Source organism: Lactuca virosa, chromosome 4, assembly GCF_052849685.1.
Source record: "Lactuca virosa cultivar CGN04683 chromosome 4, Lactuca_virosa_CGN04683_v6, whole genome shotgun sequence".
In the NCBI taxonomy this organism is placed as follows: Eukaryota; Viridiplantae; Streptophyta; class Magnoliopsida; order Asterales; family Asteraceae; genus Lactuca; species Lactuca virosa.
The window spans coordinates 528,794,650-528,866,738 of NC_136429.1; the positions used below are offsets into that span (position 1 = coordinate 528,794,650).

Sequence of the window (72,089 nt, forward strand, 5' to 3'; positions counted from 1 at the left end):
TCGTTGTGATATAAGGCCACTTTTGGTCATGTAGCGTTCATTTGTAGCCTTGGATTTAGTGATGTCAAGATTCGATGTATGAACCCGATCGGTTGGTCAGAAGGTTGTTAGAGCCACAGTGGGCAAGATATGCTTGACAGTATTAGTGTTTTAGGATTTCATGTATGGATGGGTAACTGATTGCTTGGGTAATGCTAATTCACTCACAGCGTGATTGAATAATCTCAGAGTAAATGATTTGACCCTGTTGCGCAGCTCTCGTCTGAGTCTAACCGTTGCAAGGATGAATCTGTTACTCGAAGGATTATCTGAGCCTTCTATTGAGTATGAGTGTTCTGTAGCGGTATATGGTTGGTGATTTTGGTCCATTCGAGATAGAAGGGTAAGCAGGGATTAGAAGCAATTTATGTGGTGCGAGGCTCTATGAGGATGGTTTGGTGGCAGACCTGACAGGGAGTCAGGTCATTGAGACTTCGGCTTCGAATTTCAGGTGAAGTAGGGTTGGTTTTATTTGAGAAATTGAGGGTTTGTTCTTCACCAGGTTTGAAGAATTGTTCTAAGGATTCGTTGTATGATCAGAGTTGGAAGGGTTATGACTGGTTTGCCATCAGTTGAGAGAAGGCATGGGTTGTTTCAGCACGGGCGAGCTGTTGGGAAGTCAAGTTATTATAGATGTCAGGTCCCAGAAGGTAGAAGTGGCTTACAATGGTTGAAGGTCCGAGTGTTATTTTCGGGATAAAAGTTTTGGTTTTGGTTTCGGTCACCTAGGGGGAGGCTATTATATGCGCAGAATTTCCAATCATGATGATCAGGTTGATTGCCTTGATATGAGTGTTAGTAAGGAGTGATTTCGTGGATGAAATCTAATTTATGTGGGGGGGGGGGAGTTGTAACACTCGGTTTCAAATTTTCCTTGTTGTTTGGAGTTGCGGCCCAATCATTAGTTGTCATGAAGTTTAGGGCTTCAGGAAAGGAAGGATTTAGCCCATTTCGGATATAGTTTCTGTGGTTTAAGTGATCCATGTATTCGATTGTGTCTTCGGAAGCCAAGGGTATGACTGTAAATTGATATCTCGGTCTTTTATGGGTTTTGGGTTTTATTCAGAAGGTTTTAAGGCTTGGGTGTGTTGTTAGAAGCGTAGGGCTCCTCGCCACCTTTTCATGGATATAAGGTTCGTTGGAAACGGACTTAGGATGAGAGAGTTATGGTACGTTGAAGTTATTGGCAGAATTGGTCCCTGGATGGAAAAGCTTGCAAATCAGTCCCATGCATGCAAGGATGCATGCACGTGCTTGGCTGGGTATGCCCAGCGTAAGATGGGGTACGCCCAATGTATAAAGGTGATTGGTCGCGGGTGGTTCATGAGTACACCGGGCGTATAAAGGAGTACGCGGGGCGTACTCCCTTCAGACCAAATCCCTAATTTTGGGGTTTCTACCCTATATAAGCAACATTATACCACTCGTTAGGTCATTTTAAGTCAGCAACCACCGCTTCTTACGTCCATAAAACCCTATATTGCCTTGGATGAAGTTAGGAGCTTGAAAGAAGACTTTTGGTGGTTTGTGCAAGAGGAGAAGGAAGCGAAAGACTCAACCTCTGGAGAAGAGCTTGGAGATCCAGTTCTAACATCTTCATTTCGAGACTTTCAAGGTATAAAGTCTCTATCTTGGCTATTCATTTCATAGATCTACTTTGGGTTGGTTTTTGTCCATTTTAGTCCCTTTTGCTTGGTCTTGGTGAGCTAGGGTCGTTTTAGGGGCTCAATCTTGTAGATCTGGACATTCTAAGGTTCCCTCTCTCATAAAGGTGCAAGCTTTGTGGATATTTTGAGTTCAATCATGAATTAAGACCATCTATTAAGCTCTTTTGAGCTCTAGAGTCCCATTAAGCCATGCATGTTAGTAAAGCTGCCAACTTTACTTGAAAAGTCACCTTAAGGAGTCAGACTGGAGAGTTGGAGTAAAGGCTGAAGTGATTAAGTGCTTATTGGAGAAGTTTGTAGTACAAGTGAGTATGTTGGGTGTACCCACCTGGTATGTGGCGCGTACTAGCCCCAACAGGTGTACGCTTAGCGTACCAGATGAGTACGCAGGGCGTACTCGACCAGGTTGGGATTTCTTGGGTTGTTGACTTTTTGGGCTTTGGACCTTGGACCAGGAGTTGACTAGGGTTGACCATTTAGTATTTCAGGCCTTTTTGGATATTGGGCCTTCTTGGGTTAGGTCCATAATGGATTTGGGCCTTATTGGGCCTTGTGGGCCATTTCGGGTTCGGGCTTTCTTATGGGCTTGTAAGTGCATGGATTTTGTTGGACCAACTAAGGATGTATGTTTGGATTGGGAATAAGTTATTGGGCTTAGGGGTAAGGCCCATGCAAGGGTTTGGGCCCAATTTGGAAAATTGGGCCATTAGTGGGGTTATATAGATTTTGGAGTTTTGGACTTGTTTGGTTTTGGGCTTGGGCCTTAGTTATGAATCTTGTTGGGCCAGGGGTAAAATGGTCATTTTACCCCAAGTATGGATTATGGATCATGGTTTGGGACCCAATTGCTAATTGGGTGATATTTTGGTATTGATAGTTCGAGGAGTTGCCAGGGCAGCAACAAAGGATTTCTTGCAGTGAACTCCAACATTGTGAGGTGAGTTACCTTCCCTATATAAGTATGTCGAAGGCACCAATGTCGGCCCACTAGTAGTTGTTTATAGTAGAGATGGTTGTGTTTGTGATAATTATCTGGTATGTCACTATCTGTAGAGATTTATGTGCTTGGGTGCTATGTTATTACGTGGTAGTGGTAGGGGAGTGAAGTAGACCCCGTAATCGGTCGAAAGAGACCGAAGGGGTAGGCCAACACCCAAATATGCTAGGCAGTATGTGATTTATGTTTATGATATGATATTATGTGGTAGTGGTAGGGGTGAAATAGATCCCGTAACTGGTTGAAATAAACTGAAGGGTAGACCGGGCACCCAGATATGCCTTCCATGGGTAGGTCGGGCACCCAGGTATGCCTGACAGGGGTAGGTCGGGCACCCCATTATGCCTGACATGTGTAGGTTGAGCACCCAAGTATGCTCAGCAGGGTAGGTCGGGAACCCAAATATGCCTGACATTATGTTATTGTATGGTATGTGGTATGCTGGGGGAACTCACTAAGCTTCATGCTTACGGTTTCAGTTTTGGTTTGAGGTACTTCTTCTTCAAAAGGAAAAGAGTCGGCATGATCGCAGCGCATCACACTATGATTTCCCACATATGAGATCTTTGGGAGTTGTACTCTGATAATATTTTCTATGACATGTTTTGGTTAATTGACATACTGGTTTTGATATGGATTGGCACTAATGATGTTTCAGACTATTGGTTTTTATAATTACTTATTTAAAAATGAATTTTTTGGTCATGAATTTTGGGATGTTACAGAAACAATAGAGACTGGAACCCCATGGCGAGCAACAATCTCGCGAATATACACATCGGCCAACTTGTCGGCCGACGAGCTCTCCCGAATCGGCAGAAAATGGGCACTCTTGGTCAATCGAACCACGATGACCCAAATAGCATCAAAACCCTTTGTCGTCTTCGGCAACTTGGTGATGAAGTCCATCGATATCTGCTCCCATTTCCACATGGGAACCTGATATTGCCATATTTATACATATTTTTATGCAATATTTATTTACATTTTTATTAGCAATTTGGTTATTTGCATAGAATAATGGTACTTATAAGCTTAAATTATATTTTGCAGCCAAATAAAAGCATTTTCGAATAGAGGGACTGAAATTGACAAAACATGGAACTTTGGAGGCTTGAAGGAAAGAAGAAATAAAGACTCAGCAAATCACGTACTCACGACGTGAGTAATTGAAGGCTCACGACGTGAGTAGAGTATTCTAGAGGATATGCACCGGATGAAAGAAGAGTCAATGTTAAATATGTTAATCTCGCACTCACGACGTGAGGCTTATTGGCTCACGACGTGAGATTGGAAAAATCAGAAATTATATAAACCATTGTCCATTATGACTTGGGGGACTTTTGGTTGCCTTGGAGGGTTCCTGGAGACGATTTTGAGAAGAAGAAAAGTTCTGAAATTGGTTATTAGCATCCAAGGAGAGAAGAAGTTCATATTAGCCTAAGAATTTGGTACACTTTTATTATGTCTTTGGATATGAGATATTTGTGTTTGTTAGCTAGTATGTCCAGCTAAATCTAGTTGCTTCTGTTAGCTAGATGAAGCTGGAACTCATGGTTTTAACACATTAGATTTGACTTTACTTGTTGGTATTATGCTTGTGTTTGGTTGATTTTACCTAACATTTTTTATTCAATTTTTGATTGCTTAAATTTCTTGTTCTGTGTAGTTAGTGAATACAAATCTGCATGAATTTGAATACCTTATAATTCAGTGAACACTAGTTTATTAGAGCTAAGATCAAACCAATCTTAGATAAGTAATTGGATCATTGAATTAGGCTGTGCTAGAGAACTCATATTATGACCATAATTGTGTTTATCAAATCAATCTTACATGGCTCCAATCATATTCAATAATTGATTCTGTGTTAACTAATGTTAGTAGATTTAGAACTAAATTGCTAATATTATCTTAATTGGTACCAACAGTAATTATCATAGCTAAATTATAAACCATTGAGGGAGAGTGGATTCGAACTAACAGAAGTGTTTTGTTAATTGATTGAATTTCGTATTAAGAATTAAGTTTATCTAAACTTGCAAATTTAGATAAAACCCCCATCTTTGTTAATAATTAGGTTAATTTAGTAGTAGATAAATTAATTAGTCAAAACCGTTCCCTGTGATCGATACCCGACTATTCTATAATTTGACTAGGTACACTGCCTAGGTGCAATTAGTTAGTTAAGGTAGTTAGGTTATAAATTTAAAATTAGGTGTAGCTATTTGCACGCATCAAGTTTTTGGCGCCGTTTCCCCGGAATGACTTATTTGTTAGTTGATTTATTTGCTTTAAGTTGATCGATCCTTTTTGTGGGGTAAAACCTGCAAAAAGTTACTTTTTCAGCTTAGGATTTATTTTCAGTACTAGACTCACGACGTGAGTTCAGTAATTTTTAGATTTTCTTCGTTTTTCTTTTCTGATTGTTTTCTGCGACAACACGATGTGACATCCCCATTTTCACGGCCAGAAAAGACCGATTTTGTTTATGCTTTGTTTAAAAATCAGAGTAACATTTTAAATAAAAGTGTTGCGGAATTTGTTCCCAAAATAAAATATGATAAAGATTTATCAAAGCATTTCCGTAGAAATGTATTTCATTAAAAACCTCGGGATGTCATGTTCAATACAGATCAAAAGCATAAACAGTACAATATAAGCCTTACTACATTTATTCATATCTACAGGCCTATATCCGTAATCTCTCATCCCAAACATCATATCTATGCTCGTGCGCCACTACCTGTAATACAAGAAACTGAGTGGGTCAGGCTTGGGAGCCTGGTGAGCACATAGGGTTTTCAACCCACAATAAATAAGTTTATTAATTTCATCAACCAACAATAACCCGATTACCCGTTCCCGTTATCCTCACATTACGTCCCTAAAACACCTATCATAAGGGACCTAGACTAAGGATCAACATCGGGATGGACACTACTGCCAAGGGGTTTCCTCAGCAATAAATGTCCTAAAGGCAACCATGAGGGGGATGGAATACACCGGTGAACACATCGTTCACAAACACCTACAGGTTGTGAGCCTGCTAGCGTTCCACTGGACTGTCTAGAAGAGTCTGTGGTCGTCATCCATACTCCGCTAGATGACAGAATCAACAACAACAACATCGAGGCCTCTCATCATTTTATCACACATCGTCTTATTACATCTACCCATGTTTTACTCCAACATTTTTTTTGTAGATATAGAATACATATACAGTTTAAATTATTTAAAACATGTATAAAAATCTTTCATCAGTATAGGCAGCAAGTATTCAGATAATATGCACACATAGCACATAATTAATATAAAATACTTCATATCTATGTGTAAGATGAAAGTAACTATGCACTCACCTGATTAGGTGGTGACTCGGTACTCGAACAGCACTCCGTTATCTCAAAACAATTTTTCCTTGATCAAAACCTAGTATTAATATCACTAGCGTTTAGTTTTAACATTAACCGCGACTAATTAATAGTCTGGCTATTATTATTATTATACAAGCGTTAAATAACACTCAATATATAAATAATAATAGCCCAAATAATTATTTTAAGGACCTAATAACATTACTATAATTATTTAAAAGTTATATTAAAAATTTCGTAGGCGTACCTTACTTACAGCGGGTTTTTCTCAAAACCGGACTTCGCTGGAGCAGCGTTTCCGAGCCGAAAGGTTCTTTTCTCGGGACTCCGGGAGCCTCGGGACTTCCTTCGGGTGCTAGGGGGTTTACCTAGACTTTAGGGGCTCAAGGGAGCTTAGAGAGAGAGTTTAGAGAGAGAAAGTGGAAGAGGAAAGGTGTAAGAAATGAGAGAACCCGACACTTCTATTTATAGTGAGTTGGGGCATGTGGTGGCCTTCTGGTGGTGCCACTTGTCCAAATTCTGGTGGTGTCACATGTCCAATTTCTGGTGGTGCCATGTGTCCAATTTCTGGTGGTGCCACATGTCCAATTTCTGGTGGTGCCATGTCACCCAATACCGCGTATCGGCCTCCCGTCTTAGAAAAATCATAACTCTCGCATACGAGCTCCGTTTTTGACGTTATTTATATCCACGCGAAGGCGGGAACGTAATATACAACTTTTGTTTAGACTCCGTTGGAAAATTTTGAATTTATTTTAAAAGTTATATTTTTAACAGGCCGGGACAGGATTGGTCCGTTAAAAATTCATAACTTCTTCATCCGACGTCCGTTTTCGTCTGTCTTTTTATTGTTACGCCACAATTAAAGAGATCTTCGATTCTCGTTTAGGTCGTGTCGGCTAAAAACTTGCTTTATCATAAATTCACTATTCACGCTTCCCGGTATCGTGCCGGTTCCGACGTGAAACTTCGTCGGGTCATAACTTCTTCGTTATAACTCGGATTTCGGCGTTCTTTATATCTCCGGAATCATTGTTTTGACCACTACAACTTTATGTAAAGATATCGGGCTTATCTCATATTTTAATTTTGACGCTTATTTTTATTCTTTATTAATTATACATTTATAATTAAATAATAAGCACATAAATTCACAAAATACTCAAATATTTCATTTTTATTACATCAAAAGAGTTACAATAGTTGACCTAGACTATTACATCGTCTAAAAATGCTTAGCCCCGAAACCTGGGCGTTACAATTCTCTCCCCCTTAGGATTATTCCGTCCCGGAATCATGCGTCAGCAAACAGATGCGGATAGCGACTCATCATGTCATCCTCTGTTTCCCAAGTGAGATTCGGCCCATTCGAATGTTTCCATCGGACTAGCACTAAGTCGATCATCTTGCGTCGTAACTTCTTAATCTTACGGTCAACAATTGCCTCGAGCTCTTCGATTAGCCTCTTATTCTCATCCATTCTTAACTCCGAGATCAGAATTATGTCGGGAACTTCTCCCGTGAATTTCCTCAGATAACATACATGGAAGGTGTTATGAATACCATCGAGTTCTTCGGGCAATTCCAGCTTGTAAGCTTGGTTCCCAATCTTTTGAAGAACTTTGAACGGTCCATTAAACCTTGGACTCAGCTTTCCTCGTTTCCCGAATCGTATAAGTCCTTTCCACGGTGAGACTTTAAGCAAAACGGAATCCCCAACTTCGAAGGTCATCGGTCGTCTTTTCTTGTCAGCATAGCTCTTCTGACGATCCTGAGCTGCTAACATCCTTTCCTTTATCACCTTCAGTTTCTCAGCAGTCTCATGGATTATCTCGGGGCCCATAAACTGCTTTTCTCCAGCCTCAAGCCAACAAGAAGGCGTACGACACTTTTGTCCGTACAAAGCTTGATAAGGTGCCATCTTGATGCTCGAGTGGAAACTGTTGTTGTAGGAAAATTCTACCAAAGGTAAGTGCTCATCCCAGTTACCTTGGAACTCGAGGGTACATGCTCTCAACATATATTCAAGCGTTTGAATCGTTCTTTCACTCTGACCATCAGTCTGCGGATGGTAAGCTGTACTCAGACATAACTTCGTACCCAATTCCTCTTGTAGACTTCTCCAAAACCTGGACGTGAAACGACTATCACGATCCGATACAATTGTTAGAGGAACACCGTGAAGTCTCACAATTTCCTTCACGTAAGCATTTGCAAGCTTATCCATAGACCACCTTTCATTGGCAGCTATGAAGTGTGCACTCTTTGTGAAACGATCCACGACCACCCAAATCATGTCGTGACCGTTCTTCGTCCTGGGTAGTTTAGTCACAAAATCCATGGTGATGTCTTCCCATTTACCCATGGGTACAGGTAAGGGTTCTAAACTCCCATATGGTTTCTGATGTTGTGCCTTAACTCTTGCACAAGTTACACACTCGGCCACATATTTCGCAACGTCGAGCTTCATCGTCGGCCACCAGTAGTAGGGTTTTAGGTCCCTATACATTTTAGTGCTACCGGGATGAATCGAGTACATGGTCTTGTGAGCTTCTTCCATCAGAAGATCTCTTATTCCTCCAGTCTTAGGTACCCAAATCCGATCTTGGAATACCTTTAGTCCTTGACTGTTTGTACCAAACACTAATGTTTTTCCCAAACGTTCTTCTTTTCGGTCACTCTTCTCTGAAGCTTCTTCTTGAGCTTCCCTGATACTTTCCACAATGGTCGAGACAACTTCTATTCTCAACGCTCTTGGCCTTTTTCTTTCAAGGTTGACTTTTCGACTGAGAGCATCAGCGACAACGTTTGCTTTACCGGGGTGGTAAAGTATCTCACAGTCATAGTCCTTGAGTAATTCTAGCCAGCGTCGTTGTCTCATGTTTAATTCTTTCTGATTAAAGAGATATTGGAGACTCTTATGATCGGTGAAAAGTTTGCACTTCGTGCCATAGAGGTAATGCCTCCATATTTTTAGAGCGAAAACTACCGCCGCCAACTCCAAGTCATGAGTCGGGTAGTTCTTTTCATGTTCCTTCAACTGTCGAGACGCATATGCTATCACCTTTTCTCTTTGGGTCAAAACACAACCCAACCCAACACCAGACGCATCGCTATAAACAGCGAAGTCTTCAACTCCATTAGGTAGAGAAAGTATCGGTGCCTCGCATAGTTTCTTCTTTAGCTTCTCGAATGCTTCTTTATGCTTATCACTCCAAGCATAGGTAGCTCCTTTGTGGGTTAACGCTGTTAATGGACTAGAGATTGAAGAAAATCCTTGGATAAACCTTCGGTAATATCCGGCTAATCCCAAAAAGCTTCGGATCTCCGTGGGACTTTTTGGTTGTTCCCACTTCATTACCGCTTCAATCTTTGCTGGATCGACCATTATCCCTTCTTGGTTGACCACGTGACCCAAGAATTGGACTTCTCGAATCCAAAAATCACATTTGGAGAATTTAGCATACAGCTTCTCCTTCTTCAAGACTTCTAACACTTCCCGCAAGTGTCTACCATGCTCTTCTTGGCTTTTTGAGTAAATCAGAATGTCATCTATGAACACTATCACATATTTATCAAGAAACGGATTACAAACCCTGTTCATTAAATCCATGAATGTTGCTGGAGCATTGGTTAGTCCAAACGACATAACCAAAAACTCGTAGTGTCCATATCGTGTTCTGAATGCAGTCTTCTCTATATCTTGCTCTCTTACCTTCAGCTGATGATATCCTGACCTTAGGTCGATCTTTGAAAAATAACTTGAACCTTGCAGTTGATCGAACAGGTCATCAATCCTTGGCAACGGATATCTATTCTTTTTTGTTGCCTTGTTCAGCTCTCTGTAATCAATACACATTCTCATACTTCCATCTTTCTTTTTCACGAATAACACCAGAGCTCCCCAGGGTGATGAACTAGGTCTAATGAAACCTTTGTCCAATAACTCCTGAAGTTGCATCATCAGCTCCTTCATCTCCGTCAGTGCTAATCGGTAAGGTACTTTTGCTATTGGTGTCGTTCCTGGTAACAAGTCAATACGGAATTCTACTTGTCGATCAGGCGGTAATCCGGGAAGATCTTCGGGAAACACTTCCGGATAATCACACACGACAGGAATGCTCTGTATCACCTTCTTTTCCTTCTTAGTATCGATCACGAATGCTAAATATGATGTACATCCCTTGGTCAAACATTTTCTGGCTTTCATTAGAGAAATGATTCCAGAATTTACCCTGCGTTTGTCCCCATACACCATAAACGACTCTTTCCCAGGCGGGTTTACTTTTACGATCTTCTTTTTGCACAGTATTTCCGCATCATTGGTGCTAAGCCAATCCATTCCCAACACGATGTCGAAACCGTTAAGTTCGATAGGCAATAATTCCTCGTGAAACTTATTCCCGTTCAAATCAATTAAGATGTTTTTCATACGATGGCTAACAGGTACAAACTTGCCACTAGCAACTTCGACTAATAAGGCATTATCTAGTCTATCGACAGGCAAAGCGAGCTTTCTACCAAATTCATGCGAAATAAAGGAGTAGTTGGCTCCAGAATCAAATAAAATTTGGGCATGCAATTTGTTTACGAGAAAGGTACCGGAAGCGACATCAGCTTCTTCCTTAGCAGCTTCCAGTGTCATCTGGAAGGCTCTAGCCTTCGGCTTTGGTGGAATGTTGGGTCTTCCTGCTTCCTTCTTCTTCGGGCAGTCCCTCGAAATGTGCCCCTCCTCGTTGCACTCATAACAGACCTTCTTAGTGAATGTGCATTCATTGGCATAGTGCCCAGGCTTCCCACACTTGAAACAAGTGACCCCTCCGTCGCACTTCCCAGAGTGCTTCTTCTTGCACTTGCCACACCACTTCACTTCGCCTCCTCCACCTCCTTTCGAACTAGACTTTGAGAATTTACCCTTTTTGCTGGACCCCAAGGGTCCGTCAAACTTCCTCTTCTCACCAACCTCTGACCTTTCCAAACCTTTCTTCCTGATCTGGGTCTCAACATTTCTGGCAGCCCAGATGGCGGCTTTCAACGTGGTTGCTTGCTTAACCATTGGACCATAGTCCGCTGGTAGTCCAAGGGCAATCTTATTTACCTTTGAGAGTTCTGTTGGAACTAGGTATGGGATAAGCTTCATTTTCTCCGTGAAACTTGCAGCGTATTCAACAACGCTCATCTTTCCCTTCTTCAAATTCTGAAACTCGTTATTGATTTCCAGTAGGTCCTGCTCTGAGCAGTATTGCAGTTTCAGTTGTTCCACAAAATCTTCCCAAGACATTTTACTCGCTTCTCCCTTGGGCATAGAATCAGCTAACAGCTTCCACCAACTCAACACGCCAGATTTCAACAACGGGATCGCAAGAGCGGTCTTCTGCCTGTTGCTGCATTCGCAACTTTCAAACATTGTCTCCATTTCGGAGATCCAATCCATAATTTGCACCGGCGTCGGGCTTCCGGATAGACACGGTGGCTTAGACGCCATAAAATCCTTGTATTTACATCCTCTTCCATCATTTCCTCCATTACGATTGCCTTGTCTAACAATTTGTGGGTTGTCTTGACCAACGGTACCACTGAAGTTTCCACCTTCCGATGGCCCTCCATTCACTTCGGGCTCTTCAACTTGGATTGAAAGTTCTTCACGATTTTGTCGAAGCAGACGTCTAGTTTCTTCCATCTGATTATCCAACATCGCCTGAATCATCAATTGTACACCAGCCATCGTTACTGGCTCAGGTGCTGCAGCTACAACAGGTATTTGCTCAATTACAGGTGGTCGATTCCTGTTTTCGTTTGCGTTTCCAGCTCCACTGCGGGTTCTTGCCATTTTGATCTATACACCGAATAAGGTGAATTTAGATCTTTATTCAGGATAGACGTTTAAATCATCCTTATCTCTCCGAAACGTTTACATGTTAGTTCTAATATCGTAGTTGTACGTTTAAAATCCTAAACACATAAGGTTTCCAGATCCGGTCGGCAACAGACCATAGATCCGAACAAATAACAACATATAAGGCATAAATCATTTAGCACATAAAAGCATTTTAGGCACAATTCCTAAAATAAGCTAGTGCTCACACCTCACAATCATTGCTTAGCATTCTAAGTTTAAGTCTAGAAATCCTACAAATTCCTAGTTCGCTTAAACTAATGCTCTGATACCAACTGTGACATCCCCATTTTCACGGCCAGAAAAGACCGATTTTGTTTATGCTTTGTTTAAAAATCAGAGTAACATTTTAAATAAAAGTGTTGCGAAATTTGTTCCCAAAATAAAATATGATAAAGATTTATCAAAGCATTTCCGTAGAAATGTATTTCATTAAAAACCTCGGGATGTCATGTTCAATACAGATCAAAAGCATAAACAGTACAATATAAGCCTTACTACATTTATTCATATCTACAGGCCTATATCCGTAATCTCTCATCCCAAACATCATATCTATGCTCGTGCGCCACTACCTGTAATACAAGAAACTGAGTGGGTCAGGCTTGGGAGCCTGGTGAGCACATAGGGTTTTCAACCCACAATAAATAAGTTTATTAATTTCATCAACCAACAATAACCCGATTACCCGTTCCCGTTATCCTCACATTACGTCCCTAAAACACCTATCATAAGGGACCTAGACTAAGGATCAACATCGGGATGGACACTACTGCCAAGGGGTTTCCTCAGCAATAAATGTCCTAAAGGCAACCATGAGGGGGATGGAATACACCGGTGAACACATCGTTCACAAACACCTACAGGTTGTGAGCCTGCTAGCGTTCCACTGGACTGTCTAGAAGAGTCTGTGGTCGTCATCCATACTCCGCTAGATGACAGAATCAACAACAACAACATCGAGGCCTCTCATCATTTTATCACACATCGTCTTATTACATCTACCCATGTTTTACTCCAACATTTTTTTTTTGTAGATATAGAATACATATACAGTTTAAATTATTTAAAACATGTATAAAAATCTTTCATCAGTATAGGCAGCAAGTATTCAGATAATATGCACACATAGCACGTAATTAATATAAAATACTTCATATCTATGTGTAAGATGAAAGTAACTATGCACTCACCTGATTAGGTGGTGACTCGGTACTCGAACAGCACTCCGTTATCTCAAAACAATTTTTCCTTGATCAAAACCTAGTATTAATATCACTAGCGTTTAGTTTTAACGTTAACCGCGACTAATTAATAGTCTGGCTATTATTATTATTATACAAGCGTTAAATAACACCCAATATATAAATAATAATAGCCCAAATAATTATTTTAAGGACCTAATAACATTACTATAATTATTTAAAAGTTATATTAAAAATTTCGTAGGCGTACCTTACTTACAGCGGGTTTTTCTCAAAACCGGACTTCGCTGGAGCAGCGTTTCCGAGCCGAAAGGTTCTTTTCTCGGGACTCCGGGAGCCTCGGGACTTCCTTCGGGTGCTAGGGGGTTTACCTAGACTTTAGGGGCTCAAGGGAGCTTAGAGAGAGAGTTTAGAGAGAGAAAGTGGAAGAGGAAAGGTGTAAGAAATGAGAGAACCCGGCACTTCTATTTATAGTGAGTTGGGGCATGTGGTGGCCTTCTGGTGGTGCCACTTGTCCAAATTCTGGTGGTGTCACATGTCCAATTTCTGGTGGTGCCATGTGTCCAATTTCTGGTGGTGCCACATGTCCAATTTCTGGTGGTGCCATGTCACCCAATACCGCGTATCGGCCTCCCGTCTTAGAAAAATCATAACTCTCGCATACGAGCTCCGTTTTTTACGTTATTTATATCCACGCGAAGGCGGGAACGTAATATACAACTTTCGTTTAGACTCCGTTGGAAAATTTTGAATTTATTTTAAAAGTTATATTTTTAACAGGCCGGGACAGGATTGGTCCGTTAAAAATTCATAACTTCTTCATCCGACGTCCGTTTTCGTCTGTCTTTTTATTGTTACGCCACAATTAAAGAGATCTTCGATTCTCGTTTAGGTCGTGTCGGCTAAAAACTTGCTTTATCATAAATTCACTATTCACGCTTCCCGGTATCGTGCCGGTTCCGACGTGAAACTTCGTCGGGTCATAACTTCTTCGTTATAACTCGGATTTCGGCGTTCTTTATATCTCCGGAATCCTTGTTTTGACCACTACAACTTTATGTAAAGATATCGGGCTTATCTCATATTTTAATTTTGACGCTTATTTTTATTCTTTATTAATTATACATTTATAATTAAATAATAAGCACATAAATTCACAAAATACTCAAATATTTCATTTTTATTACATCAAAAGAGTTACAATAGTTGACCTAGACTATTACATCGTCTAAAAATGCTTAGCCCCGAAACCCGGACGTTACACATGAGGTGGTAGCCCTTACCACGTTGTGGTGCCCAGTTTGTAGGAAATTTTCATTTAGTTTTTGTTTAGTTTTACGTTTTTATTTTGTCTACTTTGCAGGAGTATATGACCAGAGGTTCCAAAACACCTTTGGTGCCACCACTTGAAGATCCATAGTCGGCCCTTCATAACAAGAAGGATATGAACGTGAAAGAAGATCAAACACTTAAGAAGACACCTTTACAAGAACTCAAGTCAGTATTCTCAAAGAAGTCAGGAAAGAAAACGGGAGAGTCGAATTCATCTTCAAAGGACAAGAGCAAGATTGAAAGCTTAGATCAAATACCTATCCCAAACGAATCCGAATACGAGTCCGAGAATGATTTTGGACTATATACGATCGAACCCGAAGACGAGCCAAGCAACGAAATGGTGAATATTGAAGAAATGTCAATCGGAGCTTACAAGAAGCATATTCGAGAAAATGTTGGTCCGGGATTAGTACAACCCGCTATTCCTTCCACTGCCACAGTCGAGTTGAAGGGACACATCCTTACTGCACTTAAGGATGTTCCATTTTATGGAAAGGATCATGAGGATGCTTTTAAGCATCTAGATGAGGTCAATGACATTGCAGATTATTTCAATGTCCCGAATGTTAATAGAGATACCATCTTGCTGAGGATGCTTCTCGTTACTTTTAAGGGAGCTGCTAAAGATTGGTTAAAAGCACTTCCACCTGGTACAATCACTACTTGGGCTCAGATGTACGAACAATTTTTGGACCAATTTTGCCCACCATCCAAGATTGCTAAACTAAAGAAGGCAATAGCCAAGTTTGAGCAACAACCGGGGGAGTCACTATACGAGGCATAGGAGCGTTACAAAGGATTGTTAAGGAATTGTCCTCAACATGATCTTAATGTTCAATAAGAGATGTCTATTTTCTATGATGGGGTCAATGTTATGACAAGGCAACTCCTTGATTCTCAATGGCCACTGACAAAGAAAAATCCAAGGGAGGTCAAGGAGTTAGTTGAAGAATTCGCAAAACACTCTCGTGAGTACCACAACCCAAGACAAGATGGAGCAAAAGGCAGCGTGGGTGCACATTCTGAAGAGATGGCTGCTATGATGGCAATGCTCAATACTATGGACTGGAGATTGGCCCAAATGGACCAATCAATTCATGTAATATGAGTTGGATGTGAGAGATGCAGTGGGCCACACTTGACTAAGGATTGTCATTTGGATGAATATGGGAACAAGAAGGCTCAAGTTTGCTACTCGAGTGGGGACAAGTATGATGAAGATTGGAGGAAACCAAAGAAGGAGTGGCTGCCATACGATGAGTACAAGAACCAGAAGGAGGAAAAATACAGACAGACTGGCCGGGGCCTCTACCAAAAGGAGCAACCACCAGCTAAGAAGAAAGCTGATCTGGAGACCATGTTAGTTCGTTTCATGGAAGCTTCAGAGAAAAGACATGATGACACAGATGCAACATTGAAGGATCAAAGAATAATGATAAAGGAGCATCAAACTATGATGAAAAATCAGCAAGCAATGATGATTGACCAGCAAACATCATTAAGGAATCAGCAAGCCTCCATCCACAACCTTGAAGCTCAACTTGGTCAACTTACTACTTTGGTGAACGAGAGATTATCTCCCCAATTTCCCGAAAAAAAGACTAATTCCCATGTTATGATGATTGATATTGATGAAGAGGCCATCTCTGAGTTCTTAGAAGCACTAGAGGAGGAGCCAAAGCCATCCGGACCAAAGACAAAGAAGTCGAAGCTCGAAAACGAAATTGTTGTTGAAACATCAGACTCACGTCGTGAGCTCGCTATGCTCACGACGTGGGCTCGATCTTAACAGAAAAATTCAGAATCTGTTCCGGCTTACCGACCGCCTTTGCCGTTTCCATCTTGAGCACATCTCAGTCCACTGGAAAGCGAACATCTGGAGTTTATTCAGAAAATAAAGGGTATTCCTATTAATACCCCTTTTATCGATTCACTTTCGAAAATTCCAGAATACGCGAAGTTCCTACAAGATCTTATAGACACTCGTCAAAAATTAAAGAAGAACTCTAAAGTAATTATTAGCGAACAAAGTTCAAGAGTTGTATTGGGAGAGATACCTAAGAAGATGGGAGATCCTGGACGCCTCACTCTTCCATGTGAGTTTGGTAATAACTTGAAGACTTATGCTTTAGTCGATTTTGGGGCTAGCATAAACTTGATGCCATATTCATTCTATCAAAAGCTGAATATTCAGAAAATGAAGGCTACAAAGATAACCATCCACATGGCTAATCGTTCGGTTACTCATCCAAGGGGTATAGTAGAAGACATCCTAGTTAAAATTGGGAAATTTGTTTTCCCAATTGACTTTGTGATTATGGATATGAAGGAGGATGTTAATGTCCCAATTATTCTTGGTCGCCCTTTGCTTCATACTGCCAGAGCTTTCGTTGATGTTCGTGAATCCAAACTTACTTTGAGGGTTGGTGATGATGAGGAAACTTTTGGAGTACAAGATGGATTTCAAGGAGAAAATGTTCAAGGTGAAGTGTTCAATATGGATGAAGATAATGATCTTGAAGAATTGGAGAAGCTTATGGAGGAAGAAATCAAGACAATTCATCAAGCCAAACGCACCAAACCGAGAGCATCCGTCCCGTTCTTAGTTGAAGTCATTACCTACACAAAACCAACAACTTTGATGAATGAGGAAAGTGATGAATTGTCGAGTGATGAAGACGAGGCTACTTCCAAGGACACAAGTCAATTGGTGAAGGAAGAAAAGATTCCTAGGGATCTTAATAAAAGTGAAGAAAAATTGGAGTCTAAAGGGATCAAACGCAAGCTCGATGTAGATGAAGCCAAAGCTAAAAAGGAGAATTCAAAGAAGGCGTACATTAGACGAGTTCAAGCGTACAAGAGGCGATGGAAAGAGCAGAAAATCCAGGTGGTGATGGACTCCTCTGACAGCTCAACGTAGTAGGCACGGAGTCCGGCTCATGACTTCTTAAAAAGAAGCGCTTCTCGGGAGGCAACCCGAGCTCGGTTTGAATTTTCTCTTCTTTTCATTTTAGTCTTTTTTTGAATTTTTAGTTTTTAGGAATATCAATTGTCTCATCATCTAATAATCCTCTGAATGGTAAAAATCGAGTGTGGGGATTCTTAGAGTTAAATAGTTTTCAAAATTTAAAGTGTTTAATAATAATGAAATTAATTTTTCAAACCAGAAGCGAGCTCACGACGTGAGAGTTGAAGGCTCACGACGTGAGTCTAGACTGATATACGGACTGGAATACTTTAATGATCAGCCCACCATAGTTGATCAGCTCATTTAGAATAATCCAATAAGTGTATTAGTTCATCTCCGCTTGGTTAACCAGCCCAACTGTTTTAGCCCACAAATAGCTCACGACGTGAGGTCCTTATCCTCACGACGTGAGGCGACAGACGCAGGACCACTTGAATAAATAAATGAGATCCACTTTTGACCTACCACTTCTTATCCCTTCATCGCCGACAGCTCTTGGTCCCCCACTCAAGATCGTTTTCATCTAAAATTTTCTATATTCCACTTTTTTGTTTACGTTAACATCAAGAAAAGGTACATTAATCCTACTTTTAATGTTTTAATTTTGACTTGCGTGGTTAGTTTAGGGGTTAGGGTTTGTAGTTATTTGAATGAAAAAATCAATATCCTAATAGGTGAAATCTTGACTGCATGTGAGTTGGATTTACTCAGAATCCCATTGGAATGAAACCCCAATATAATAATTGTCCCGATTTATGAACTGACTTGACCGATTTTCGCTGCTAGCGACGAACTCATGACGTGAGCCTTATTGCTCACGACGTGAGACCTGGGCACTTTGGTTTCTATTTGCTGTTAATTGTTTGACTTGTGGAGTTTTTGTTTTGTTTTTCCTGGTTTATTTGTTTTTGCAGGAAATGGCTTCAAGGGGATCCAATGAACAATTTCAAGGACATGTGTCATCTCGCCACATGTTATACCGCTTTCCCGTTGACATGCCAACTCAAGTTTTAACCAACTTCACAAACAAATTAGGATGGCTGCACAACAGGGAGTTTGCAATTTCTCCAAGAATTGATTGGGCTAGATTTTAGGAGGTTGGATTGATGGAGAGGATGGGTCCATTTTTGACACAACATTTTTCTGTGGATAACTTTTCTTTCACTTGTAATGGGTGGAGAAATTTGTTTGCAATCAGTGAGCCTGTGTATCAAGAACTTTGTGTGGAGTTTTTCACTTCTATTTCTTTTGAAGCCGCCACAATTGATCCCTTTTATTCAAGGGCACTCGTATTCCACCTTGGGTGCGAGTATAGGGAATGTAGCCTGATCGAGTTTGCCTGGAGAATGGGAATTTATGAGCAACAGGAAACTCAGCTACCTGCTTTTGAGCTTTTTATGAGAACGGCAGCACGGGAGTATTTACCGGATACTACGGGAGGTTTGGGCCAACACTAAGTGAACCGATTCCTACAACGGTGCCCGAGGGATTAGACCCAATTACACATGAGAGTAACTCGCAGATGTGAGATCACACAACTTTCGTGATAAGAGTGTACACTTAAAGAAGAGCTCCACACGAGCCCATCCAACTGCTTTCTCCCTACTACAGATGTTCTTCATTGTATGCATGTTCCATTGAGGCTACGACTGACCATCCCTCCTTACTCACCTAGAGGAGTTGTCCTAGCTGTGGTTTATGGTCCCATTGTCATCGGATGAAAAAGTAATGAGATAATAGCAAGATCAATTCTGACCATGTTGACTAACGGTGATCAGGTTCTATGGTTCTATCCATTCTTTTTATTTCCCTTAGGATAGTTCATCCCAAGTTCATTTTAGTCTTGTCTTACTTGAGGACAAGTAAGGTTTAAGCTTGGGGTGATTTGATAGTTTATTTTATTTACTTCTTTTTATAGTTTATTTTAACATATTTCATTCATAATTTAGATAATTTCCATGCATATTTTCCTTTTTGTTATTTTATGGCCAATTTCGGGTACTTTCTAGTTTTGTGAGCTTTATTGCAGATTTCATGGAGACTAGTGGAGCGGGAATGTTCGGGACATATGGAAAGCAATTGGAATAAGAGGACGTCGAGTATTTTGGGCTTGATGGGTAGTGGAGATGATGCATGGAGTGAGCTTGATGATTATTTGAAGGCTTGGAGAGAAATAAACTTTAAATTTGCAAGATACGGGGGAATATTCAAGCGTGCGTAGATTATTAATCGAGCGAGTTCACGAGCTTTGGAGGATTTGGAGAAGTCAAATTGGGCTTAAAATGAAGAAAACTTGAAGAAAAATGGGCTAGGAGCTGATTGGACTCGAACTGGGCCAAGTGGGCTAAGATATGGAGGCCCAAACCTCAAGGATGCTACATCCAGGGATCACCCGCGCAACAGCACGCGGATCGCGCAACCCCCTGCAGGGGCAATTCCGGAAATTCTTGTTTTGATCTATATGAGGAAGTTTGGTGTGCCACTTTTCTCAACTCTTAGACATCTGATTTTTGAGCATTCTCTCTGGAGTTTTGAAGATTTTTGAAGGCCAAGAACACCTCAAGAACATCATCTTTTCACCTCTTGGTTCTTGTTTAATGTTTGGTACAATCTTCTCTAACTTTGTTTCTTTGAGTTTAGTCATGCTTGGCTAAACTAATCTCGGTTGACTTTTGTTGAATCCTTTGAACTTTTGTTGAATGTTGAAGAATACACGAACATGTTCTTAAATCTTTATGGGAATGTTTTGTGTTTTAACATCTTATCACTACTTGTATGTTTTTATTCATGAGTTTAAATGTGTTTGTGGTGATTAGTTGGCTAATTTCTTGATTAAGTAAAGGATCCTCAAATTAGCAAGCAACAAATGATTTTTGTGTTGTTTTTGCTTCACACAATCATAAAAACATTTTCTCCAACATGGTAGTGAAAGCATTTGACTCCTCTTGGATTTGGTGACTTTTTGGTCTTTAATGCTACTTGACTTTCACTAATCACATGCTTAATGGAGATTGTGACTTTGACTAAGGAAATTGTTATGAGCTTCTCTAACCATTTTAATAACTAAGAAAAGTATAGGTAATCTCAAGCTTCTTGGATTACTATAGCCAAATTGAGGATTTAAAACAAGTATTGCACCATTGGATTCTAATGATATGTTCATCAAAAGTCAAAGTGAGGAAACCTTAAGTCAACCATCTTTCTCTTATTGATTTTACATCAAACTCTTATTTTCGTTGAAATTGTCTATTTAAATCTTAGTTTAATTCTAGTTTATTTCAAGTATTACAAAATACCAAACCCCCCATTTTTAATTTATTGTCATTTTACAAGTACTTTTACAAAGATATTTTTCATAGAGTTATAAAATTGAACCAATCTCCGTGGATACGATCCCTTTACCACTATACACTATTTTAGTGTGTAATATTTAGGGTATTTATTTTGTTGGCCTCGACAACCACCAGTCCACACTTTTGGAGTTCGATCACGTCACTGCTATCCCAGGGGAGTCTGTTCCTTTTTCTCCCTTTTATTGCTTTTATTTTATTTTATGCATACAATGAGGGCATTGTATGTAATAGGTGTGGGGTATGGGGTAGAAAAAGTAAATTGCTAGAAATTAGTAAATTTAAAAATTTTAGAAATAGATTTGAAATAATAATCTAAATAAAAAATTCTAGTAATAATGATAATTTAAACTTAAGTTGCTAGCGTTGTGTGGGATGATCCGATGAGAGCTCAAATGTTTAGTTGAGCCAATACACATTATATTACATTTGTGGCCTCCTTTATTCTAGTGAAATCATGGGACAAAAACACAACCTCGCTTAGTTTGAGGGATGCAATATGTTTAGCAGCCTGTACCTGAAATGTATCCAGGGAAGTTTATGTAGTCATTGCACATAGACTAATATCTTTAACCAATAAGGGTTGAAGTTAAGCGCCCCTGCTTAAGCATGTAGGATTTGAGTGAAAAAAAGTGAGTTACATGTAAAAAAAGAGAGAGAAATTACCAAAAAGTGAAAAGTTGAAGAATTTTTGGAGCTATAGAAGTATCAAAGTTTAAAGATCAAATATCAAAGATCAAAAATTCTGAAGATATATAAAAAGTTGAAGATACCAATAATTACACAAGAAGGTGGTGAATTCGAAGAAATCAAATATCAAATATCAAAGAAATGAAGAATTCAAGAGCTCCAAAGTGTGGTATCTAAAAGTTGTAATTTCTAGATTATGTATGCTTGAGTTGCTTAACCAAAAATACCTTGAGGTTAAAAAGTTTTATGCGGATGGATTCGGAGGGATGCATAAAATGAGCATTGTTCAAAAGAAGTGGGCGCGTGTTTATGAGGATTGTGAGTATTTAGAATTGAGGGGGGTTACTTAGGAAAAATTTTAGACACAAATGCACGCGTTGAGGTATTGGCATAATGGTTGAGTTTGAGTTGGATGGTTCTATGTGATGCTAGTGATAAAGGTTTAATTTAAAAATAATTAGATTTGCTTGAGGGCAAGCAAAGAACAAGTGTGGGGTATTTTGATATTGCCATATTTATACATATTTTTATGCAATATTTATTTACATTTTTATTAATAATTTGGTTATTTGCATAGAATAATGGTACTTATAAGCTTAAATTATATTTTGCAGCCAAATAGAAGCATTTTCGAAGAGAGGGTCTGAAATTGACAAAACATGGAACTTTGGAGGCTTGAAGGAAAGAAGAAATAAAGACTCAGCAAATCACGTACTCACGACGTGAGTAATTGAAGGCTCACGACGTGAGTAGAGTATTCTAGAGGATATGCACCGGATGAAAGAAGAGTCATTGTCGAATACGTTAATCTCGCACTCACGACGTGAGGCTTATTGGCTCACGACGTGAGATTGGAAAAATCGGTAATTATATAAACCTTTGTCCATTACGACTTGGGGGACTTTTGGCTGCCTTGGAGGGTTCCTGGAGACGATTTTGAGAAGAAGAAAAGTTATGGAATTGGTTATTAGCATCCAATGAGAGAAGAAGTTCATATTAGCCTAAGAATTTGGTACACTTTTATTATGTCTTTGGATATGAGATATTTGTGTTTGTTAGCTAGTATGTCCAGCTAAATCTAGCTGCTTCTGTTAGCTAGATGAAGCTGGAACTCATGGTTTTAATACATTAGATTTGACTTTACTTGTTGGTATTATGCTTGTGTTTGGTTGATTTTACCTAGCATGTTTGATTCAATTTTTGATTGCTTAAATTTCTTGTTCTGTGTAGTTAGTGAATACAAATCTGCATGAATTTGAATACCTAATAATTCAGTGAACACTAGTTTAGTAGAGCTAAGACCAAACCAATCTTAGATAAGTAATTGGATCATTGAATTAGGCTGTGCTAGAGAACTCATATTATGACCATAATTGTGTTTATCAAATCAATCTTACATGGCTCCAATCATATTCAATAATTGATTTTGTGTTAACTATTGTGTGACCATACATAGACTTACATGAATTAATTAATGTTAGTAGATTTAGAACTAAATTGCTAATATTATCTTAATTGGTACCAACAGTAATTGTCATAGCCAAATTATAAACCATTGAGGGAGAGTGGATTCGAACTAACAGAAGTGTTTTGTTAATTGATTGAATTTCGTATTAAGAATTAAGTTTATCTAAACTTGCAAAATTAGATAAAACCCCCATCTTTGTTAATAATTAGGTTAATTTAGTAGTAGATAAATTAATTAGTCAAAACCGTTCCCTGTGATCGATACCCGACTTACCCGACTATTCTATAATTTGACTAGGTACACTGCCTAGGTGCAATTAGTTAGTTAAGGTAGTTAGGTTATAAATTTAAAATTAGGTGTAGCTATTTGCACGCATCAGAACCTCCATAGGTTGCAGCTTGCCATGAGGCCTCTGATGCTCGACCTTGACCATCCTGCAGGTCAAGCACCTCTCAACATACCAGATGATCTCTCTCTTCATGCAACGCCACCAATAGCTCAACCGCAGGTCCCGATACATCTTGGTCGCCCCTGGATGGATAGAAAAACGAGACTTATGAGCCTCCTCTAACACAATCTGTCTGACCCCACCAGACAGGGCCGACCTAACATATGGGCGAGTTGGGCGGAGGCCCAGGGCATCAAAGATGAGAGGGCATCAGTTTAGCCCATCGTTTATTACGGTGGCCCAAATAAGTTCAGCATCCCCTGCTATCGGTTGCGTCACCTTCAATACTGTGAGTAGGAGTCCGGTTCTCGTCTTTCCTGTCGCTGCCTAGAAAGACGAAAGGTCAAGTTGAAGAAGACGATGAGTCGATTGGTTTTTCCAATCATCGATTTGTCAAGAGGCACTTATGTGGATAGGTAATAACTATATACTCTCTCCATGTGTATTGTTTATGTCAAGAACATAAGAAGAACAATAATTTTCCTTAACTCTCCTCTCTCATCTCCCGATTTCTGAATACACCTCCCTATCCCTATTTCTATGACTTTGCTAATGTCTCTGCTATCTAAACTCATCAGACCTCACTCATCACTCACCCCCTCATAATCTGATTTCTATTTTCTCTAATTTCTCTATTTTCTGATTTCTAGATATCGAATTGGTTGTGGATTCTCCAATTCCTGATTTCTAGGACTGCAATCTAAAGAGTCATAAGAGTAAAAAGGGGATTTCTGAATTTCTAATTGGTTGATAATAAGACTAAGGTATAATTTTTATGGCCAACTTATAATTTCTTATTTTCTAGACTTATGATTTCCGGATTTCTAGAGTTCGTGTATTTATTTTCATATTTTTGTGTTTTGATTCAGGACTAAGGAGTTCCATTTTTTTAATATTTGGAGTTTGGTGGAGGTATATACTTTGCAAGTATACAGAAAAAATGGATTCTAATTTCTGATTTGTTTTTTTGATTCATTAGTTTTTCTGATTCATTTGTTCAGGTTATAATTCACACTCCGTTCTTTCCTTAAATAAGAAATGAAAAATCTTTTAGCTGTTAGAAAGAACTCCCCCATTATTTGAACCTGCTGTGATTTTGAAACTGCTGTGATTTTGAAACCTGTTGTCCACTTGATTACTTGACCATTTGGATATTTGGATAGGAGATTTGGAGTTCAAAGCTACTTCCTTAATTTTGTAGACTACTCATCCTTTTTGGCTAACATATAAATATTACCAGGTATATATGTAGTCCTTCAAAAGTTTAAACTTGATTAAGGATTCGTCATTATTTAATCAATTATTAATATCTTGTTTTAATTTTCAGAAGTAGGACATGCATAGTTTGCTTTTGGCTTAGTTATTGTAGATACTGTGAGATAGATTCTCAATGGGTAAAAATGTTCTGATAATGTATTTACTTTTGAAGGGTATAAATGTAAAGTTGTACTTATATAGAATTTATTTTAAAAAATTACTTTAATTCTGTTTAATAAAAAAGATTTTATATAAACCATATCGATCGGTACAAACATATGGGCAACATATATTCTTCTCGCCCTGGGCATGAAAAACCATTGGACCGGCCCTGCCACCAGACATAGGAACCCATACCCGACCGCAACGGGTCAACAAACCACGACTCTCCGGAACAAACATGGTGATCTTTCCCCTGATCCTCTCAATCATAACAAACATGGCTAGTATCAGTATGCCCCCCTTCGATCTTCTCCGTAGGAGAAAATGTCGGACCCCGATTTGGTGGGGGGAGGTTGGTCTGCGGGTCATGGGGAGCACATATACAGTGCTCAAGACGACAAAGCTTATACAACATGTTAGATAGAGATTGTAGACAGCTCATAGCAGAAAAAAGAGATATGCGAATAGGCATCTGTCCGAGTTGGAATTTTAGGTCGGAGATATGGTATTACTGAAGGTATCACCCTGGAAGGGTGTTATACGCTTCAGGAAGCGGGGCAAGTTGGGCCCCCGGTTTATTGGGCCCTTCCAATTAGTGTCTAGGGTAGGCAAGGTGGCCTACCATGTAACATTCCGTTTAAAATAGAATAATTAAATAATAAACTCGGAACCCCGAGAGGTAATTTTTATTATTATTTTATATTATTATAGCCCAAAATCAAATAATAATTAGCGGGGTGTTGCTTTCGGGGAGCCAAATGACAAGATTTGAATCTTCGGGGGTTAAAGTGTAATTTCGGAATTTATTTTACAAAGGATTTTAGAAGTCAGGGGGTGTTTGGTATCATTTGGACTTAATATGAAAGGATTTTGAAGGGCTGGGGCTAAAAGGGTAAATAATGTACCTAAGTTGAAAAAGAACTTGTTATCGAGGGGCCATTGGGTAACATTAAGACTTAAGTTGAAAGAAAATAGAGAGAGAGACCATTCATGTCATTATGGATCGAAGTTTGAAGGGGGTGGGTATATAGTCGTCCACCACCCCGTAACCCTAACCCTAATCCCTTCACACCAGCCGTCACCCTCACCTCACCCATCTCCGGAGCCGCTACGCCCCTTTTTCTCGTCGAGTCGCAAACCACCTCGGTTGGGGACCCATACCACCGGAGCCAACCATCTCGTGTCCATCCTAACGCCGGGAAGACTAACTTACGTGTGTTGCTGCCACCACTGTGCCCACTCGTTGAAGGCGAAGTCGCCGCTAACGCCAGTGGATTTGTTGTTGTTGTTCGTTGTGACCTAGGCCGACTGCCCTAGTTCCTTTCCGACTCGTAGATGATGCCGCCATCCCCATTTCTTGCGACTGTTTCCCTTCCGGTGAGATTAAGTGGCCACCATGAGCATCCGCTGCCACTATATCTCTTCTCTTCTTTCGCTTCTTCCGCCGCTGTCGTCGTTTCTGTTGTGGCCGGGGACGAAGACTGACCATGGGACGTCGGGAATGAAAAAGAACAAGCCACATCTTCCGATAGTCGCTGCTGCTGCCTGCCACTCCGAGTCGCCGCCGCCACCATACGCCGCTAGGTGGGTGGCTGGGTCCATCTTGCAAATAGAAGTGTGTTGGGTGTGTTTCCATTGTTAGGGTGTGTTATGTGTGTGTTGTGTAACCGGAATTCACGAAAAAGCCACCACCACCACCGTGAGGTGGTGGCTAGCACCTCCGACCACCGCCTGCCGCCACAAAGCGGTTGTGTGTTTGTGTGTGTGTGTTATTTTATGTGTGTGTGTGTGTATTTTGAGGTTGTTGTAAAATTGTATTGTACGACCAGAATAATAAAAGGAAACAACCCGTCACCACCGTGAGGTGGTGGTTGCCACCTCACGCCGCCATTCTGCAGCCACCAGCCGCCACCTTGGGTGGCTGTGTGCTTTCGTGTTTGTGATTGTTATTTTGGGATACTTGAATATTTTTAGCTAAGAATCATAACTACCACCGCGAGGTGGTGGCCGCCGCCGTGAGCCGCCGTTGACCGCCACTACCCGAGGTGGTAGTGGGTGATGCCCGACTTGGTTAACCCTAATGGGCCTAATGAAGCCCTAATTGACCTAAAAGCCTAACCATTTGACTAATGGGCTAGTACTAAACCCTAATTAGGGTTTGGAAAACCCTAATGTCATGAAACCCTAATTTTGGGGATTGATCGGGACCCGTACTTGAATTATTTAATAAACTTAAAATATTAATTAATAATCATTGGCAAATTAACCTAAGGCAATATTGGACTTAATGGATTAAGTCCTTAATGGGTTAAGTAGGAACACTTAACCCTAATCTTCATTTCATGTGAAAACCCTAATTTCACTTGGGCCTTGATTTGGGCCTTTCTATTGGGCTTTGGTGATTGGGCTATTGATGGGCTATCCAAGAACAAGTAAATGGACTAAAATATTTGGATGGACTTTAGGGTAAGGCTCATGTGAGGGTTTAAGCCCAATTTGGAAAATTGGGCCATAGGTGGGCCATAACTGGGCTTTGATGATTATGTGATTTTGGGCCATGGGAATACCAAGAGTTTGGACTAGACTAAATGGATGGGCCTTAAGGAAAGACCATGTAGAGGTATGGGCCCAATTTGGAAAACTGGGCCATATGTTGGGCTTTGGCCCATTACTTGACTATTGGGCCTTTAGAGTGTGAGTTGGACCTTGGGCTTGGGACCCAATTATTAATTGGGTATTGTTTGATGTTGACAGTTTGGGAATCTGTTAACCAGCAACTAGAGTTTTATCCGCGGGACTTCAGCAGTGCTAGGTGAGTTCTCCTCACTATATCAACAGGGTCTACGGCACCAAGGCCGACCCTTTATGATTTGCATCCTGGTCTTAGGATGGTTGCTATGTTATTAATCTGTTAGATTGCATCCTGGTTTTAGGATGGTTTCTATGCTAGTAATCTGTTAGATTAATATCCTAGGTATATGATGGTTGCTATGTTAGAGATCGGTTAGATAGGTATCCTGGTTATAGGATGGTTGCTATGTTATTGATCGGTTAGATCAGTATCCTGGTTATAGGATGGTTGCCATGTTAGTGATCTGTTAGATCTGTATGACTATCTGTTATTGCATGCTAGCGTATTTTATTTATGTGCACATGTTTGTTGGGTTTGGGATTGGGTTGAGGCAGGTCCTGCTTTGTGTTGTAGGGCAAGACACCCATGGTAGATCGGATAGACTGCAGACCCGGTTAGGGCACACTAGTCAGACCGAAGGCCCGGCGAGCGGTCCGGATAGGCTGAAGGCCCTGAGAGGCGGTCCAGACGTGCCGATGGCTCGGAGAGCGGTCCAAATAGACTGATGGCCTGTGAGGCGGTCCAGTCAGACTGATGGCTCATTATGCATGTTGTTTGCTTATATGTTATATGATATGGTTATATTTGTATGGCGTTGGTATTTTGGGCGTAACTCACTAATCCTTCGAGCTTATATTTATCGATTATTGTTTCAGGTACTTTTGATGATCGCGGGAAGGCGAAGGTATGATCGTGCACCTCCTTATGTTTTTACGATTTGATTCTGGGAAACTCTGACATTAAACCATTTTGAAAACATGTTTGTAATATTTATTGGTTTTTGAAATGACTTAAAAAGTTTTAAATTGGCTTGAATTTTATGGATGTTACATACCAGTTGGATCTGCCTGACACTTTCCATGTTTCTCAACTTCGAAAATGCTTAGTGGACGATACAGTTGTGGTTCTGATTGATGATATCCATGTTGATGAGCGCCTGAATTATGTTGAGAGGTCGGTAGCGATTTTGGACAGGAAGACCAAGACCTTGCGTAACAAGGTAGTGCCTCTAGTCAAGGTTCAATGGCAGCATTGTAAGGGTTCCGAATGGACATGGGAGCCCGATGAGGAGATGCACGAGTACTACCCAGACTTGTTTGCGGCAGTGAACTTCGAGGACGAAGTCTGATTCAAGTGGGGGAGAATTGTAACAACCGAACTTTAAGCTTGGAGGAGAAGAAGAAGGTGCTTTGGAGGGTGGATTCAGCAAGAAAGTCTCATCATCTTTCCCTTGTGCATTCTATAGACCTTTGTGACTCGTGGTGCCGGTTTTGATCTCGAGCAGGAGCTATTGTATTATCTACTTGATTTTGAGGTGAGTTTCCACATTATGCCTATGGGTCTAACGCACCAAGGCCGATCCACTTAATTATGTTATGTATCCTTGGGTATAAGATGTTGCTATGTTATAACGGTATGATAGGAAGGTAGATTTGCTATGATTATCTGTGTTTGCTTGATATTGTTGATATGTTTATGTCGACATGTTGTGGTTGGGTTGAGGCGGTCCTGCTTTGTGTTGTAGGCCAAGATACCCGGGCGGTCTAGTTAATATTGTAGGCCCAAGGTGAGAGGTCCAACTAATGTAGGCCTTACGAGGCGGGCCAGTAGACTGTAGGCTCGATAGAGCGGTCCAGGCATCCTGTAGGCCTTGCGAGACGGTTCACGCAGACTGAAGGTTCATGCTTGCATGCATTGTATTTGGTGTGCGTGTGGTATTTTGGGAAACTCACTAAGCGTTGGCATACATTTGTGGATTTCATTGTTACAGGTACTTTTTGAGGATCAGGGAAAGACGAAGGCGTGATCGGGCACATCATCCCATGGATTTTGATATTTTGAGAGATGTATTGATACCCTGATTGTTTGATGCTTTGGGAAACAATGTTTATTTGACTTGAGGTTTTTATGAAAATGGTTTTGAAAATCAAAATTTTTTACTATGAATCCCCGGTTTTGGGATGTTACATATATACTTAGAACGTTGTGTTTTATGCTTAAGATAATAAAGAAAAAATAAGGTAAGGTTGTTAGAGGATTAAGACATACATTGTTACTTAGAATTGTGTAAATATGATATATACTATGGCTACAAGTTGTATTTTATAGTTTATGTTTTAAATATAGCTATTTGTTATGTTGGAAGTTGTTAGTAAATTGTATCAAATTCCTTATAATATGTTATAGATATGTAGAGGTCGTGATAAGCATATAAACACACAAAATTAAAAATAAGTTTACTTCCAATCAAACATGTCGTAATAAAAATATTCAAAAACCATACATTTAATTTCGCATGCAAAATAAAAACAAAATGTTAATTATCAAGCAACAAAAATATCTTAGATTCATACAACAAAAATCAAAATTGTCACGAACAAATAATGACCAATCCTTACCAAATAAAGCTAGACAAGTCTTATTATCTAAATTTCTACAATAAAAACACATTTGTTATACACAAAACATAAGAATATAAGTAGGCTAATCATATACTTTAAGTCCAAAAGATTTGAATCTAAGTAGGCTAATCATATACCCTTTTAAGTCCAAAAAAATTTGAAGTTTTTTTTTATGACATCTTATTAGAGGGTTGTTCGCTATTTGGTTATAACTAAATTGTTCAATTGTTCAATCGGACAATTTGGACTGTACTATTTAGTTCAGATATTTAGATATTTTGGTTGATTTTAAGCTAAACTAAATTATTATTTTAGATTGGTTTTAGTTTATAAAATAAGAATCAAATACTCCAAAAAAAATTGAATAACAACTTATTCTTTATTTTTAATATATATCATTAATCATATATAAATTTACTAAAATTATTTTTTAACTATTAGAAACTTTCATCCAATATCGGGGCTATATGTATGAAACATACAAAAATTGCATTGCTTATTCAGGGGCTATATGTATGAAATATACACAAATTGCACATATTTGGAAACATTTAAAAAGTATGAGGGTTTGATATGTAATTTCCCTCAGCCTATTTTCTATATCCACATCATTCCTTTCCTGCGTCCTAGGGAGAGAAAGTGCAGAACATAAGAGAGGTTACAAAGAGAGAAAGCGATACATACATACATGTAAAACACACAACTAAAACGTGTGCTCCGCCATTTTTGAGACGAAAAGGAGCTCGAATGAAAAATATATGATATCTAGAAACGCAGAAGCGCAACCCTAATTGCGGAATTCTATTGACCGAGGTTATTTTCTTCCATCGGTCTAGTAATCTCCTGTGTTTTTTGTCGTGTTGTGTAATTATTGATTGATGTTTCATGTTGAACTATGTGCGGTCTATTAATTAGTCCAATTTAATGCTATTTTCAAAATTGCTGCATGTGAGACTTTTGTTGTTCGATAATGTCTTTGTGGTTTAGGTTTGGAGGTTTATAATATGAAATTTTCAAAGTTTTTAGAGGTGTGGTTTACATTTGACTTGCTTAAGACTGAATTCGTTTGTCTATGATCATTCGACATCTCCGTTTGAGATGTATAATGTCTGCTAAACCTTGGGGCATGTGAAATGCATTCGATTATGCAGTTCAATTTCAAGTTCTATGACAATCGATTAGTAGACTCCATTTTACGTTTAGTTTTTGAAAAATAATTAAGATCCCTTTTGTGAACTTTTGTTTGAGGTTAATGATCAGCCTTTTGCATCTGAACATTGATTGGAGGATAAGAAACCCTTTTAAGGACAAGTAATATGATAGAAATTTTCAAGTCAAGCTGTAAAGTTGAAGTTGTCTCGAAAGTTCCTTGTGAAGATGCTAAGAGTATCTACAATGATTCACATACTTTCCCGAAGTAGTTCTGATAGGCTACTTGATGTTCACTATAGTATGAAGATATTTACAATCCGATTCTTGAAGCGAACAATATTGAATTGTTGATGAATCAGGGTCAGTAAATTTGATCATATGGTCTATGGCACAGTTTTTTGAGACTGGGAAGATTATGTACTATATCAAGATTTGCTACCATATTTGTGTGATAATGACTGTATTTTGGGTTTCTCAATGCAGTAAATATACAATCTATTCTTCTCTCTTGACTTTGTGTACACTTTTCCTTTTTGATTTTGTGTTTCTTCTAAACTTAGAAATTTGCATTACTCGCTTTAATGATTTAAAACATTTCAAAGAAGAATCAAGTTCGGATCTCTTTTATCGACGATATTTTTGCTTTCCTCAACCTTTATATCTTTCTGCAGTATTTCAGGTTGATCCAGTGGCCTTATTTATCTTGTACAAACCTCTGGAACTTGTAAGGTGTGTAAAAGTCTTATCGGCTGTCTTTATTCAGAATCAATCAATGGAGCTTAGGGTTTCAGCCCAAGATAAAGAAATCAGTGATGATGATGATGATCGAAACCATAAGCATCGTAGAAGAGATGATACAAGGTTACAGTCATTAGATGATGATGATGATGATGATGTATTTACAAAGCCATACAGAAGAGGAAGTAAACCTTCTCAAAATGGTTCTCACTCCAATGAAAAATGGAAAAAGTACAGTTTTAACCCTTTGGGGAAAGATAAAGGCTTTTCTCATTTTTTGCGAGGACCTTCAGATTTGAACCAGAAACTTAGGGTAAACCAACAATTTTCTGTTGACCATGGTAGTGTTTGGAGTCAAAGTCAACCATTTTCTGTAGACCCTCATGGTCTTTTTGCAGGGAGGGGTTCAAATTCGTGGGGTCCATTTGGATTGGATATGAATATGAATATGATCCATCATCCTCTTGGATTACAAGCAACATTCAGACCACCTTCTTTAAACATGGGACTTACAAGACAACGATGTAGGGACTTTGAGGAACAAGGTTTTTGTCTACGAGGTGACATGTGTCCTATGGAACATGGCATGAATCATATTGTTGTAGAAGATGTTCAGGTATTGTTTTACCTTTTGGAAATCCAGTTTACTTTACATGGGTTGTTGATGTATGTTAGAAACATTTAATAATAAATTGGATTATTTTTCTTCATACAGAGCCTCTCACAGTTCAATCTCCCTGTATCACTTCCTAGTGCAAATCTATCTATAGTGCCAGCTGGCATAGGACCTTCACCTTCAACTATCACCACAACAAATAGCAAAAGTTCACATGGTAAAAATATCAAACATGTTGTTGACTTTTCTGGTGGTGCTGCTGCTGACTTTTATGATCCTGATCAGCCTCTATGGGGTAATGCTTCTCATACGCCAGCTGGACCTCAACCAAATGATTCTTTGTTGGATGCTAGTCCATCTGATAACTCTGATCATGAACTCTTTGTAAGCACGGGTACAAGATCTTATGCACAGGGTACAAGTAGAATAAAAAAAAGAAGAGAAACGGAAGAGAATATGCAAAAAAACGAGAGTGGAAATGGGGGTATGATTCGTAAGCCTTCACAAAAGGCACAACGGACGTTATTTTTGAATGGCATTCCACATCAAAATAACAAAAGGGAAACCCTAATTTCCCATTTTAAAAGATTTGGGGAGGTTATTGATATTTATATTCCATTAAATAGCGAACGAGCTTTTGTTCAGTTTTCCAAAAGAGAAGAAGCAGAAGCTGCTTTAATGTCTCCTGATGCTGTAATGGGAAATCGCTTTATTAAGCTATGGTGGGCTAATCGTGACAACATACCATTCAAAAGAAAAGATGATTCCCTGCATAATGACATAAATGCCCCTGTCTCTGTCTCTGTGTCTGCTTCTGATCATCCTCCAAAGCCTGTGGCTGTGGTTGCTAATGGCACTAAAGAACCTCGTCCACCTTTGCAAAAGAAGCTGGAGAATTTAGAGGTTTTGAAGGAGGAATTAAGGAAAAAACAAGAAATGCTTGACCAGAAAAGGAATGACTTCAGGCTCAAGCTTGATAAACTTGCGAAACAAGTATGTGCTCATTTTGGTCTCTCTACATTATTTTTTTAAATATATGTGTAATATTTCTTCAAATAGCTGTATAATATTTCTATAAATGAACAACGGTGTAGTATTTATTTAACTGTGTTATAAATGTAATTATTTTATTTAATTAAAATGTTTTTTATGATGTAACAATTAATTCGAATTGATTGCATACAAGTTATTAATTTTTGGTTAGATTTGTTTGATAATATAATTTATTTAGTAATTGTAACAAAAAATGGTGTTAGGGTTGGAGAAGGTCTTAATAAAATGATTTTATATATAAGAATTTTCAATCTTCTGGATTTCTAAAACCATATTATGATCTGATAAACTTACGAGGGTATATTCGTCTTTTTCTGCAGACTACATTTCTAAAAGGCGAAGTGGCACCGGAACAGGTTGCTAAAAAACAGAAATCGGGAGGTTTAGCTGATTCTACAAAGGCTGCAAGCAGTGATGTTGATACCATTCTACCATCACCTCCTGATACTAATAGCAGCAAATCCGTGGGTCCCACTCAGCCACAAAGTTACAAAACAAGGCCCCTTGGATTATCAGCATTGCAAGAATCGCCAAGGTTGAACTTGAAATCACAATCTCCTGTTGTTGTGTCTGTGAGCAATCATCGGTTTAAGCTGGACCATCGTCCAACCGCATTCAAGATCATTCCACCTCTGCCAGATGGCCTTGCTCATGTAAGCGCTTCTATTCTATTCTCAATTCCTTTACTTTGAAAAATGCTTTAAGGTCATACTTGTCATACAGTATTTCTTTTAAAGCTTTTACATGCATGACCTCTTTAGAAGCATTTTTGCAAATACTTGAAGAATCCATGGTAATATACAAAGTTACCTCATATTTTCTAGACAAAACCTCATAAATGGTCCCTGTGGTTTCCCGAAATCTGGGATATAGTCCCTAAGAGAGTCCCTGTGGTTTCAATTTCGTTTTGTTACAAACTCGATCTAATTCAGACCTGGTTATCAATTCAGAATGGAGAAAGTAATAGGAAAGAAGGATACCCATCATACATTCCTTCATCTTTTCTGGAGGTATCATCCACCATAAAACAACAATCACAAACTGAGTATTTATGGCTCAAAACCTAACCTTCATCTTGGCTTCAGCAACATTGATCTTAGTTTGATTTGGGATTGTAGATCAACAATCCGAACTGATTAAGTTCCAATTGAACCTTATCAAACACCTCCTTAAAATCTGAACTGAAAGTATCTCCCTTTCACGTACAAAGCTAATCATAGATCCAATTATTTATTATGAATAAAGCTATTTAGACCTTGATAAAATTTACTCCATCTTTCATGTTCAAATAAATGGCTTATATGGAATCAATCAACAAACTTTTTAGTAGAAACATGTGATGTGATGTGATTTTTTTATCTATTTAATCATAGTATTTGGGGTGTGCATACAGGTTTCTGTATTGAAGGAACATTTTTCAGCATACGGCGATTTTTCAAAGGTGCAGTTAGATTTAGATGATGACATAATCAAAACTTGTGCCCGAATATATTTCACAAGCCGACATGCAGCCGAAAAGGCGTTTTTAAATGGTAAAAAATGGAAAGCTCACAACCTACACTTCACATGGCTAATAAATTCCAACTCCACCACTTGTAAACACCACAACTCAGATTCTTCTAACCAACCAACATCTGTGGTGCTTGAAATTCCTAAAACTGATTATTCCCAAAAACTCTTGCTGTCATCATCATCTGGAGATGGAGAATTGGATAAAAGGGAAATTGTCAAGGAACCAGAACAAGAAGAAGAAGAAGAAGAAGAAAGTAATCAATCAGTCTAATTTCAGTAAAGTAAACCCTAGTTTGGTTTGGTTTGGTTGGGTTAGGTGTACAGTCAGTCAGTCAGTCAGGTAAATTGTATACCAAAGTAGTACTTTTTTAGTGTTAAGTTTTAGACTTAGCAATTAATTGCTCAATTTTGTCCCGTCTCCTCTCCACTCGTCTTGTGCTTGCACTTAAGTTTAGTTTGTAAAGGGAATTCTTAACTGCTCTCTCTCTGCTGGTTTGGGAAAAAATTGTCCAGTTAGTACCAAGGATTATAATTAAGATTCGTTTTAATAATTAATTCAGACATAACTTTAATATGCTGTTGCTTTACACGGGCTGTGGCTGTCATTAACTTCTATAGTCTGCTAAGGCTAATGTGTGTATCCTCTCACTTTTTCCCTGCCACCTCACCTTCCCCTCCCTCCCCTCAAAATATACAGTATAATAATGTGCAGTGCTGGGGAGCTAACCACACTCAATGATATTTTTCATAACTGTAAACTAGCTCTCTCACCCTATTTTATTTTTCAAAAAATTGGTGATATGTTTGCTTTTAGAAAATGAGCGGGAATATCATTATATGTTCAGTCTAGTTTTAAGAAAATGAGAATATAAATATGAAAATGACTCATCTTATAATGAATTATCACTGCAACCCAACCCAAAGCCACACATAATGACACATCAACCAAACCCAAATCCCAAATGAATGAGAAAAGGGGCCTTATAAAGAAAATGCTTCCATAAATGAGCATCATATGAGACAATGAAGAATAAATAGAGGTATTGGAAAGGAAGTATATAGATATATATATATACAAGCAATAAAGAAAAAGATGGAGAAGGTAATAAGATAAATATTCTATCAATTCTTTTATCCAAAGGCAAAGGCAAAGGGTTAATCATTAAGATATAGACTTGATTTTAGTAATTTTTCAGACCCCACTATCTATATATTCAATGCAGCACATCAGATTGAAGTAGAATTTACATTTACCCTATCATAAAATTAACAGGGAGAAACAGAAACAGAAACAGGGGCAAATTAGGGAACAGTCATGTTAGCAAGCAAAAGCTGTTTATCGGGAGGCAGATGGTCTTTCAAAGCAACACAAGTATGATGCATCACTTTCAACAGAAACACATCATTAGCATTTTCATTTGCATTTGTAACCCAAGAATCATAAATACGGTTGGTCAAAGTCCACATCAGCAAAACCAGGGGTTCAGCCACTACCCCCCAGTTACCAGCATCATCATCATCATGTAAGAGTAGAGAAGTGAGGGTTAAGGGTAGGTCACTCAATACAGTGTGAGGGTTCACTATAAGAAGAGGCATATACTTGGACACACTACCACACAGCAAACCCATAAACTGCATACCCTGCATATCAAATACCCAACTTTTCAATATGTAATTTTTTTTGTGTAATCAAAGTAGGGAATTAGTAAGTTACAGTTATAGGGTAATCTGTGACACAGCTAATTTCTGCTGCATCAACAAGCCACTGTCGTTTCACACTTCCTTCAGCATGTTGCAAAGCCATTACAACTTCCATTAGAACATCCCATATCCCTGACCAAATTTATACAAATCTTATTTTTGTCAACACACACACACACACACATTGTAAATTGTAAATTTTAAATTTTAAATACTGAGAAACTAACCATCAGATCTGGTGTTGAATATATAAGGTTTGAGTTTTGAAAGTTCAATCAATGGAATACAACCAATCTTCACTAGCCTTGCTTTAGCTATCATCTTTTTCTTTGCTTCAAAAAACTCAATGTTTTCTTTTTCACTCAAACTCAAACTCAAACTCGTCTCTGCAGGAATCTGTTGTACATGGTTAAACACTTAAACTTAGGGGGGTGTTTGGGAATAAGCACTCTGCACTCTAGTCTCTATATAAGCAAATCCCAAACACCCCCTTAATCTGGTAAAACTTATATATAATATGGGTGTTTCTTTTTGACTTAATATAGAAAGTCATGGAAATGAAGCTTTCCCTATTACGTCCTAACTTTGTATAAAACTTATGGGTTAATATCATAAAAGACCCTATATTTTGTTTTTTTTTCTAGATTAAACCTCAAATTTCTTTGTTTCTTAAAAAAGACCTTGCATTTTTTCCAATTATTCTGATTTGGCCCTTTTAGCAGGCTTACAGTGTTCTTACGGTTTTAGACATTTTTTTCCGGAAAAACCCTCACATTTGACAAATTTTCGGATAGAAAAATTGGAGAGTTTTTTCGGGAAAAAAGTGATTAAAACCGAAAGATTACCTACCTAGTAAACCTGCTAAAAAAGGCCAAATCGGAATAAATGGAAAAATGCAAGATCTTTTTAAGAAACAAATAAAGTTGAGGTTTAATCCGGAAAAAACCCAAAATATAGGGTCTTTTACGATATTAACCTTTTACTTTCTCGAATAATAATTATTAATTATTACCTCCAAACAATGTGACAACCACTCCCCACGAGCCTTCCCCAAACATTTTACTGCCTCAGACCACTCCTCCCATTCATAAGTCAACACCGAGGTTTGTGGCAACAAAGAAAACAACACCTCCATGCAATTCTCAAACTCAACCATGAGTTTTTCAGAATCAAGAGAAGCTTCTTCAAAACACATACGAATTCCCTTCCAGAAGGATTTTCTCAACAGGCTTTTCTGTTCTGGATTATTATTATTATTATAACTTTGATCAGAGGAAAATGGTGATTGTATGAAGTTGGTGAGATCATTGAGTAGCTTTTCAAGCCGAGATCCTGAGAATATTTTTAGTGTATGTGGGAGGTGAGAAAGGATACACAACTGAAGGTTCATTTCAAGCATTTTGAACCTTGAAAAGTCAAACAGTTCATCAAGGAAGGTGAGTAAAGCATTGAAGTTGCTTCCATGAAACAAAGAGAATACTAAACATTCTTCCCTTAGTTTTTCTTTATAGTGAACAGAATCTGATTCGTATCTCATGCATCTTCTGATGAGTGGGCCCCAATCGAGCTGTGGTAGTCTTGGTGCGTGTGTGAGACATCGCAAAACAGTTGCAATTGTGTTAAGAGGTAGACTGGTGGTGGGCTGATGTGATGATGCAAACAAAAAAGTTAAATGTTGATTAGAAGGTGTTAATTTATCTGTTTTTACATGGTTAAATGCAAGAAATAGCAATGTACTTTCGTTTATTTGTGTGTGTTGTAGCATATCCTACTTTAATTTCTGTCTATTACAGCATAGTATTTGACTATTTTCATTCTTTTTTCTTTCTTATTAAGAGATTAGACTTTTGAAAAACATATGCAATCATATAGCATTCTACTTAAATTTTTTTCTTAGTAAGACTTTATACTTTGAAAAACTACACAATTATAGGAGTAAAAAATATTTTTTATTTGGAAGACATTGCTATACTTTGGTAGATCTTTCTACTATTTTCAATCTTTTTCTTATTAAGGCATTATACTTTGAAAAATATACCCAATAATAGCCCTGTAATTTTTTTCTTATCTAGACACTATACTTTGAAATATCTACCAATTAAAGTAGTAAAAACTGAAATTTACTTTGTATTTGAATGGGATTGTTATAATTGGGTATACTTTTTAAAGTAAAATGTTGTAATAGGAAAAAAAAATGAAAGTACATTGCTATTTCTTGTGTTTAACCCAATCCTTACAAAAGGACAATGAGCAAGGTAACATGATAATGGATATTTAATGAAAGGAAAAGTAAAATGTCAATCAGAAGGCGTTAGTTAACTGTTGAAACTAATGTTATCAGCATAGGCATATTATATGCCAAGTAATTAGCAGATCCTTTTAGGGCTAAATGCAAGAAATAGCAATGTACCTTTATTTATTTGTATATTATAGCATCCTACTTTAATTTCTTTTCGTTACAGCATCATACTTACAGTATTTTTTCTTATTAAGACATTGTACTTTGAAAGAATACACCAGTTATAGCATTGCACTTTTATTTTATTTTTCTAATTATTCCATTATACTATTATACTTTGAAAAATCTACCCTATTATAGTAGTGAAAAATGAACATTAATTTGTATTTAGATGACATTGCTATAATTGGGTAGATTTTTTAAAGGACAATGCTATAATGGGAATAAATGAAAGTAATATAAATTAAAAAACAAATCAACAAAAGTATGTTGCTAGTTCTTGCACTTAACGCGGTCCTTAAATAGGTAGACAGTGAGAAAGGTGGATATACTTCTTCAATGTTGATAAAGCTGATTAATTCACTAACATCAATATTAATTAATAGCAGTTATGATAATATAATAGTAGGTTATGCTTATGCACCTGAGAGTAGTTTAGATTCATCAGCCACAGGCTGAGTTTCAAGACTATGCTATCTTCTGGGAAGCTTTGGGATGCAGAAGCAGAAGCAGAATTAGGTTTTGCTTTGTCCTCATTGTGAAGATCACTTGACCATATGTAATGTCTAACAAACGAAACTGACCAAGCTGCATACTGCTGCAGTTGTTGGTCATCAGAATTTTGACCAACAAGAAATATATCTTGTATTAATGATGTCAAATGGAGCTCCATAACAGTGTTTGAGAACAGAGGACCGCTAATATAACAAGATTCCTGTTGCGATTGATTGGGAAACAAGTTAAAAAAATATAATTCAATTATAAGTTATAACTATAAGGCTGCATTTGTCACAATCTTTCTAGGGCTATTTTTTTAGAGAGGATGAGAAGGGCATTTTTGTCTTTTGCACAGAAAAGAGATCCTTGTCCCACCTTTTTGGGTGGGATAAAAAAAAGTGCAATTTTTGATAACCAATGAAAGTGGTGAATTAATTACCTTGTGTTCAGAAACAGATGGCGAAAACGGTAAGGGGCAGTTTAGGAAAAGTGCCCCAGCCCCTGCCCCTAACGTATTCACAACTCCAAGCATTGCACCCAAATGCATAAGAGGAGGATGGCGATTAGAGTAGATTCTTTTAAACATATCTAGTAAATCCTTAACACATTTAGCATCCAATGAATGAATCCCTTCATTCAAAACACATCCAACAAAATTTCCTGCTCCAACACAAGCTGCCATCAACAAACTCTGGCGAAAAGCCCCGAAATTTTTTGTAGAAAGCAGTTCATTGATAAGCTCTCTATACCCACTCGCAAGATATTCAATTTCAGCTCCATCAATCAGTTCTACTTTCTGTGAAAAAGATACTACAAATGGAAGTGCAAGACAAGCCCCCATGGATAAAACTAGTTCCAAATTCTCACTCGTGGTGTGAAGAGGAATCCATGATATAATTAAATCTTTTATCTTTTTAACCACATCCATATGCCCGGATCTGTATATTGCAGGAATACAACTTCCTAAACCAATCACAAGTCCTGAAACGCCCCATATATCTTCCTCCAAGTAATCAGAAAAGGTTTGAGTAATATTTGGATCTATGGTATTTGATGGGAAGTATTCAGATAGGGTTTGGAGATCTCTACTTGAAGATCGAGCATATTGATTTATCAATCCACATAAAGTTCTAACTATTTTTCCAAGTAAATCGGTTTCTTGCAACTCTTTATCCAAATGGGAATCGGATTCTACTTGAATACGTGTAAGAAGATCTTGACATGAATAACCTAAAGCAGCCCCACAAGCTCCTCTTACAAGAGTGCTTTTGCTCGTATTTGCAACCTTAAAAAAAATGGGTCAGAAATGTAGTCAATAACATTTTATCCTTCAAAACTTTATACAATTTCTTATAAATATAAATGGATGTGAGTATTTGTACCTCAACAAGTGCATTGATGTTTTGGAATTTTTGTTTGTGATCAGTGACATGCAAGCAACTTGAAATGACTCCAAGAGAAATAGCAGCTGACCATTGGCGATATTCATGTTCATGTTGAAATAACCAACTCAGCAGAAATTTTGAGGCACTTGTTTTTGTAGCATGAGCAGAAGGGGGAAGGATCTGGAAGGTCATAATACTGAACATTACTAGTAGTAGTAGTAATTATATCTCAACCCTAACCCAACCTGCTTCACTAAACAGGTCAATTGGGTTGACCTGTTTAATTAAACGGGCTGAAAGTTTAAAAACAAAAGACAAAAGCGGCATCTCCATTTTTGAGCAAAGGATGATAATATTTACCAAACAAAGTGCACCCATAGCCAGCCCAATATTCTCAGCAGATCTAGGGATAGATTTCTCAGCCATTTGTCTCATACACTGCATAAGGAATTGTCACAACTGGAATTATTGAGCATAAAAATACCATTTAAAATTAGGGTAAAATGAAACACCAAACCTTCAGAATATCATCAGCTGCTTTTGAAGCTGTATCCAACACATTGGAGGGCTTCTTAACATCCAGTAACATTACACAAGCTCGCATCCAATGTTGCAAGAAGGGTTTCCAGGATTGAAGTGAAACAAGTGCAACAATAATATTCCTTGACAGCTGTAGTGATGCAGCTATCTCCATTAATGCATTCTCATATTTAGAATGTAAATCATGCATAACCTGAAAGCTAAATATTAGATATGTTATATCTTATATGTAACAGCTTTGTAAAGCTCTAATGCTTGACCATATTACATGTTTTACCTTTGACCCTCTTTGGGTATTTTCGTCTTTTGTGCCGAAGGAAAGATGAAAGAGGGCTGCACCTGGCAGTTCTCCTGCTTTAGTATTAGTTCCTGAAAATGGAATGATAATCAGTTCGAGCATACAAGCTGCATGCATACACACCTAAACAGTATGTCTTTTATTTAGCACATACTAACAAAAAAAATGTAGGACAAAATTACAGATATGGTCCCTGTGCTTTCTAAGCAAAATTGTACCAATTTTTAGTGTATGTCCTTATTTCAAGGTTTCGTATTGATTTTGGTCCCTGGTAGAGATTTTCTGATTTTGGCCCTATTTTCAAGGTTTCATATCAATTTTAGTCCAAGGTTTCATATCAATTTTAGTCCTTATTTTGAGGTTTCATTTTCATATCGATTTTGTTCCTTATTTCAAGGACGTTCTAGGGACCAAAATCAAAAAGAAACCTTGAAGGAAGAACCAAACTGTAATAGGTTTCAACTTTGAGCTGAACATGGTAAAAATTTATTAGACACAATTAGATATATTATAGAATAGAGGGTATCAATGTGTAATATCTAAACCTATATATGTAGATTGTATGTAACCTAATACAATACAATACAATTGATCGGAACTTTAAAATTAGAAAGCACAAGGACCGATTGTGTAATTAACTCTAAATACTATGTTCCCATAATTATATCATTTATATTCTTTGGGATATTTCACAAGTAAACAACATAATAATAGTGAATCTCGTCTTATGGACTCTCCAAGATGCATGAACACATGAAACTTGGAAAGTGTAAGGAATATAGACTGGATGTTTACATCAATAGTAAATTACATTTTTGGTCGCCAAGTATAGCTGACTTTTTCAATTTTGGTCCCAATTTAGTCCTTATTTGAGTCTTGAGATTCTTGCAACATCTTTAGTCCCTGTTTCAAGTAACATTACTTTTTTGGTTCCCAATTTTGTGCAATCTTGGTTCCAAAACTATAGTCATTTTACTTGGAACAGGACCAAAAACAAATAAGGAAGAACTTTTGGGGACCAAAATTGCAAAAGAAAACTTTTTAGGACTAAAACTGGAAAAATCAGCTATACTGAGGGACCAAAAATGTAATTACTCTTTGATCAATAAATATAGGCTGGATATCAGCACTGAACTGCTTGATTGTACCTGAAATGCCAATAACCCGAGGAAAGACATCTAGTAATTTCTCAATCTTGTTGGCAGGTAATCTTTTCTCCTTCACTACTCTTCGCCTTGTGCTGAAAATAAATCAGACAAATAAATCATAAACATGACATATAGTCAGTCACAAACACTCGAATTAAAAAAAAAAAAAAAAAAAAAAAAAGAGAAACTAAAATGAAAATGTTTCTTAACATGTGTTGGTGTGTTATGATCTTCGCTTCAAATCTCTCCATGGCTCCAAGAACTTTGGGGTCAATCTCAGAAACAAGCACTTGTATGTTGTTTTCCCTGAAATCTGGAATGAATTGTTGGATATGACGTACCTAAAAAAAGATCCCACATGACATGGTTCAGAGAAAAAGAACGAACAATCTAGAATATTAAATTAATAAAGATCGAATAAAAATTATAACCTCATACTGACTTAGTGCTTCAAAAGCAGATTCTCTAGCATTGGTCCATAGAGACCCCTGAGAAGGATTTCTTGATGTGGCTACTTCCCATAAAATCTGCAAAACACTTGTTGCATTTTCTGGATATGCTTCTGCATCCATTGCACCCCATCTTAAAAGCAGGCATATGCTGCCCACAGATTAATATTGACAAAGATTAGACCAAAATAAATACTTTCACCCTTTTATCCATCTAGCCTGCCACTTAACTATTTTTCTGTTAGTGATTAAAAAATTATAATCTTTTTTTTTCTAGTTTCCCAGTTTTGATATCAGGCAGAATACAGAAAAAGCACAATGTACTTTTACCATTTTATTGATTTAGCCACTGAACTGAACTATAACTTTTTGTCGATTTAGCCACTGGACTAATATCATAATAACCATAAAAACATAACAGTTCGGAGGCTAAATTGATAAAATGGTGAAAGTACGTTGTGTTTTTGTATGTTACCCTTTTCTATAACATGTAACCAGGAAAAATGGCTTTTAAAATGGTCAAAAATGTATAACGGTTTAATCACCACAGAAAACAGTTAAGTGACTAATTCTACAAAATGGTGAAAATACAAGTGTTTTTCTGTATTTTGCCTTATAGTATTACAAGGGTAGTTGTACTATAAATTTCTGTGACACGTCATAGGTTTAACATATTTTGTAATACATTACATGCTTATGTGAGGGACAACTGTGTCTAATTCTTTTTACTTAATGCGCAGAAATAAGATTTTCTAGCACTTTTGAAGATGTTATTTCAAAGCCAATAATTAAAAATATAGTTTCTAGAACACTTGTAGTGTATACAAACAAAGCTAATTGAACTTACCTATTTGCAACAACCGGGTCATTCAAGTAGCTCAGGACATACTTTTTTACAACACCCCAAGCAGTATAAAAATCTGGACAACGTTTCAACACAATTTTCAACAAATCAATTGAGTAATAATAATAATCATATATCTACAAATCAATAATACATGCGATTTGATTAATGCATCAAGTAGGTCTTACCAATCACATCAGCTTCACAAAGAAGGGCAAGGCTCTGGATACCAAGAGCTTGAATCATAGCATCTGTGCTCTCAATGCATGCCTGAAGGTTATTAAATGATAAGATATTCTTTTTGGAAAAAAAAAATCAGGAGAAATTAGTTACAAACAATCCCTACCTCAACAGACAAGATAATGTCTACACCCCTGTCAGGATTCTTTTTGCAAACATCCCGAACAGTAACAGCCATGCTTATACAAATATTTCTCTCGTGTTTGAACTGTGTGAATGCTTCTGGAAGTAATAAACCCTTACAAGAAGACATAAATAAGTAAAAGCTACATCATAAATAAATAAAAGTTACTGAAAATAAGCACAAGAAAATTCTTACCTGTAAACTTCCAAAAATACGATCATTGATCTCCCAAGTCTTACAAAGTAGACGCAAAGCAGTAGCGTATAGCACTCTAGAACACAATAAACACTTATTAAAGCTGGAAACAATCATAAATGATGTCATGAGAATAGATTATAGTAAAGACAACGTACGGATTTGCATCCTTCTGAAGCATTGGTAAGATTGTCTGGACTACAAGTGGTATCATTGCAGGATGTGACACAAGCGAAGGGAGCATTCTTAAAATTTTTAGCTGCAGAAAGTTGGTATTAAGATTAATAAAAGCAACCTTTGGTTTTGAGGTAAAGTAAAAATTAGTGGCTTACCAAAATGTCATGGAAGTCCATTTCTTCAGATTTACCAGAAAATATGTTATGGTAAAATAAAACTACTAGAAATAACGGAACACCAAGTTTCGGATCCATATTGCCAGTAACTGCCAGGAGATCTACCGCAGAGTTCCCGAGTGTAGGATGCACAATAAGAACACTCGCAATTGCACCAAGTAAAGCTGGAATATCTACAGTGGATGAAACCTAAATGTTATTTGGCAACAACAATAATCAAACCCATAAGAATGGGGTAAGGGGGAGGTAAGAAGATGTAGACAGGGAGACTGCTTCCATAGATGTAGACAGGGAGACTTGGCAATGCTTTCCTGGGTTTTGATATGCCCCAACTAATTCTGGAATGATTTTAGTTGAATTGCTTGTTTAAAGATATTTTAGTGTCTGAGGTCCAGGGGTAGAATTGTCTTTTATTTAAGTATTTGTTTGTTTGTGTCCAGGTTATTATCTTGGCAGGTGGTCCAGTTGTGGTGGGGGACAACATTCTCTGTATGGGAATTATTGTCTTTCCTTGTGGTCCATTGTTAAGAGTATAAGTAGCTAGTTTTTCTTATCATTTCGGTAGCCAAGAATTAAATTTGTAAGAGAACTCTGTTCTTCTTTTGGAGAGACTCTCACCTCTAGAATAGTGAGAAAACTATATTTATGAATATTATCAAGAATTTCTGTTTAGTATGAGTGTTACAATGTCTGAGATATGTGATAGATTCAACAAGGGTCTATCAATTGGTATCAGAGCTCCTGGTCCAATGGGAGGAGCATCAAAGGAAGTTGCTGCTGTCAAAAAGGTGGGGAAAATACAGATCCAGCTCCACTCTCAGGGTAGAGACATTCAGGAGATGAATCTGAGATTGGATACCTTTCAGCAAAGGCATGATGTTATGTGGAAAAAACAGGAGGAACTGAGAACAACCATGGCTAAAGTGCTTGAGAGAGTAGAAGGATTTGTTGGAGTAGGAAGGGGAAGTTCAGAGGAAGGAACGGAGGCTGAGAAGGCTAAATGGAGTCAAATTTATTACTCTACTTTGAAAGGGGAAGAAGAAAGAGGTCCAAGAGGAGGAAGTAGAAGTATCATTGGAAGTTTCTGAGTTGGAATCAGAACCTCAGAAGGCTCGACCATCTGAAGTTTCTGAATCGGAATTGGACTCCAAGACATCACCACTACGTCCACCTCCATCACTGTTGCCGGCCCCACCACAAACACTGCTACCATTCTCACCACCTCAAGAGCTCAAGCACAGAAAGGAGGGTGCAGTTCGGGTCCTTGGAGCCTCAAATCGGTATGTTAGAAGACTTGAAATTCCGTTGATGGATAGCTATAAACCGTCGCCGCCGTTGCCATCTCCACCACCTTCACCGCCTATGTCTCCACCATCTGGGTATGAGAACAAAAAAAAGGGTGCTATGATGAAGAACTTAGGAGGAGAAGTAATCAAAACTTCCATGGTTGTTCTCAGTTCCTCCTGTTTTTTCCACATAACATCATGCTTTTGCTGAAAGGTATCCAATCTCAGATTCATCTCCATCTCCTGAATGTCTCTACCCTGAGAGTGGAGCTGGATCTGCATTTTCCCCACCTGTTCTTCCACCTTTTTGACAACAGCAACTTCCTTTGATGCTCCTCCCATTGGACCAGGAGCTCTGATACCAACTGATAATTGATAGACCCTTGTTGAATCTATCACATATCCCAGACATTGTAACACTCATACTAACAGAAATTCTTGATAATATTCATAAAGATAGTTTTCTCACTATTCTAGAGGTGAGAGTCTCTCCAAAAGAAGAACAGAGTTCTCTTACAAATTTAATTCATGGCTACCGAAATGATAAGAAAAACTAGCTACTTATACTCTTAACAATGGACCACAATGATAGACAATAATTCCCATACAGAGAATGTTGTCCCCCACCACAACTGGACCACCTGCCAAGATAATAACCTAGACACAAACAAACAAATACTTAAATAAAAAACAATTCTACCCCTGGACCTCAGACACTAATATATCTTTAAACAAGCAATTCAACTAAAATCATTCCAGGATTAGTTGGGCTTATCACTCCAGCATAAAGAAAGACATGGGCACACACTCATGCATATGAAACATCAGCCCATAATGAAGAAATAAACACTCTAAAGAAACTAAAAGAACATATACATACAAGCAATAAAACTGATAGTAAAGAGGAGCAACGTTAAGAAGGTAAATTGTGACGCATACACAAATAGTGGAAGCAAATACTATCAATAGAGATGAAATTAAGAAGAGCAAGGTTAAGCAGGTAAATGCTAACGAATACACAAATAGTGAAACCAGATACTAGCGATCAAGCAGGAACCTGACAATAATTACCACGTGGAAGTATCTCCGGAGACTGAGATTTAGGAAGGGATGATTTTTGTATTTCAACCATATATTGACAATACTCAGTTATCGAGGCTGTCCAACTTTTAAACAGATTCTGCTTTTCTTCAACAAAATTTCCGCGATCTGATACCAAATGTAGATAAAACGAACCAGAAGAAGAAGAAGAGGTTTGATCCTGAAAAAATACAAGTCCGTGGTCACATTAAGTTGACGTGATTGAAGAAAGAAAAATGACCACATGACCCCTAAAAAGTATGATTGGAAAGAGGGAATAATTTTCACCTGAAACCACAAATGGCGGAATACCCTAAATATGATGTCTTCCAATCTGCTGATATGTGGAAATTTATCTTCCATAAGCACTTCATTTATGGGAGCAACCAAGAAGTTCACAGAGAGTTCTTTTAAGATAATAAGCAACTCAGATGCTGCTTCTTTAATATATCTGGAAGGAGATGACATGAGGTTGATGGCAGGAAAAACAAATAAAATCTCTTCATGCGTATCATTAATGGTCTCTGCATGTGTACAAGGAGGAGGTACGAAAATTACAATATGATGCAAGGGTGGGTGTCTGGGTGAAAACTAAAAGTCAAAGAGAGTTGACCAGATTTACCATTTCCGCTTTTCCACTTTATAAGATCCAGAACCAGTTTTAATACTGATAGCTGTATGTGTTCAATCTCTGACTGAATTAGGTTAACAAACAATGATAAAATTACAGATGATGCTTCAGGTATGAATTTCAAACCAAGCTCTGCCTGCACAGCTATTAACCTCCTTGACATGTCAAAGATGCATTCTTCTCCACCAGAATATTTGTGAATATCTGTACACAGTGAAAACACCATCTCTAAAAGTTCTGCTCCGCATAATTGTGCATCATGAATCAGCTGGTGATCAAAGATTAAGTCAAACAAAAAATAACTATAGCTTTTTCATGGGCATTCATATTCAAGAATCTCTCTTGTGTAATAACAACACTGTAACTTATTCTAATCAAAGTTCATTGACATACCACACCATTAGCAGCCAAGTGGCTCAAAACAGCAACAAAAGCATCCACAATAGCCTCCATGAGATAAGAAACATTGGTGACATCCTAGAAAAAATATTATTATTGGAGAAGTAAGTATGTGCAACAATGTTGGTATAAATAGGCTGAAAAAAAAAATGTTTTCTATAGAGCTTCCATGTTCACTCACTTCTGTGTTGTTGCACTGCACATATTTACAGCATCCCATCAACAGCTTGAAAACGGGAATTGCATCTTGAGGAAATGAACAGCATAGTGATGCAATGGAGGATAAAAGGTTCCTTGCTAATGAAGACATTGTTGCTGAAGATGACATTTGTATGACCAGAAGGTTTAAGAATGGTTTTAAGAATTCACAAACTCCCTCCATTCCCAGATGCCTATTCTGACTAATAAACATAAGCACCTGTCGCACTAGCTCAGATTGAACCTCTATTCGGCAAGAAATAATCTGGCAACCATCAACATCGACACATAATGAGTTTACAACTTATAAGCAATTGTGTTTAAAGTCACCTTATCATAATGTATTCAAAAGTCACCTTAACGAAAGGATGAGCTTCCGAAGACTGGAATCGAAAGCAAAGATGATCATTTCTGAACCCTAACTGTACGAGAAAACCTATAGCTTTGACGAACACGTTAACAAAGCGCGAATCAGAGCCTTCGAGTGCTGACTGGAGTTCCATTAACCCCCGAGAAAGTTTCAATTTGGAGTCCTTTACAAGAAGACATAGCTCTCGGACTGATTGATCAACAACAGCCGGAGAATTTGAGTTCAGGCATTGAGTAACGGCGTGTATTCCAGGGTCGGACTCGGGTCCAGTGAGTGTACTGGGTGATCGGAGCTTCTCGAATATGGAGATAACCGCTAGTTTTTGGAGTGAGGGTTGAGGTAGTCGAGTTCTCTCAAGGAGAGGATAAAACGAGTCCATTTTTCTCGAGGGAGAGTCGCCGGCGAAACGTGTGCGCCGTTACCGGAAGACGATGGTACACATTTTGGGTTTATGACTTATGACGAAAGGCTTAAACCAGTAAATTTCATTACTCGTCCACAAAGGTACAGTCATGCACATTTTTCGTCCTTTTACTATTTTATCTTTTATTATATGTATCTAAAATGCAAAGGATACAAAAGTGTAAATTTAATATAGAGTGGAGGGCAAATTTGGAATTTTCACAAAATGGTGTAATGTTTGAAGTGGTCCGAGATATTAGACCATAACGTACCTGCAAATTTGTGTTTTGCAGGCCCAAATCATTCCAATGAAACTCAATATTGAACGGCAAAATGAATTTATGTTAACATTAGGACACCAAAATACTCACAATATCTTCTTTCCAAGTGCCACTTGGATTCTTATTCTCAATATGGTCCATACAACCTTGTAAGTTGGAAACTCTTTTCGAGATGATCTTCATACGGGTATCTAACAATCTTCTCAGTCCTAATGGGTTTATAAGGCTTAGTTTCATGGTATTGGGTTTCAACTCTTGACCAAATTTATTTTTTTATTGGTTTATTTCAACGATAGGTTTTGACATATATTGAAATATACATGACATAAATGTTAATCTTCATGGTGTAATTATGATATGGATGGAATGGAAGACATTTTCTTAAAAGAAATGTTAAAAATGATAAAGAACTCACGAAAGCTTGAATGATGAAGGATTTTTTATGTAGATACAACGTTTCTATTTGTATATAGTTATAAAAAAATAATTATCATTATTATTAAAAAAAAAAACTTAGATATGGTAGATTTAGACAATACAATGAGATAATATAAGATAAAAGTCTAGGAAGATTTAACAAAAATCTTAAAAGTTGTAAAAACTTTATACAAAACTTACAAAAAGTTGAAAAGTTTTATCATTGGACAAGATAATGCAACGACCAATATTTTGTTTATTATTTTGACGGTTCAAAATAGTTCAACCAAAATAAGAAAAAATATCTTAAAATTAACGAGATGAAATCAATCACTCTCCACTATAAACTTGGTTAAAAACATATAACTAATCATTCAACTGCTCAAACACTCTTGACTATAAAACACGGATGATAATTCATGAACAGATGATGAGTCTTTTGATAAATTCTGCATCTATGCAACATTACAAGTCATTTCCAAGAACAATTATCTCATTCGTCAAATCTAAGATGATCAAAGATCAAAAATCTGGTCATATTCTTATTAGTCTTGATCGGGAAAATGCACTTAGAAAACCTGTTATCTCGTAAGGAGATTGTTCGACGGTGATTTCAAATGGGTTGTTGTAGGACCCCTGATTGAGATCGATTAACAGAAAAGATAAAGAACAATGGTTTATCACAAAGGTTTTCACTAAGAAAGTTCACACAACGAGAACGAGCACAAAGCTAGGGTTTCGTGAATCAAAAAATGACACAAACCCTTAATACATGGTTTTATAGTAAAAGTTACGATATTTGAATCCCTACAAATCAAGGATTTCACCTAATATATATAAATACATAATATATTCGATACCCTTAAAATATCGGATCTACTTAGTGAGTTCCCTACAAAAATCGAAGCACCTAAAACATAAACTGAAAACCGTAAGCATAAAGTTTAGTGAGTTCCCCAAGATACCTCATACCATACATACATAAATCACATATTGGGCCCCCTCCCTCCATCGAGCATCGCCCGGTCTCGAGTCCCACTCGGCCTCGGGCCCCGCCCGGCATCGAGCCCCGCTCGGATTACAGATCTGTCAATCACCAAGCCCTGCCTAACATTAGGCATCGCCCGATACACACATGATCATATAACCATATAATCATCATACATACTTATAAAGCTAGCATTTTTTCTTGAATCTCATGCATTTGAAACCCCATTTTTTAACTTCCTCAAACCACATTCATTTGAAACCCCCTTTTTTAACTAATGCAACTCAAAAGTTTTTCTTAATTATGATTGAACACTCAAAAGTTTTATAACTTATATTATGTTTAATTAGCATTTAGTGAAAAGTTTACTATAAAAAGGTCAATCTTCTGTGTCTTTTGTGTTATATAAAATCTTACATGTAAGAAGGATTTGAAGATCAATGTGATTCAAAAGTTTTCATATAGTTGAAGCATTCACGATCCAAATATCATGATTTTAAGAAATGGGTTATGTCGCATCGATGGTAATTGTAATATGATTTTGTAACATCCCAAAAATGCAACTCGAAAATTTTTGTTTTAATATTACTAAAAACCCACAATATCAAATGTCATACAATAAAACCATGAATCGTATGTCTCAAAACGCCATAGTAAAAGTATCAAATTAAACTAATGTCACTATCATATCAAACATCTGAACAAACTCCCAGGATAAAACTGTGGTGTGTGCCATGCCATCATCCCGAGCTCTTTCCCTTGCTAGCGGAAGTACCTCAAACCAAAACTGAAACTGTAAGCACGAAGCTTAGTGAGCCCCCCCCCCCCCCAAACTACCACATACCATACAAACATATACACACATATTGGGCCTTGCCCACTGCATCGGACCGAAGTCCAGAAACTACATCGGACCAAAGTCCGGAACTAACCAGGGCCTTGCCCTCTGCATCAGACCGAAATCCGGAAACTGCATCGGACCGAAGTCCGGAACTAACCAGGGCCTTGCCCTCTGCATCGGACCGAAGTCCGGAAACTGCATCGGACCGAAGTCCGGAACTAAACAGGGCCTTGCCCTCTGCATCGGACCGAAGTCTGGAAACTGACTGAACATAGCATAGCATAATCGTAACTACTAGCATAAACACATATACTGCATACTGCATACTGCATCGGACCGAAGTCCGGAACACATAACACAAAGACATGCTTGAATCACAAAGACCTCAAGCACACTGAACTACTGCATCAGACCGAAGTCCGGAACTACTGTTAACTAAACGGGTCGGCATTGTGGCCGTAGACCCGTTCCTACTGGAAAGGAAACTCACCTCGTAAGGCTGGCTGCTGAAATGCTGCTCGGGAACTGTCTGACTGCTGCTCCGGTAACTCCCTGGCTACAATTCCCAAAAGACACTTAATCAGATACTAGTAATGTAACGCCCGCAGATCCGGGATAGTCAATTTAGAGATAATAGGGGTCGAAAATGACTTTTTTGACAAAATATTATTTAGAATAAATAATCTCAACCAAGTTTTAGAATATGTCTCAAGGGTTCCGTACATATAAAGAACGCCGAAATCCGAGTTATAACGAAGAAGTTATGGCCCGTCGAAGTTTTACGTCAAAACCGGCACGGCACCGGAAGACGTAAATAGTGAATTTACGATAGAGGACTTTTTAGCCTTAGTGATCTAAACAAAAGTTGTATTATATGTTAAACCGAGAACATACAAAAAAAGAACGCCCAAATCTGACTTCGTATGAAGAAGTTATGATTTTTCTAAGATTTGACATAGCAGTGCACGACCCGAAACTCGAATTTTAGTTCGAGCGGTTTTTGGCTTACGCAACCTTAATGAGAGTTGAATATATCATTAATAGGAACTCAATGGTAAAAAGACAGACGAAAACGGAGTCCGTATGAAGGAGTTACGAATTCTTCGTGGTCATTTAACAGTCTAATCTCCTCCTACTGTTAAATTTAAGATCGGTCGAGAATTAACCGACGGAGTCTAAATGAAAGTTGTAGATCTTGTTTTTACCTACGCGTGGAAAAAAGAACGTCAAAAACGGAGCTCGTATGCGAAAGTTACGGGGTTTAGAAGTCGGCAGGGTGCTGCTGCAAAAGGGATGACATGGCTGAATATGGGCCAAGGCTTTCTCCCCAAGAAAAGCCATCAGGTGATGACACGTGGCACCGACTCGGCGAGTCAGTGAACCGACTCGGTGAGTCCATCAGGATTTCACACTATAAATAGATGTGTCGGGTTCCATTCATTCTCACACCTTTCCTCTTCCACTTTCTCTCTCTACTTTCTCTCTCTAGCCTCCCTAACCCCCCTAAAGTCTAGGTAAACCCCCTAGCACCCGAAGGAAGCCCCGAGGCTCCCGAAGCCCCAAGAAAAGAGCCTTTCGGCTCGGGAACGCTGCTCCGGCGAAGCCCGGTTTTGCGAAAAACCCGTTGTAAATGAGCTATGCATACCCTATCTTTAGTATAACTTATGTTTTAATATAGTAACATTATTAGGACCTTAAAATAATTATTTGGGCTGTTATTATGATTTATATAAGAGTGTTGCTTAACTCTTATATAATAGTAATAATAGCTAGACTATTAATTTGTCTCGGTGAATATTAGACTAAACTCTAATGCTAATGATACTAGGTTTTGTCCGAGGAAAATTGTGTTAAGAGTAACGAAGTGTTGTCCGAGTACCGAGTCACCACCTAATCAAGTGAGTGCATAGTCCCTTTCATCTTACACATAGATATGAAGTATTTTAATATAAATTACGTGTTTTGTGTGCATATTGTCTGAACACTTGCTGTCTATGCTGGGTGAAAAAAATTTATACATGTTTTAAATGATTTAAACTGTATATGTATTTTATATCTACAAAATGTGTTGGGTAAAACATGGGTAGATGAAATAGTTGCTATGTGATAACACGATGAAATACATCAATGTTGACAGTGATCCAGTCATCTAGTGGAGTATAGATGACGACCACGGACTATACTAGACACTCCAGTGGAACGCTAGCAGGCTCGTAACCTGTAGGTGTTTTTGAACTAGGTGCTCACTAGGTATTTTTGAACTGAGTGTGTTCACTAGATATTTTTTGAACTGAGCGTGTTCACTAGGTATTTTTGAACTGAGTGTGTTCACTAGGTATTTTTGAACTGAGTGTGTTCACTAGATATTTTTTGAACTGAGTGTGTTTACTAGATATTTTAGAACTAAGTGTTCACCAGATGTTTTGGACTACGTGTTCACCAGTTGTAATATATAAACCTTGGTAACGATGAACTTCGTGCCTATTCCTTAGGATGATCCTTAGGAATGAATGAATAAGGAGTAGTTGATTCTTAGGGTAGATCCTTAAGAGTAAAGAAGATAATGGGGATGGGTAATTGGGTTGATTGTTGGATGTTTAAACATAATAACTATATTATTGTGGGTTGAAAACCCTATGTACTCACCAGGTTTCCCAACCTGACCCACGCAGTTTATTTGTATCACAGGTGTCGATATGAAGTTACTTTACACTGAGAGATTTAAAAGAGAATGTAGATCACTAGTGTAAATGAATGTAAGTTCTGTTTATGCTTATGTTTCTGTATTGACGATGGCATCCCAAATGTTTTAAAATGAATAAAAATACATTTTTTCAGAAATGCTTTGATAACGTATTTATCATGTTTTTCTGGGAACAAATTCTGCAAGATTTTTATTAAAAGAAGTACTCTGATTTTTATAAAGCATAAACAAAATCGGTCTTTTCTGGCCGTGAAAATGGGGATGTCACAGGTAACTATTCTTAGGGTAAAATGACTATTTTACCCCCTGTTCAAAGTCAATAATCCGTTGACCTGACTCGCCGAGTTGGGCCGACAACTCGTCGAGTCCCTATCTTTCCTTCTACCCCCCTTCCCGACTCTACTCGTCGAGTTTAACCAAAACTCGACGAGTTCTCCTTCTTAACTGATATCCTGTCATCTTCATCCGACTCGCCGAGTTGTATGAACAACTCGTCGAGTTCACCTTCATCATAAGAACACGTCCAGCCTGTGATTCGCCGAGTTGTATGAACAACTCGTCGAGTCTGTTCTTACGGGTAAGAAGATTGTCTTGGACACGTCGAGTCAGGGCGTAGACTCGTCGAGTCCCTCTACACTCAAATCTATGTCTTAACTCACTGAGTCTTTACTCCACTCACTAAACAGACTTCCTACTACTGAACAGGGAATCTAAGACTCGCGACCTGACTCGCCGAGTCGGAAGAACGACTCGCCGAGCCCTTTACATGCAGTTTCTATTCAGTCGATTCTAATCAGTTATAGCGCATCCAATTCATAGATCTGGGCTTCTGGGACTATCTGAACACGTAAAGTTGCTAACTTTACGTGTATCTATGATGCAATGAAGCAATTACACTCAAACTTGGCTATTATGGGGGTTACTTGTCTAGAACAAAGCCATGGCTACCAAAAAGGCAGCGTTCTTGAGTTCCTAGAGCTCAAGAGAGGCTAGATCCGAGATATGGCTTGATACAAAGCTTCATCACTAAGGATTTGGGGTTTTTGAGCTCAAAACCATCAATTTGGGGACAAACTAGATCTAGTAATACAATAACCAAGATGAGAGCTTTAATAACCAGAAAGGATGGCCAAAGAGGAGTATAATCTGGATCTACTTCTTCTTACTTGAGTTCTTCTACCTTCTCCTTCTTCTTCTTGCTCAACAATGCACCAAGATTCCTTCACAAGGGCAAAAATCACTCACACACACACACTTTAAGGAGGCTAGGGTTTCGGGAATAAGTCTCTGAGATTGAATACATATTTGAAAAAGGTTTACATTGTTTAATACATAGTTTTAATCATATCAAAAGTAAAATAGACAGACGCGACTCTAACGCTTCGTCTTCTCCGAACTCCTGGAAGTACCTGTTTACTAAATCCCTGAGAATACAAGCAGTTTTGAAAGAATATCAGCATAAAGCTGGTGAGTTCATAAGCATTTAGTTTTAGTGAGATAATGTTCTTTGAATCCATTTGAAAAGTGTTCTTCAAGAAAATCCTGTATTTTCTTATGAAAAGCGGTCTTGAAAGAGTGTCTATTAGTAGAAAATAAACCATCAGTTTTAGAAAACATGTTATCCGTCCTAGAGGTAGAGATGCCAGTTTAGAAGTCCTTGATTACTATCAGCATATATAAAAGTAGTTTTATTACTTAAAATAAAACAAACGAAGAATAGAGTCCGTAAACAAAGTTAGTTTAGACTTATTTGCGAGTCGTATAACCATACTTGATATGACCGAGAGACCTTTATAACGTTCTTCGGGCGTTAAGCTAAATGACATTTGTTCACCCCAGGCGTGACCGCCTAACTGTAGCTAGCAGTTCAGGTGTGGGATTGTCAGTCCCGAATAGATCTATTCACAAATCTCACGCTCTCCCTCCAGGAGACTCTGGTTATACTAAAATGATTTATCACTATACACCTAAGTGCACAGTATTGAAGTAGAGCCTCACAATTCTGTATAATCTAGTTTACTAGCGAGAAACAGTATAAAACAATAATTATCCTTGAATAATAGTACTTTATACTCTCGAGAAAATAAATAACATAAACTACATCTGCCATAGTTTATATATGTTCATTTATGAAATCTGATTAAGTAGAGACTGCCTAGAGGGTTATCCCAAACTATACCCATTATAGTTTATTAGAGTTGATATAGAAAATGCTTTGTAAGAACCTTTCTGAAAGCGATGAAGTTAGATTTTCAAATTAAGAGTTTCCCTTCAACATATTACAAAAAGAGATAAAATATCCGAATATGTTATTAAACATGGAAATCATTAACTGTATTAGTAAGTTTAAAACTTAATAAAATACTTTGAGTTTGGCTTGTATTCCCCCCCTGAAAACATTAAAAACACGGAAAATGTAGGGGTATGAACTCACCTCGGGTGATTTGAATGAAGGATCGATACGGAATGCGGGATGTTCAAGTGAAGCCTTGAACACGATTTGATCCTAATCAACAAGTAATGACACATAAAGGAGTCAAATGATGGTATTTCACCACTAGATGTGATGAAGAACCACTCTAAGAACTTAAGACTACTTGAACTAAGTGTTAGGACCTCAAAGAATTGCATGAGGGAGGTGTATGGCCACCTTAAAGGTGTGTACGGCCATGGGTGTGCGACCCAATGGGTGTGCGGCCGTACACTCATGATGGAAGGTGCCTTTGAGGTGTTTTCAAGGTCCATACTTGCATCCGTGAAGTGTCCTAGGCCCATACTTGGTTGTAGTACAAGTTTAGGGTCTTAGAAATGGGTTTGTGGTCCTATGGTGTGTGTGTATGGTCGCACAAATGTGCGTGCTGTTGCACAAGGGAGTGTGCTGCCTCACATAGGAGTGTGCTGCCTCACACATGAGTGTGAAAACCTTTGGTCATACTCAAGCTTAGAATCACTTAAACGAATCCTCAAACAGTGCGAGAAGTCAACAAAACATGTTTAACTTTGATTGAATTGACTAAGTGTGCGAGATAAAAGTTCCGGGTTGTCACATCATCCCCCCGTTAGAGGGAATTTCGTCCTGAAATTCAAGAATAAGAATATAACTCATGGTATTGAAAAAGATGGAGGTACTTGAGGTTCATGGGACTCTCGTGCTCCCAAGTGAATCCAAGTTCCTGGTTGACATTCTAGCGGACCTTCACTATCGGGATGTGACGTTATTTCGTTCACTCGACTTCTCGATTTACGAGATCGGATGATTCTCTCACAAAGTGTAGGCTCTCGTCTAACTCGAGGTTGTCGAGGGGAAGTCGTAGGTATCTCATCGGACGGACACTCATTTCGGGTTGAAGCGAGGAAGGCGGGATGGATTTTGTTGAGTTCTCGGGGTAACCGGAGTTTGTATGCTTACGAGACCGATCCTAGCAAGGGTCTCGGACGGTCCAACGTATCTTATTTTTGCTTCCAACGCTTCCCGAGCGTATTAGGCCTTCCACGGATAAGACTTGCAAAAGGGTACGTCCACCAATTTGGAACTTCAAGGGTTTTTGTCTCTCATCGGTCGTAGCCCTTTCGTACGATCTTTTTTGCCGTTTCTCGGATGATTTCAGGACTCGTGAGAGTGCTGTCGGGGACTTGACTTTTGTCTATTTACGTGTCGCCCATATCAGCCCAGCACAGATGTGGTCTGTACTTATGGCTGTAGAGGGCTTCGAACAACGCAACCTTGCTACTGGAAAGGTCGTCGTTGTTGCAAGAAAGTCCAATTAAGGATAGATGTGTATCCCATGACACATCTTCAATTGCCCGGATGGTTCTCTTACTTTGTCCTTCTCTTTGCGGATGATACTCTTCGTATGAATACTTTCTAATTTCGAAGAGAGATGAATTCTTTGAAGTTCGCATCTGGTTGTCGTCACGAGCGACGGGAGTTTCACGATCGAACGATTTAAGACAAAAGGATTTGGTATAACATAGACTTAGTCGAGCTAGACAGAATGGTGTCGTAGAATTGTGCGTCAAGTTAGTCCGGGAGGATCGTTTTGCTAGCACATTGGCATCCCTAAATGAATGTCTCTGGTATTTTATGCGTTTGATTTGGACTTGGTGGGTACTACTAATGCGAGGGTCCAGATGTTTTGAAACTATGGGCTCTCGATGGAATGGTTCCCATTAGATTTTCCCATGATTGCTTGGCGTATATAAGTCATGTATAATTACAACCGACTCCAACGTATTCACTAAGCTGTCATACTTTACTCATTAGGGTATGTCGTGATATAATTTGGACAAGAAAGTAATCACGATCATGAATGATTATTGAGGTTTTCGAAAACGTACCAAAACACTGTAGGGTTCTTTGATGCTTCCCGTTTTCTGAGGTCAGACTCCTCCTGTCTCCTCATTGTTCTCCTCTGTTGGGCAGTCTCTTTTGAAATGTCCCATACTACCACAGAGGTGACATGTTGGACTTTCCCCAACATTGGTAGTCAGAGTGACGAACTTAACTAGGGCCCTACAGCTGCGGGAGGTGTGCCCCTCCCTGTTGCATCTAGTGCAATGCGGCACTCGGCAGACTCCATGATGATGGTAGTTGCATTTGCTGCAGTGCGGGAGGTTTCCCAAGTAGGGTGTGGTTGGGGTTGGAACAGTAGGGCTGACTGGGGTATTGACTGTCCCAATCCGCCGCCTTTCAGTAGGTCTTTGGGTCGAACAACTTCCTTTGAACTTTCGTTTCAGGATGTTAGGTTGGGGATCAGGTGTGTCCTTTCCAGTAGGTACTTGTGGTTGAGATTGATTAACACCAAGTTTTGGATTGCCAATAACACATCCACCCATATTGGTGTTGTTAGCGTTAAGAACAGTTAGGGCAGCTGCTACGGCTGCTGTGACAGTAGCTTGGAACGTAGCTGAATCCATCTGAAGGATTGGTGTCTTGTCGGTAGGATGGTTACGTTTCTTTGGAGGCATGATTCTGCTACATGTCAAGAAAAGAAGCTTGTGAGCAACAATGGTTGCCTCTGGATATATCCCAAATGTTTATCTATGCATTGAGATTTTTCCCCGTTTTGTTATCTGACTTTCATTGATTCGACCCTCATCCCCACGATGTGGTCTTAGCAAAGAATATAAAAGATTTAAGCATAACAAAGTTTGCATACAATAAGTTTACGAACTCCTGGTTGCTCAGCTCATCGGGCTGGCTGAGTAACTCTCGCATTTTTCTGTCGGCTCTTGACGATATGGAGATTTGGCTATAAGAGTAGTTCCGAGGATCAAGTCGATATGGGATTCAACTTGGCACTCTGAAGAAATCCCCGGAATGTCTTTGGGGAAGACATCGGGAAAGTTGCAGACTTCGAAGATGCTCTCGAGACCCTTAACTTCTTGCGTCTCATTGTCAACATGAGCCAGGAATGCATAGCATTCCTTCCGCAGATGCTCCTAGGCTTGACGCAGGAAATGATACGAAGGTTCGACAAATCTTATCACTGAGACCAGTGAGGATTTCGTCGAAGGGAAGATTGAGACGAATCGATTTCTCGAAGCAAAGAATATCAGCACGATTTGAGGCTTAACAATTCCGTGTCGATTAGGATATCGAAGCTGATACGAAAATGATGGGGATAAGGAATAATCATCTGAATATATCATATGATTCACGTTTTGAGGACAAAACAGTGATGAGACCTTGATAAAGTTGCTTACTTTTCATGCTATCGATCTAAGGTATACTTTTGACAATGAAAATCTTCAACTGAAACATGATTGTTGCCACCAATGTCGATATCAAGATTACACAGATTTTGGAAAATTTGACCTAGGAGTAGGTCTACCACATACCAACAGAGGAACAATTTGACAACATAAAGAACTAGTGAATCGGCACTTGCAAGTCAAGAATGTCTACAGAGAAAGGAGCTACTTATAACATAAATAGGAAAGCTATTCCAAAAGGAAGGACAAGTAGAATATTTCCTACTGGCGACGGGCACTTCTCGGGCGGAACCTTAGGTTAGTCAACTGGCGCTCCGTGTCAAGGAGGCGACTCTCGTATACTGATTGGCGTGCTCGGAGCTCCACGACCTCATCTCGAGTTGCAGCTAGCTCTCGCTGCTGGGCTTCGTGGTCTCTCAAAATCCTCCTATGAGCAACCTCGAGACTGCGAATACGGTTTGTGTTGGCATCCGAGTCTGCCTCGAGTTCCACAGTTCGTTGAATGGCCGCCGCATTCATTTCGACATTGCGGGCCACTCGGCGGACTATAGTTGGAAGGGCTCTATCTGCGGAGCCTCCTCCGTCCACATTGTAGAAGCGGTGATCCCTATTGTACGGGCGGGTTTGGCCTTGTTCGTGACTCCATCTATCCATGCTTCCGACCCACATAGGCGTTGGGTCTTAGAGTACAAGCTGAGGGTTGGGATTTGGTATTGGGGCTACTGGGGGTAAGTTCTCGACTTCTGGTTCCGAGTTAGTCTCTTCAGGAAATGGTTCGGCAATGCCATCGTCAAAAGGGATTTCTTGGTTTCCTTCTGGCTCTGGTTCGATCCATCCATCATCTCCTTGGTTATGAAAGTACGGGTCGCCAGGAAGATGGAATCCAGCCATGCTATCTACGCGAGGTGAAGGTAAAGGAATAGTTAATAGGCATCGGATCTATTAATACTTCCAATGTATCATGGCTACATGCTTGATTCTTGAAGGATGGATCCTTGGGTAAGTTTTCGGCTTAGTCGTTATAGCATTCTAAAATATTCCTATAGTATTTTAATCCTTATGTTTGGCTCTAGAACTCTTCTAGTATCTAGGTAAGTTTTAGACTTGCTGCAACACCATAGTCACTCCCAAGCACATGTTGGTCATGTCTCGACTGAATATAGTTGATCAGGCTATATTCACCCTAGACATGATTACATAACTGCCCAGGTTTAACCGCGATGGCCAACATCCAAATACTTTAATTTTGCTCTACTTACGACACGGATTCTGATACTCGGGTATACTTATGTACTTTTATAAAAATACTTGTATTTTTGAAAGTATATTTTTAGTTTAGAGCACTTAGGCCCCTTAGTATTTATAGTTGTATACCATGTAAGGTTCGGTATACTTAGTTCGCTATAAACAAGGGCTCTGATACCAATCTGTCACACCCCGAAACCGTGATGGCGGAATCGTTCCGGGGTGGAGGACGTCATGCGTAGTATCACAACAATTGTATCATAGCAACCATAGTAAACACAACCAGACATTGAATACATATATGAAAAAGGTTTACATTGTTTAATACATAGTTTTAATCATATCAAAAGTAAAATAGACAGACGCGACTCTAACGCTTCGTCTTCTCCGAACTCCTGGAAGTATCTGTTTACTAAATCCCTGATAATACAAGCAGTTTTGAAAGAATATCAGCATAAAGCTGGTGAGTTCATAAGCATTTAGTTTTAGTGAGATAATGTTCTTTGAATCCATTTGAAAAGTGTTCTTCAAGAAAATCCTGTATTTTCTTATGAAAAGCGGTCTTGAAAGAGTGTCTATTAGTAGAAAATAAACCATCAGTTTTAGAAAACATGTTATCCGTCCTAGAGGTAGAGATGCCAGTTTAGAAGTCCTTGATTACTATCAGCATATATAAAAGTAGTTTTATTACTTAAAATAAAACAAACGAAGAATAGAGTCCGTAAACAAAGTTAGTTTAGACTTATTTGCGAGTCGTATAACCATACTTGATATGACCGAGAGACCTTTATAACGTTCTTCGGGCGTTAAGCTAAATGACATTTGTTCACCCCAGGCGTGACCGCCTAACTGTAGCTAGCAGTTCAGGTGTGGGATTGTCAGTCCCGAATAGATCTATTCACAAATCTCACGCTCTCCCTCCAGGAGACTCTGGTTATACTAAAATGATTTATCACTATACACCTAAGTGCACAGTATTGAAGTAGAGCCTCACAATTCTGTATAATCTAGTTTACTAGCGAGAAACAGTATAAAACAATAATTATCCTTGAATAATAGTACTTTATACTCTCGAGAAAATAAATAACATAAACTACATCTGCCATAGTTTATATATGTTCATTTATGAAATCTGATTAAGTAGAGACTGCCTAGAGGGTTATCCCAAACTATACCCATTATAGTTTATTAGAGTTGATATAGAAAATGCTTTGTAAGAACCTTTCTGAAAGCGATGAAGTTAGATTTTCAAATTAAGAGTTTCCCTTCAACATATTACAAAAAGAGATAAAATATCCGAATATGTTATTAAACATGGAAATCATTAACTGTATTAGTAAGTTTAAAACTTAATAAAATACTTTGAGTTTGGCTTGTATTCCCCCCCTAAAAACATTAAAAACACGGAAAATGTAGGGGTATGAACTCACCTCGGGTGATTTGAATGAAGGATCGATACGGAATGCGGGATGTTCAAGTGAAGCCTTGAACACGATTTGATCCTAATCAACAAGTAATGACACATAAAGGAGTCAAATGATGGTATTTCACCACTAGATGTGATGAAGAACCACTCTAAGAACTTAAGACTACTTGAACTAAGTGTTAGGACCTCAAAGAATTGCATGAGGGAGGTGTATGGCCACCTTAAAGGTGTGTACGGCCATGGGTGTGCGACCCAATGGGTGTGCAGCCGTACACTCATGATGGAAGGTGCCTTTGAGGTGTTTTCAAGGTCCATACTTGCATCTGTGAAGTGTCCTAGGCCCATACTTGGTTGTAGTACAAGTTTAGGGTCTTAGAAATGGGTTTGTGGTCCTATGGTGTGTGTGTGTGTATGGTCACACAAATGTGTGTGCTGCTGCACAAGGGAGTGTGCTGCCGCACACAGGAGTGTGCTGCCGCACACATGAGTGTGTGGTCGCACTCCTTCAAAGAGATAAAGAACATGACGAGACTTTCATGATTCAAGGCCTAGATCAAGAGGTTCTTCATGCACAACAAGTTAAGGGATGGATTACTCACGTTTTTGAAGCCTTGGGAGGGTTTGTGGTTGAAGAAGATTGAGAGAAATGGTGTTGTGTGATGCCAAGGTGTTAAAGGAATGAAAGGAAAGGGGTCTATCCTTTATATAGGGTGGGTGTGCTGTCAAGAAGGGAGTGTGCTGCCAGGAGGTGTGTGTGCGGCCGCACACCCATGTGTACGGCCGTACACTCCCTCTAAAGGTGTGTATGACCTCGTTTTGACAGTATATGACTTGCTGACTCATTCCTAGACTCAACCTTGGTCATACTCAAGCTTAGAATCACTTAAACGAATCCTCAAACAGTGCGAGAAGTCAACAAAACATGTTTAACTTTGATTGAATTGACTAAGTGTGCGAGGTAAAAGTTCCGGGTTGTCACATCATCCCCCCGTTAGAGGGAATTTCGTCCCGAAATTCAAGAATAAGAATATAACTCATGGTATTGAAAAAGATGGAGGTACTTGAGGTTCATGGGACTCTCGTGCTCCCAAGTGAATCCAAGTTCCTGGTTGACATTCTAGCGGACCTTCACTATCGGGATGTGACGTTATTTTGTTCACTCGACTTCTCGATTTACGAGCTCGGATGATTCTCTCACAAAGTGTAGGCTCTCGTCTAACTCGAGGTTGTCGAGGGGAAGTCGTAGGTATCTCATCGGACGGACACTCATTTCGGGTTGAAGCGAGGAAGGCGGGATGGATTTTGTTGAGTTCTCGGGGTAACCGGAGTTTGTATGCTTACGAGACCGATCCTAGCAAGGGTCTCGGACGGTCCAACGTATCTTATTTTTGCTTCCAACGCTTCCCGAGCGTATTAGGCCTTCCAAGGATAAGACTTGCAAAAGGGTACGTCCACCAATTTGGAACTTCAAGGGTTTTTGTCTCTCATCGATCGTAGCCCTTTCGTACGATCTTTTTTTCCGTTTCTCGGATGATTTCAGGACTCGTGAGAGTGCTGTCGGGGACTTGACTTTTGTCTATTTGCGTGTCGCCCATATCAGCCTAGCACAGATATGGTCTGTACTTATGGCTGTAGAGGGCTTCGAACAACGCAGCCTTGCTACTGGAAAGGTCGTCGTTGTTGCAAGAAAGTCCAATTAAGGATAGATGTGTATCCCATGACACATCTTCAATTGCCCGGATGGTTCTCTTACTTTGTCCTTCTCTTTGCGGATGATACTCTTCGTATGAATACTTTCTAATTTCGAAGAGAGATGAATTCTTTGAAGTTCGCATCTGGTTGTCGTCACGAGCGACGGGAGTTTCGCGATCGAACGATTTAAGACAAAAGGATTTGGTATAACATAGACTTAATCGAGCTAGACAGAATGGTGTCGTAGAATTTTGCGTCAAGTTAGTCCGGGAGGATCGTTTTGCTAGCACATTGGCATCCCTAAATGAATGTCTCTGGTATTTTATGCGTTTGATTTGGACTTGGTGGGTACTACTAATGCGAGGGTCCAGATGTTTTGAAACTATGGGCTCTCGATGGAATGGTTCCCATTAGATTTTCCCATGATTGCTTGGCGTATATAAGTCATGTATAATTACAACCGACTCCAACGTATTCACTAAGCTGTCATACTTTACTCATTAGGGTATGTCGTGATATAATTTGGACAAGAAAGTAATCACGATCATGAATGATTATTGAGGTTTTCGAAAACGTACCAAAACACTGTAGGGTTCTTTGATGCTTCCCGTTTTCTGAGGTCAGACTCCTCCTGTCTCCTCATTGTTCTCCTCTGTTGGGCAGTCTCTTTTGAAATGTCCCATACTACCACAGAGGTGACATGTTGGACTTTCCCCAACATTGGTAGTCAGAGTGACGAACTTAACTAGGGCCCTACAGCTGCGGGAGGTGTGCCCCTCCCTGTTGCATCTAGTGCAATGCGGCACTCGGCAGACTCCATGATGATGGTAGTTGCATTTGCTGCAGTGCGGGAGGTTTCCCAAGTAGGGTGTGGTTGGGGTTGGAACAGTAGGGCTGACTGGGGTATTGACTGTCCCAATCCGCCGCCTTTCAGTAGGTCTTTGGGTCGAACAACTTCCTTTGAACTTTCGTTTCAGGATGTTAGGTTGGGGATCAGGTGTGTCCTTTCCAGTAGGTACTTGTGGTTGAGATTGATTAACACCACGGTTTGGATTGCCAATAACACATCCACCCATATTGGTGTTGTTAGCGTTAAGAACAACTAGGCCAGCTGCTACGGCTGCTGTGACAGTAGCTTGGAACGTAGCTGAATCCATCTGAAGGATTGGTGTCTTGTCGGTGGGATGGTTACGTTTCTTTGGAGGCATGATTCTGCTACATGTCAAGAAAAGAAGCTTGTGAGCAATAATGGTTGCCTCTGGATATATCCCAAATGTTTATCTATGCATTGAGATTTTTCCCCGTTTTGTTATCTGACTTTCATTGATTCGACCCTCATCCCCACGATGTGGTCTTAGCAAATAATAGAAAAGATTTAAGCACAACAAAGTTTGCATACAATAAGTTAACGAACTCCTGGTTGCTCAGCTCATCGGGCTGGCTGAGTAACTCTCACATTTTTCTGTCGGCTCTTGACGATATGGAGATTTGGCTATAAGGGTAGTTCCGAGGATCAAGTCGATATGGGATTCAACTTGGCACTCGGAAGAAATCCCAGGAATGTCTTTGGGGAAGACATCGGGAAAGTTGCAGACTTCGAAGATGCTCTCGAGGCCCTTAACTTCTTGCGTCTCATTGTCAACATGAGCCAGGAATGCATAGCATTCCTTCCGCATATGCTCCTAGGCTTGACGCAGGAAATGATACGAAGGTTCGACAAATCTTATCACTGAGACCAGTGAGGATTTCGTCGAAGGGAAGATTGAGACGAATCGATTTCTCGAAGCAAAGAATATCAGCACGATTTGAGGCTTAACAATTCCGTGTCGATTAGGATATCGAAGTTGATACGAAAATGATAGGGATAAGGAATAATCATCTGAATATATCTTATGATTCATGTTTTGAGGACAAAACAGTGATGAGACCTTGATAAAGTTGCTTACTTTTCATGCTATCGATCTAAGGTATACTTTTGACAATGAAAATCTTCAACTGAAACATGATTGTTGCCACCAATGTCGATATCAAGATTACACAGATTTTGGAAAATTTGACCTAGGAGTAGGTCTACCACATACCAATAGAGGAACAATTTGACAACATAAAGAACTAGTGAATCGGCACTTGCAAGTCAAGAATGTCTACAGAGAAAGGAGCTACTTATAACATAAATAGGAAAGCTATTCCAAAAGGAAGGACAAGTAGAATATTTCCTACTGGCGACGGGCACTTCTCGGGCGGAACCTTAGGTTAGTCAACTGGCGCTCCGTGTCAAGGAGGCGACTCTCGTATACTGATTGGCGTGCTCGGAGCTCCACGACCTCAGCTCGAGTTGCAGCTAGCTCTCGCTGCTGGGCTTCGTGGTCTCTCAAAATCCTCCTATGAGCAACCTCGAGACTGCGAATACGGTTTGTGTTGGCATCCGAGTCTGCCTCGAGTTCCACAGTTCGTTGAATGGCCGCCGCATTCATTTCGACATTGCGGGCCACTCGGCGGACTATAGTTGGAAGGGCTCTATCTGCGGAGCCTCCTCCGTCCACATTGTAGAAGCGGCGATCCCTATTGTACGGGCGGGGTTGACCTTGTTCGTGACTCCACCTATCCAGGCTTCCGACCCACATAGGCGTTGGGTCTTCGAGTACAAGCTGAGGGTTGGGATTTGGTATTGGGCCACTGGGGGTAAGTTCTCGACTTCTGGTTCCGAGTCAGTCTCTTCAGGAAATGGTTCGGCAATGCCATCGTCAAAAGGGATTTCTTGGTTTCCTTCTGGCTCTGGTTTGATCCATCCATCATCTCCTTGGTTATGAAAGTACGGGTCGCCAGGAAGATGGAATCCAGCCATGCTATCTACGCGAGGTGAGGGTAAAGGAATAGTTAATAGGCATCGGATCTATTAATACTTCCAATGTATCATGGCTACATGCTTGATTCTTTAAGGATGGATCCTTGGGTAAGTTTTCGGCTTAGTCGTTATAGCATTCTAAAATATTCCTATAGTATTTTAATCCTTATGTTTGGCTCTAGAACTCTTCTAGTATCTAGGTAAGTTTTAGACTTGCTGCAACACCATAGTCACTCCCAAGCACATGTTGGTCATCTCTCGACTGAATATAGTTGATCAGGCTATATTCACCCTAGACATGATTACATAACTTCCCAGGTTTAACCGCGATGTCCAACATCCAAATACTTTTATTTTGCTCTACTTACGACACGGATTCTGATACTCGGGTATACTTATATACTTTTATAAAAATACTTGTATTTTTGAAAGTATATTTTTAGTTTAGAGCACTTAGGCCCCTTAGTATTTATAGTTGTATACCATGTAAGGTTCGGTATACTTAGTTCGCTATAAACAAGGGCTCTGATACCAATCTGTCACACCCCGAAACCGTGATGGCGGAATCGTTCCGGGGTGGAGGACGTCATGCGTAGTATCACAACAATTGTATCATAGCAAGCATAGTAAACACAACCAGACATTGAATACATATATGAAAAAGGTTTATATTGTTTAATACATAGTTTTAATCATAAATAAAAGTAAAATAGACAGACGCGACTCTAACGCTTCGTCTTCTCCGAACTCCTGGAAGTACCTGTTTACTAAATCCCTGAGAATACAAGCAGTTTTGAAAGAATATCAGCATAAAGCTGGTGAGTTCATAAGCATTTAGTTTTAGTGAGATAATGTTCTTTGAATCCATTTGAAAAGTGTTCTTCAAGAAAATCCTGTATTTTCTTATGAAAAGCGGTCTTGAAAGAGTGTCTATTAGTAGAAAATAAACCATCAGTTTTAGAAAACATGTTATCCGTCCTAGAGGTAGAGATGCCAGTTTAGAAGTCCTTGATTACTATCAGCATATATAAAAGTAGTTTTATTACTTAAAATAAAACAAACGAAGAATAGAGTCCGTAAACAAAGTTAGTTTACACTTATTTGCGAGTCGTATAACCATACTTGATATGACCGAGAGACCTTTATAACGTTCTTCAGGCGTTAAGCTAAATGACATTTGTTCACCCCAGGCGTGACCGCCTAACTGTAGCTAGCAGTTCAGGTGTGGGATTGTCAGTCCCGAATAGATCTATTCACAAATCTCACGCTCTCCCTCTAGGAGACTCTGGTTATACTAAAAGGATTTATCATTATACACCTAAGTGCACAGTATTGAAGTAGAGCCTCACAATTCTGTATAATCTAGTTTACTAGGGAGAAACAGTATAAAACAATAATTATCCTTGAATAATAGTACTTTATACTCTCGAGAAAATAAATAACATAAACTACATCTGCCATAGTTTATATATGTTCATTTATGAAATCTGATTAAGTAGAGACTGCCTAGAGGGTTATCCCAAACTATACCCATTATAGTTTATTAGAGTTGATATAGAAAATGCTTTGTAAGAACCTTTCTGAAAGCGATGAAGTTAGATTTTCAAATTAAGAGTTTCCCTTCAACATATTACAAAAAGAGATAAAATATCCGAATATGTTATTAAACATGGAAATCATTAACTGTATTAGTAAGTTTAAAACTTAATAAAATGCTTTGAGTTTGGCTTGTATTCCCCCCCTGAAAACATTAAAAACACGGAAAATGTAGGGGTATGAACTCACCTCGGGTGATTTGAATGAAGGATCGATACGGAATGCGGGATGTTCAAGTGAAGCCTTGAACACGATTTGATCCTAATCAACAAGTAATGACACATAAAGGAGTCAAATGATGGTATTTCACCACTAGATGTGATGAAGAACCACTCTAAGAACTTGGGACTACTTGCACTAAGTGTTAGGACCTCAAAGAATTGCATGAGGGAGGTGTATGTCCACCTTAAAGGTGTGTACGGCCATGGGTGTGCGGCCGTACACTCATGATGGAAGGTGCCTTTGAGGTGTTTTCAAGGTCCATACTTGCATCCGTGAAGTGTCATAGGCCCATACTTGGTTGTAGTACAAGTTTAGGGTCTTAGAAATGGGTTTGTGGTCCTATGGTGTGTGTGTATGGTCGCACAAATGTGTGTGCTGCTGCACAAGGGAGTGTGCTGCCTCACACAGGAGTGTGTTGCCGCACACATGAGTGTGTGGTCGCACTCCTTCAAAGAGATGAAGAACATGACGGGACTTTCATGATTCAAGGCCTAGATCAAGAGGTTCTTCATGCACAACAAGTTAAGGGATGGATTACTCACGTTTTTTAAGCCTTGGGAGGGTTTGTGGTTGAAGAAGCTTGAGAGAAATGGTGTTGCTCCTCGTGTTGCTCCTGAGTCTTGGAATAAACCAAGATGTCATCAATGAACACTATCACTGACCGATCCAGCATCGATGTGCATACGCGGTTCATGAGATCCATGAACGCGGCTGGAGCATTGGTGAGCTCGAACGGTATCACCACGAACTCATAATGACCATAGCGGGTCCTAAAAGCGGTCTTCTGCACATCCTCATCCCTGAACCGCATCTGGTGATATCCTGACCATAGATCAATCTTAGAGAACGAAGATGCTCCCTGAAGCTGGTCAAACAAATCGTCTGTCCTCGGGAGTGGGTAACGGTTCTTCACCGTTACCTTATTCAGCTCCCGATAATCTATGCACATACGGTGCGACCCATCCTTCTTCCTCACGAACTGGATCGGGGCTCCCCATGGTGAACTACTCAGCCTGATGAAACCCTTGTCTAGCAGCTCCTGCAGCTGCGTAGACAACTCCTGCATCTCTGGAGGAGCCAGCCGATATGGTGCCTTGGCTATCGGAGCCGCACCCGGAACCAGGTCAATCCGAAACTCGACCTGTCTCTCAGGAGATATCCCAGGCAAATCCTCTGGAAATATATCCGGGTACTCGCATACTACCGGTACATCGTCAACTGCTGCCTTGCCCTTCTCCCGGGCATCTAAAACATAGGCGACGTACCCCGCGCAACCCTGCTGAAAGTAGCGCCTCGCTCTCGCTGCTGAACACAGAATCGGTCCGCGCTGTGGCCTCTCGCCCTGAATCACTAACTCTCCCCCACTAGGAGTGCGAACCCTCACTAACTGCATTTTACAATCAACCACTGCCCCACTAGGGCTCAACCAATCCATACCCACCATGACCTTATTCCCTCGTAGGGGAATAGGAACCAGATCTACTGAAAACTGCTCATCAAATAACCGCAGCAAACACCCCCTATGTACCCTCGCGACCCTGACGGTCCTGTCATCAGCTATCTCAACCTCAAGTGGACTGTCCAGCTCCCCCGGAGCTCTGCTAAACTGCTTGCTAAGTGCAAGCGAGACAAACGATCGGGTAGCCCCCGAGTCAAACAATAATGTAGCTGAAATGTCGTTCACTAAGAACGACCCTATACACAAACACATAACCATAAGAAACAATCAACACTGAATACAGAGATAAGGGGAAAATACATACCCGTCACCACATCAGGAGTCGCCCGCGCCTCCTCTGCTGTCATCTGGAAAGCTCTACTCTTCGCCACTGGCGCCTCAGCCCGACCCTGGCGACCGTCTGTAATCCTCAAAGTAGCAGGGGCAGGTGCTGCCACCTTTCCTGCTGCTGCTAAACTCGGGCACTGGGACTTTTTATGTCCCCTCTGATTGCAATGGAAGCAAATCAGATCAGCTGCTGAGGTAGTGGTGGTAGTGGATGTACAATCCCTACTCATATGCCCGGTCCGACGACACTTGTAGCAGCCGGAGATCCCTGCCTTGCACGCCCCATCGTGCAATCTCCCACACTTGCCACACCGACTGTGGCTCTGCTGTCCTCTAGATCTGTGATCCAATACCTTGGGCTTTTTGCCCGAACTCCCTGTGCCAGACGCCGCCTCTGGCTTCCTCTTCTTCTCCATCTCCAAATCTATCTCTCTCTCTCGAGCCCTCGCAATCATGTCATCCAACGTTTTACAGCTGGACCGGCTCACAAACTGGCGGATATCACTCCGCAACATCTCATGATAACGGGCCTTCTTCATTTCCTCATCA

The 72,089-nt window shown here is 39.3% G+C and overlaps 2 protein-coding genes and 1 non-coding gene across 5 annotated transcripts; 1 reads left to right on the forward strand and 2 right to left on the reverse strand.

The window, feature by feature from the left end:
• Positions 1 to 15,237: 15,237 nt before the first annotated feature.
• Positions 15,238 to 15,344, reverse strand: LOC145110401 (small nucleolar RNA R71). The gene has a single exon (XR_013709781.1). It is a non-coding gene; the product is annotated as a small nucleolar RNA R71 (small nucleolar RNA).
• A 15,405-nt stretch (positions 15,345 to 30,749) lies between these two features.
• Positions 30,750 to 35,706, forward strand: LOC145109515 (zinc finger CCCH domain-containing protein 41-like). Of its 3 annotated transcripts, none has more exons than XM_079046688.1 (5): positions 30,750 to 30,925; positions 31,936 to 32,618; positions 32,718 to 33,611; positions 33,992 to 34,324; positions 35,065 to 35,706. In XM_079046688.1, the coding sequence occupies exons 2-5, from the start codon at positions 32,037 to 32,039 to the stop codon at positions 35,452 to 35,454; spliced, it is 2,199 nt and encodes a 732-aa protein (XP_078902814.1). In that variant the 5' UTR covers positions 30,750 to 30,925; positions 31,936 to 32,036; the 3' UTR covers positions 35,455 to 35,706. The 3 variants fall into 3 exon arrangements, with proteins under 3 accessions (XP_078902814.1, XP_078902816.1, XP_078902815.1); XM_079046690.1 differs by having other exon boundaries at positions 35,045 to 35,188; XM_079046689.1 differs by lacking the exon at positions 35,065 to 35,706 and adding an exon at positions 34,622 to 34,854.
• A 583-nt stretch (positions 35,707 to 36,289) lies between these two features.
• On the reverse strand, positions 36,290 to 49,852 carry RST1 (ARM repeat superfamily protein). Its single transcript, XM_079046691.1, has 25 exons — positions 49,367 to 49,852; positions 48,994 to 49,275; positions 48,807 to 48,890; positions 48,405 to 48,681; positions 48,071 to 48,306; positions 47,774 to 47,963; positions 45,396 to 45,589; positions 45,222 to 45,322; positions 45,064 to 45,139; positions 44,851 to 44,982; positions 44,693 to 44,774; positions 44,508 to 44,580; positions 43,643 to 43,811; positions 43,422 to 43,552; positions 43,212 to 43,303; positions 42,043 to 42,134; positions 41,743 to 41,958; positions 41,586 to 41,663; positions 41,223 to 41,405; positions 40,280 to 41,125; positions 39,767 to 40,057; positions 37,897 to 38,526; positions 37,112 to 37,280; positions 36,898 to 37,016; positions 36,290 to 36,824 (listed from the first exon to the last, which is right to left on the reverse strand). The coding sequence occupies exons 1-25, from the start codon at positions 49,757 to 49,759 to the stop codon at positions 36,486 to 36,488; spliced, it is 5,475 nt and encodes a 1,824-aa protein (XP_078902817.1). The 5' UTR covers positions 49,760 to 49,852; the 3' UTR covers positions 36,290 to 36,485.
• Positions 49,853 to 72,089: the final 22,237 nt, after the last annotated feature.

Excerpts from the sequence above, each read along its gene's own strand:
- LOC145109515 (XM_079046688.1), top strand. The coding sequence starts at position 32,037 with ATGGAGCTTAGGGTTTCAGCCCAAGATAAAGAAATCAGTGATGATGAT. Across the intron at positions 33,612-33,991 it reads TTGATAAACTTGCGAAACAA|ACTACATTTCTAAAAGGCGA; the intron begins GTATGTGCTCAT and ends CTTTTTCTGCAG. Across the intron at positions 34,325-35,064 it reads TGCCAGATGGCCTTGCTCAT|GTTTCTGTATTGAAGGAACA; the intron begins GTAAGCGCTTCT and ends GTGTGCATACAG.
- RST1 (XM_079046691.1), bottom strand. The coding sequence starts at position 49,759 with ATGGACTCGTTTTATCCTCTCCTTGAGAGAACTCGACTACCTCAACCC. Across the intron at positions 48,891-48,993 it reads TGCAGTGCAACAACACAGAA|GATGTCACCAATGTTTCTTA; the intron begins GTGAGTGAACAT and ends TATTTTTTCTAG. Across the intron at positions 41,406-41,585 it reads CTATGGGTGCACTTTGTTTG|ATCCTTCCCCCTTCTGCTCA; the intron begins GTAAATATTATC and ends ATGACCTTCCAG.